Source organism: Brassica napus, unplaced genomic scaffold (genome assembly GCF_020379485.1).
Source record: "Brassica napus cultivar Da-Ae unplaced genomic scaffold, Da-Ae ScsIHWf_1695;HRSCAF=2321, whole genome shotgun sequence".
NCBI lineage: Eukaryota > Viridiplantae > Streptophyta > Magnoliopsida > Brassicales > Brassicaceae > Brassica > Brassica napus.
The window spans coordinates 3,604-66,595 of record NW_026015111.1 but is presented as its reverse complement, the minus strand read 5'-3'; the positions used below and the strand labels follow the sequence as shown (position 1 = coordinate 66,595).

At 32.3% G+C, this 62,992-nt stretch overlaps 5 protein-coding genes and 1 pseudogene across 7 annotated transcripts; 1 reads left to right on the top strand and 5 right to left on the bottom strand.

Moving 5' to 3' along the window:
* The first annotated feature begins 5,108 nt into the window (after positions 1-5,108).
* Positions 5,109-7,367, top strand: LOC125598306 (annotated as a pseudogene). Its single transcript, XR_007332347.1, has 2 exons — positions 5,109-6,094; positions 6,889-7,367. The product of XR_007332347.1 is annotated as a zinc transporter 6, chloroplastic-like (transcript).
* On the bottom strand, positions 7,282-10,984 carry LOC125598305 (potassium transporter 1-like). Its single transcript, XM_048772504.1, has 8 exons — positions 10,607-10,984; positions 9,509-10,001; positions 9,375-9,425; positions 9,038-9,298; positions 8,891-8,943; positions 8,701-8,815; positions 8,374-8,628; positions 7,282-8,290 (listed from the first exon to the last, which is right to left on the bottom strand). The coding sequence occupies exons 1-8, from the start codon at positions 10,853-10,855 to the stop codon at positions 7,419-7,421; spliced, it is 2,349 nt and encodes a 782-aa protein (XP_048628461.1). The 5' UTR covers positions 10,856-10,984; the 3' UTR covers positions 7,282-7,418.
* A 14,079-nt stretch (positions 10,985-25,063) lies between these two features.
* On the bottom strand, positions 25,064-31,199 carry LOC125598303 (mitogen-activated protein kinase kinase kinase 20-like). Its single transcript, XM_048772500.1, has 2 exons — positions 27,561-31,199; positions 25,064-25,614 (listed from the first exon to the last, which is right to left on the bottom strand). The coding sequence occupies exon 1, from the start codon at positions 31,092-31,094 to the stop codon at positions 29,598-29,600; it is 1,497 nt and encodes a 498-aa protein (XP_048628457.1). The 5' UTR covers positions 31,095-31,199; the 3' UTR covers positions 25,064-25,614; positions 27,561-29,597.
* On the bottom strand, positions 26,245-27,687 carry LOC125598304 (protein transport protein SEC13 homolog B-like). 2 transcript variants are annotated; one of them, XM_048772501.1, is made up of 2 exons: positions 27,561-27,687; positions 26,245-27,316 (listed from the first exon to the last, which is right to left on the bottom strand). In XM_048772501.1, exon 2 carries the CDS (start codon positions 27,292-27,294, stop codon positions 26,386-26,388), a length of 909 nt encoding a protein of 302 aa, XP_048628458.1. In that variant the 5' UTR covers positions 27,295-27,316; positions 27,561-27,687; the 3' UTR covers positions 26,245-26,385. The 2 variants fall into 2 exon arrangements, with proteins under 2 accessions (XP_048628458.1, XP_048628459.1); XM_048772502.1 differs by having other exon boundaries at positions 26,245-27,299; positions 27,561-27,664.
* A 9,215-nt stretch (positions 31,200-40,414) lies between the features above and the next one.
* On the bottom strand, positions 40,415-42,010 carry LOC125598307 (probable protein phosphatase 2C 25). Its single transcript, XM_048772505.1, has 2 exons — positions 40,992-42,010; positions 40,415-40,912 (listed from the first exon to the last, which is right to left on the bottom strand). Exons 1-2 carry the CDS (start codon positions 41,817-41,819, stop codon positions 40,571-40,573), a joined length of 1,170 nt encoding a protein of 389 aa, XP_048628462.1. The 5' UTR covers positions 41,820-42,010; the 3' UTR covers positions 40,415-40,570.
* Positions 42,011-48,764: 6,754 nt separating this feature from the next.
* LOC125598308 (protein trichome birefringence-like 45) lies at positions 48,765-53,159 on the bottom strand. Its single transcript, XM_048772506.1, has 5 exons — positions 52,704-53,159; positions 52,018-52,189; positions 50,303-50,484; positions 50,028-50,186; positions 48,765-49,232 (listed from the first exon to the last, which is right to left on the bottom strand). Exons 1-5 carry the CDS (start codon positions 53,042-53,044, stop codon positions 48,884-48,886), a joined length of 1,203 nt encoding a protein of 400 aa, XP_048628463.1. The 5' UTR covers positions 53,045-53,159; the 3' UTR covers positions 48,765-48,883.
* Positions 53,160-62,992: the final 9,833 nt, after the last annotated feature.

Genomic DNA, 62,992 nt, shown 5'->3' with positions numbered 1-62,992 from the left:
ATTAATACTAATTTAATCAAAAGTATATCAATAAAATTTATAAACCAAAATTCAAAAATTAAATCATTTAACTAGATGTAAAATATGAAAAAAAAATTTTAAAAAAATTATAAATATTAATAAGTTAAATGTTAACGTGGACAGATTTTTGTTCTTGTTTACAAAAAAGAATTGTCAATGATTCATTTGGTTATGTGGTAACCCACTAAACCATGATACACTATCTCAAATTTGTTGTAGCCCGATATTAAGATTGTTCCACATAAATTTTTCTAATTTATATGTAAATTTTTCATAGTTTATTTACTTTCTCATTATATCATTTATGACTTCACATAGTATAAATTCACTGATGATACGGTGGGTACTCAATAATTTATTATTTGGACTATGTGTTTAATTCATAGTATAGTATAATTACTCACTTCAATTTTCATTTTCTAGTGATCCAAATATATGCATGACGACAACGACAAATATAAGTAGTGCTACAAAAATATCAATATTTTATAATGAAATTATGAATTTATTGGGGCTAAAACAAAATAAAAGAGTAGTTGAAAACAGAATTTATTTCAATGAGATTGATATTGAATTACATGTCCTGATGTCCCTCAATTAAACGTCGATCTGATGGAAAAACTCAGTAGGTTTATTCTCTTTCGGAATTGCAGACTTGACAAAACGTGCAGGTGCTTTACCACTCGAGCTTAATACAGCTAGAAGGTCCTGTCAGTTCAAAGTTTTTTTTAACCTAAGCTACTGTGTTAAGACTTGAGAGTTGAGAGTCATGATCTGTTTTTAAAGCATTCAGATCATATCCAACTATACTTGTGGACGTAATTGAATAATTGGCTCTTCTAACCTAAATACATCAAACCAGTTCCTTTCTCCATAGGAGAAATCTCGATTTGTTTTTATGTTATAAATTAGTTCTAACTTTATAGTCCATTTTATTTAATCATGTACTTTACATGTTAGGAACGTGTCAATTTTATTACCTAGCCATCTGATACAATGTTTCGGTTTTGATAACATTAATATAAGGAGATTCCGATCAACCACTAGACATTAATCAATATTTATATGGCGAGGAAATATTAGTCACCTAATCACGCTCACTTTTGTGTGGTGTGGGAGGCTTCAAATCAATCGTCATAATCTGATTACCCTAGAAGGATAAAACAGACAGCAGTTAGGTGTTGATGTCATCTTGCCGAACAAGGAAGCTGAGTGTACTTTACATGCCCATTTTCTGCGCAAGCCGAACCAATTAATTGGGTCATAATTTATCAAATTATTTATCAAAACTGTTTTGGACTTGAACAAATAAAAGTGTAATCTTTACATTACTAAGTATATATGATGAAAACATAGGTATTACGAGAATGGACTGCGAAAGTACCAAATTCACATATGCTACACAATATTTGACATATTAGGTTGGGCACGTTTTTACAGTGTCAATCATGTATTAGAAGTCGCACAATCTTGTGTTTACATTGTAAGAACTTCATGGTCTATGATGATATATGTGAATATATCAATCACCAACGAGAACATGTAATGTCTAGTAAAATGGGTGGAGTACTGCCGTGTGGTTTTGACCATGCATCAACAAGTTTCACCATTTGCGAAAAACTGCTGTGGTCCCTTTTAACCATCGTACCATTTTACATCATATAGTAACATACCCAGCTTTAAACATACATCTGGATTTGCCAAAGCTTGGGTCCATAATCAACCTCGTATATCTTTAGGCTTTTGATCCTCCTATGTCATTTCTTCAGATTTTCAAGGGATTGAACCTTAGTGACTGCATCGGTCATGAGATCGCCTGAAAAAATACATGTATGAAACCTTAAGTTATCTTGATATGCTTGAATTTGGAAGTGATTTAAATTTCAGCTAACTAGTAAAAGGTCACATTCGTTGTATTGAACGAATCCCACCAATTGTGGTCATCGTGGTTAGAAAGAATAACCTTGTAATCAAGATCGACATGTAGGGATGCATGATATGTTTAGAGCATGTCCAACAGAGAGTTTTCTCTTTGGAGTTTTAAAAATACATATATGTAATGTACACACACATATCGGTTTTTAGAACTCTAAGGGGAGAGCTTCCCACTAGGGATGTCTTAAGATTTGAAAAGTGCATTAAGTAAATAAGGATGTTTTTAAGACAATAATATCCTTTTTCACAATAAGAACTAACTAGGATAAAATATGTGCCTTGCGCATGGCAAATTTATATGAAAACTATTTAAGAAATTTCGTATGAAAAAATTAAATTTATATTCTTGATCGAATAAATATTTTTGGCCCTTAAATAATTTTTTAAAAACTTTTTTTGTTAATTATATAATTTGTTTACTAATGAGCTCATCTCATTTTAAAAATATTTTAGGTCAAAAAATTATTTATCGCATAAGAACCTAACGTTTAGACTGAAGAATTTAAGGCCTACTATATGGTTACAATGAAACTATGAGAGCTCGGTTTTATATTATGATTTAGCCATTAAAAATTTAGTTATGGTTATGAAAAGTTTACGTTCACGTGTCAATCCTAATTATGCTTTTCATTTTTTTATCCATTTTTTCATTTTGGTTATTGCTCGATATAAATATTTATTTTGAGTTTATTCTCATTTTTTTATTTTGTTTTGTCCTGAGATTTAGAAAATTTTAAAATTATTAAAGAGATACATACTTAGGTTATGATCCGCGCTTGAGAAGAATATATATTTTATATTTATTACTTATTATGTATTTTTCTGTATATTACGAGATAATAAAATATTAATTATATATTAAATAACTAAGAAATCAGTTAATATTATTTATAAATTGGCGTGCGCATATAATTTAAAATACTGCTCTTGTTTATTCGCAATCATTTTAGGATAAATAAATCAAAACAATCTCTTATCTATCGTATATGATATATAATTAAATTAAATGATATTAACATAGATATATAGTATACTTTTAATATGGATATTATTAAATAAGGTTTCTACTCATATGATTTTATGATTATTTGCATATTTATTAACAAAATTTTACACCAACGATTTTTTTAATGTGGAATGTTTAGTGGCTTCAATAATTTATAATCATTAAAAAAACAATGAAAATTTAAAATTAAAATATCAACTTTTCAATATATGTTTAACGTAGATATCAAAATATAAGTATGTATTTTCATATGAGTATATATGTTTAATTTAAACGATATGAAATATATATATATATATATATATAATATATATATATTAACATAAGCACCTATTAAAATAAAATTATTTATTCATATGATTTTATAATCATTGTACCTTATTATAGAAAAAAATTTAAACCTTGATCACAAAAGTTTATGTGACACTTTTAACAGCTTTAGTAATTTATACTCGTTTTGAAAAATTCAAAATACAACATATACAAAAAAAATATAATATTTTATTATATGATTAATGTAATTGTGTAATTTATTATAATAATAAATAATTTAAAAAATGATAGAAAATATACATATTGTTAGCAAATCTTTATTATTAAAATCATTAATTGTCATATATATATTAATCAATTAGGTAATTCTGTAGATTTTATTTAAGGAAATATTCAATTTGATAAATGAATGGCCTATAATCCCTTATATATTAATGAAAACATTACAACATTGTTTTGTAGCCACATGTCACCATGAGAATGAAATTCAGAATTTTTAGAAAATAGATTGGTCCATCTTAACTTATATTATATTTTTTATTAAACGAACTATTAAATTTATAAATAGTATACAAAAGAATATTCTGCACATTCCTTAAATAAAAGGTACGGAATTTCTTAATATGATTAACGTATATATGACAATCAATGATTATGAATATAAATATTTGATAATAAGTTTTGTATCTTAGCTCTTTTGTTTAATTTTCTATTATTAAAAGATATTAAACAACCACATTAATCATATAATAATAATAATAAAAAATTTATATGTTATGTTTTGAATTTTTAAAATGACTATAAATTACTAAAAACGTTAAATGTCTCACACTAAAATTTTATGATCAATGGTTTTAAACTTTTTGGTAATAACAAGATACATATGATCATAAATCGTATGAATATAAAATCTCATTTACTAGACATTCATATTATATATTGATATATTTAAAATTAAACTATATAACATAGAAAAATACTTAAATATGATAATTTCTAAATTTGTATTGAGAAAGTATTAAACCTTAATATTTTAATTTAAAATTTGCATTCAAAAAATCACACATTAGATTTTTTTGTTTATCATATGAGTATGAATTCTCAATGATAAATATTTATATAAAATATACTATATTTCTATGTCCATGTCATTGAAATTTAGTTATATACGATATAAAATAAATAAAATGATTATTTTGATTTATATACCAAAAAGTATCGTAAGTAAACAAGATGCATTTTTTTATTTATGTATTTACTCTTATTTAATAATATAAATGTTACGTAAATGAATACAAATAAATAATAATAGATAAAAAATTAATTTTATATATAACATTCATCCCACACAATTGCGCGGATCTTAAGCTAGTAGACATACTATATAATATAACATTCTTTAGCAATTTAATTTTGGACTAACAAAATTCTCAATTGATTCTCAAGTCGCCACGTAAGCAAAATTAGCAATTACGTGACAACTCAGTATTAACACTTTTTTAATTAATACAAATTACGAGCTATAACAAAAAATTCTATTTATATATAGGGGGTATATAGTTTTTCACAGTTTAGTTTTTTACTTGCCTGCCAGTAATGGGCCAAAAGCGTTGACAAATAGGTTTTTTGGGCACACAACTTGATGATCCCCATTGGGCTTTAAGTTAAAACTAATTGATTGGGAAGATGAGACCCATAGGAGCTGGAAACGAAAAAGAACACGTCGTAATCAAACTTCCCAAAGCAGAAACGATAGGCTCAGGCGCAATGAGCTTTTAAAGGCCCATGACAAAACTAGAACTTAGTGCAGATTACAAGTAATCTCAAATGTCATCGTCATTTTCCTCTTCTTCTTTGTTTCCAAGTTCGTTTTCTTCTACCCAGAAAGCAAAAGAGAAAACACGATGGAAACAAAAGGCAATACAAAATTTACAATAAAAAAAACAAGAAAGAAAGAAAGAAAGATAATTTTATTTCCTTTTTAGTTTTTTCCAATTTGGAAAATGGAAGTCTTACACAACAACGCACCTTCTTTAATAGCAGTTTTGACGTGGTAAGTGGGTCCTACAAAAGACTTCTTACCATTACAATCGTGGTCCGAGCACTAGCCTCTTCTAACTTCCAACCCTTCTCTCTCCCGACCCTCGCCTTCGTCTTCTTCCGTAATCATGGCCTCTTGCGCTACCGGAACAGAGGCGGCGATCAGAGCAGCGGCATGTAGAGACGGAGACGCGGCGGCTCATCTAAAGCTGGTCTCCGTCCTCGTCATCTTCCTCACAAGCGTTCTCGGAATCTCCGGACCTGTTCTTCTCGCTCGTTACTTCCAAGGGAAGCCTCTCTACGACAAAGCCGTCCTCGTCATAAAATGTTTCGCCGCCGGCGTGATTCTCTCGACGTCGCTAGTCCACGTCTTGCCGGAGGCGTTCGAGTCTCTCGCCGATTGCCAGGTGTCGTCTCGACATCCGTGGAAAGATTTTCCGTTCGCCGGTCTGGTGACGTTGATCGGAGTGATCACGGCGTTGTTAGTTGATTTAACGGCGAGTGAACATATGGGACACGGTGGTGGTGGTGGAGGGATGGAGTACATACCAGTTGGTGGTGAGGCGGTTGGGGGTTTGGAAATGAAGGAAGGAAAGTTTGGGGCTGATTTGGAAATACAAGAAAGAAACGAGGAGGAAATTGTGAAGATGAAACAGAGATTAGTGTCACAAGTGCTTGAGATAGGGATTATATTTCATTCAGTGATAATTGGCGTGACCATGGGAATGTCACAGAATCAGTGCACCATTAGACCTTAATCGCTGCTCTTTCGTTTCATCAGATTTTCGAAGGTTGGGCCTTGGTGGTTGCATCGCTCAGGTCAGTTTCTTTCTTCATTTTGTTTTCTTTCTTAAACTAATTAATGCAAAATTCTAATACTACTGTATTAGAGTTGAAATTATTAGGAGAACATTTAATGATACAGAGAAGAACGGATGTGTGTGTTAGTGCTGAGTCTGCTGACTTCTAAAATATAAGTACTAAACTAATTAAAAATAAATAAAAAACCTTGAAGAAGTATATTTGTTAGATATATATATAGATGTTGACATTTTAGCATTTCATATGATGTCAACATTCTAAACTAGAGATATTGCATTTCATATAATGTCAACATTCTAAACTAGAGGTATTCATTCCCGTTTATTTAACGAATAAAATATGATGGGTTAGTAGTAGGCTTGTATATTCAAGAGAGCTTTGAATATGTGATCTCTAAATATATTTTAAAAGTTTATTTCTTCATAATCATGTACTATATGGCAATAGTGACAAATAATAAGGTGATTCTAAGAATATAAACATATACGATCATGCATAACAACTATATATGAACCCAAACAAACCTTTATAAAAACCAAACCGAATGAAATTCATGTGTCACTTTGGTTTCTGTATCGAACCGAAATTTTGGTGACCCTGCAATATCACAACATTCGTGTGTCTCATGTATCGTTCCCACTATAGTTGTTTTTTCATGACATCTTAGAATGAATAAAAAGAAGTTACATAGTCAGTGTATAGTTTACCACTGTAGTCTATAGTTATGGTTTTTTATGCCAAGAAAAAAAATGTTATGGTTGGTTTTGATTATTTTCTTTATTATTATTCAGGCCGGGTTTAAGGCAGGGACAGTGGTCTACATGTGCTTGATGTTCGCAGTAACAACTCCTCTCGGGATAGTACTTGGGATGATGATTTTCGCAGCGACCGGCTACGATGACCAGAACCCAAACGCATTGATAATGGAGGGTTTATTAGGATCACTATCCTCAGGGATTCTAATATACATGGCCTTAGTCGACCTAATTGCGTTAGACTTCTTCCATAACAAGATGTTGACTACGGCGGATGAATCAGGTTCCAAGCTGAAGAAGCTTTGTTTTGTGGCCTTGGTCTTGGGTTCTGCTTCTATGTCACTTCTTGCTCTCTGGGCTTAGAGGCAAAAACTAAACGTGTTATATATACCAAAAGTGACCATACCAAAATGTTATGACTCTATAAAATATGTTTAAAACTTTATAATATAATCTATTCCACATCTTTATGTATATTTACACATTTAAACTTCTATGTTAAACAAAGTTAGATCTTTCTACTATGCTACTTACTATGTACTGTACTGATCTTATTTTAACATCATTTAGACGTAATAAACCATTCCAACTTCGAGCAGAGAAGTATGAGGAACATTAAGCACAACATCCGTTCCTCTGCAGTTGGTGCTCATGAACGCAAACACAACATCCACCGCTAACTTCTTCAACACGGAAGAAGACTGCTTCGCCTTCGCGTAAGACTGTCCCAGTATATACGCTACTCCTGCCTCTTTCGCCTCCATTATCTCCAAAGTCTCTTCCTTCCTCATCCTCAAGCTATCACACCCTTCTTCTCCTTCGGTTCCCGGTTCGGTTTCAACAAACTCCACAATAGCAGAGACTAACCGGCTTTCGAAGTCATACATCTCCCTCGGAACATCTCTGTACCCATACCTAACCACGCTCCTAAACATCCCATACTCTTTAGGACCAACTCTGCTTATCACAAACCTCTCTTCTTCTCCAACGTATGGAACCTGAACTGACTTAACGCATACAAAGACAAGCACCCGGTGAAAGGCGGGCAAGTTGGTGACGAAATGTCCGAAGACAGCTGGGACTCCGGTCACTAAATTGGTGTAGACAAGTCCTATCCCGGGCACTCTCACCATCCCTATACTCGGTCCTAACGCGACGATCCGGTCTATTGACACCTTGTTCTCAACGTCGAACTCGTGTTTCTTTGTAGTTCCGTAGTTCCAGATGTACATGACGGACATGAATGTTAAGGAGAGGAGGATAGGGATCCAGCCGCCTTCGGGTATCTTGTAGACGCATGAGGAGAAGTAGAGAAGCTCTACGGAGCCGAAAGAGATCAAGAAAGCGAGAACTGTGATGGTTCTCTGCTTCCAGACGATAGTCATCACTAAGCTCATCAGACATGTGGTCACAAGCATCACAGACGTCACAGCAAGTCCTGCAGGGGAAAGCAAAAAGAGATTATTATAATCTAAAACGTTTATGTTTATGTTAATGATGATGATGATGGTTTTTATTTACCGTATGCGTGGCCGATCATGTTAGTGTCTCTTAACCCTACCGTGACAGCCAAGCAAAGACACATTAACATCCAGTTAACTTCAGGAATGTAGATCTGTCCGTGGATTTTGCTTGAAGTGTGAATGATCTTGACGCGAGGGAAGCAGTCAAGAGCACAGCATTGGCTTATGATTGAGAACGTTGCGGAGATGACAGCTTGGCTTCCAATCACAGCTGCAAATGTAGCTATGATGAACACTGGCCAGAACACTGGCTCTGCAAAACATAAACTTGTAGTTATGAATAAAAGATCCCACACTTGCTAAAACCGTTGAAGAAGTTGTGTACCTGGTATTGCCTTGTAGAAGCTTCTCTGAATGTCTTCATGGTGTTTAGATAGAAACGCAGCTTCACCCATGTATGCAAGAATCAAACAAGGGTATACAAAGAACGAGAAAGCCACCTGCTTTCAGTTTTACGCTCAGAAGAGGACTCTTTTCATTTGAAAGCCTATCTTATAGAGTTAAAATGCTTTTACCTTGATGGATAGGGAAGAGAAGTGGCCTAAGTCAGCAAACATAGTCTCAACACCTAAGGAGAATAAACACAGTAGAAGAATCAAGAACATAATCTTTGATGATGTTATTGATAATGATTAAATGATATTTGGTTTCAGTAACTTTACCAGTGATTGAGAGAACAACACCTCCAAGTGAAACCCACCCTTCTACACCGGTGTTTCTGAGGAACTTATACATGTAAACGGGTGAAAGCGCAGAGACTATATGAGGGTTCCATTTGATAGTGTTGTAAACACCAATGCTGCTGATTGAGAGAAGCCAAGCAGTGGATATTGGTGCGAATATGAAGGCCACTCTATGAGTACCAAAACGCTGGACTGAGAATATCGCCACCAAGATGATACAAGAGATGATCACAACATAATCTGCAATTAAAAGAAGACTTAAGCTTTTGATATATATATGTATGTAGTGAAAGTAAGCAAACAGATTCAGACATACTCTCGTGAAGTTGTGGAATCTTGAGCTTCACTCCAGAAACAGCTGAAAGAACTGCAACAAACAAACTGTGTTTAGAATTTGATAAACTGAATCTAAAGAAGAAGAATCTTGAGTTAAGGGTTAAATGAATGAACCTGAGATTGTTGGAGTGAGGACACTATCACCAATGGCCATACACGTCCCTAAAAGCACAAATATCAACAGACCCTTTTGAGACTTAGGGTGCTTCTCAAAGAATGACTTAACCGCTGCGCTCTGCCTTGTCTCTCCAGGGCTTCCCGTTGCATATGTTGACAGCTTCTCATCCATTTCTTGATGGTTTGGTAACACTCTTAGCTTCGCATACCTGCAGAGAAGCGAGTACAACGCAAATGTCCCACCTTCTCCATTGTCATCTGCTGATAGGACAATGAAAACGTATTTGAAAAGAGCAATGAGTGTGAAGGTCCAGAAGATGAAAGAGAACACTCCAAAGATCTCTTCATCGTCTTCATGGAGACTTAGTTTCCCGGAGAAAGTGGTTTTGTAGACATAGAGAGGCGATGTGCTTAGATCACCATAGATCACTCCAAGGCTTTGGTAAGCCAAAGTCAGAACATTGGCACATGAAACAGTCTTCTTCAAGTGCTGAAACATTTCAACAAACAAAGATTATGAATGTTTATCCACAAGGCTTATGTATATACAAAAAAAAACATTAAATTTCTCAGAAAGCAATAACCGATCAAGTATAATCTCTAATCTTTTTCCTTAAAAATACAGACTTTTTATTGCAAAACTAATGTCTCCTGCTTAATTACATCAACACTCACAATTAGAAGTTTCAAATTCACAACTTATCTAATTTCAACAAACATGAAAAAAGCGTCCACGTCTTAATTTATTTATTTAAATTTTGGGTAAATATCAAAGTCAATATGGTTAAGCAAGAGGACCTACCAGTCCTACTTGAGAAACAATCCAAAAAACTTATTGAAGAAGAAGAAGAAAGAACATTTAAAACCCTTTGCTTTCACTTGTTGTTCTTCTTCTTCTTCTTCTTCCAGATACGAAACCGAATCTCAACCACACAAGTTCTTTACTGAAACTCGCATTGTCTCCAAAATAGAAAACCCAGAAGAAAAGTTTGGATCTTTTTAAAAAAATACGAGAGACAGAAGTGATTGTCTTTAACTCTTAACTAATAGACAGTGAACATGAAAACAGAGCAAACTGAGAGAAACAAAACAGACCTGTCGAGAGATTCCCTGTTCGATTAGAGAGGGTGATTGGTTCATTGCCCCAAGCAAAGTGTTGTTTTCAGTTTGGAGAAAGATTTGGAGAAACAGAGAGAATATTATAATGTGAAGAGAGAGAGAGAGAGAGAGAGAGAGAGAGAAGTTGGGAAATGAATAAAGAGAAGTAAGCGAGTCTCTGAGGAAAGATAGGAAGAAGAGTGGTGTGTGATTTGGTGCAAAGAAGAAACTTTGCAGGTTTTTCATTTAATGCTTTTGCTCATTCTCCCTTTTTATATTTCCAAATAAAAAGCTTATAATTTTATTTATGATTTATTTTTCATTAAAAAAATTTATAAATTATTTTGTGTTGACAAGCTTTTTTGTTGTTTTGTCATTTCTCTCAATAATCATTCCTAGCATTGTCTTATAATAGTATATTTTATTAAATTTTTTATATATCATTTATTTTAAGATATATCATTATTTATGAATAATAGCTTCGGGTAAATATAATTACAGTACTACAGGCAAACAGCTAATTGGAACAGTAATTCTGTTCGATAGAATAACCTACATCACCTACCTCTGTAACAAGACAGCTAATGATGGGCTGTAATATTAATTACTATCTGCAATATTTAACCTTGATATTTATTTACAGATTAATGGCCTATTTATTGCAAAATTACGTATGATAGAGGCCTACTGTTATTTATTTACAAATTAATGGCCTAAATAGGGATCGCACAATAAAATATGGTAATGGTGAAAAAAGTGCAGAATATATTGATGAATAAAGTTTTGGAGTGAAATAAGTTTTTGAATGATGCATTCTTTTTCTTTTAGCAATTTAATAAGCAAACATATATTTTTAAATCACGATTCTATAAGAGTGAAGATTCCGGTAAGAAAAAAATGTCAGTACATACCTCTACAGATGATTCATTAGAGCATCTCCGAGGGCACTCTATTTTTTCCTCTATAATTTACACTAAAATAGAGTAACTCTATTATAGAGTTAAATTTGCTCCAATGGTTCACTCTATAATAGAATTACTCTATAATAGAGTGAAATATAGAGTAATCTTATTTTTTTACTCCAAATATAGAGTGAAAAAATAAGAATACTCTATATTTCACTCTATTATAAAGTAACTCTATTATAGAGTGAACCATTGGAGCAAATCCAACTCTATAATAGAGTTACTCTATTTTAGAGTGAAATATAGAGAAAATTATAGAGTACCATTGGAGATGGTCTTAGGGCATCTCCAACCCTACTCCATTTTTGTCTCCAAACTCAATTATGGAGTAAAATCTTCTCCAACCTCATTCCATATTCAACTCCAAATGGAGTAATAGCTAGGGTTACTCCATTTATGGAGTAATCTTACCCATTACTCCATTTTGGAGTTAAACTTTTTATATTTATGAAATAGTCTTTTTGATTTTTAATGTTTTTATTTCATACTTAAAATAACATAAAAAAATATAATATTCCACAAAAGATTACTAATTTATAGTTTACAGAAAATATGCATAAACGCATAAAAGTCAAAACTAAGAATAAAAAATATAAAATAAATATAATATAATGTAAATAAGTAATTTAATAATTAATTCGGTAAATTGTTTTCGAAACTACCAAAAGTGGTGAAGTATTATTCAAACGGAATAGATGAGTTTTTTAATTTTGTGGGTCAAAATTTTGATTGATAACATTTGTACTTGTTGAACTTGATATATGCACAAACAAACAATAGGACCCAATACATAATTCAAATTACAAAACAAAACTTTATTTTTTCTTTATGTTCTTTTAATGCATAAAAATATTTTTGAATTAGAAAAATTGCATATGATAAAATCTGCACGAATTGAAATTGGAAGATAATCTCTAGTTGTATTTTTAATGATAAATATTTAGTTTAAATAAAATATATTATTTTAGAAATTTTGTAAACATAAAATAGTTGGGTTAATTGTTAATTTTTATAAGTTGAAGGTACTAATAACAATTATTAACTAAATGAAAAAAAAATTCTTTTTGTTTGGAGTAAAAAATGGAGTAATTCATTGGAGTAAAATCGAACTCCATTTTGGAGTTACACCATTTTGGAGTAAAATTTGGAGTAATACATTGGAGATGCTCTTAGTACAATCAGTCAATCATAAGAAACTATAGTCTATATCTCATATGAAACACAGAGATTAGAGATAAGTTCCTTAAAAAATACGTACTTAACTTTATACGTTTTTAGATAGTCATTTGGGTCATATAATATTCATTTTCATACTTAACCAAATATTGTGAATTTTTAAATTTTGTGTACGCCGTCAATAAATACTGTTAAGCTTAATATTTTTATGCTTTACTGTTAATGTTTTAGGCATGATAATTTACAATTTGTTGTGACTGATTCGTTTTTTTTTTTAACATAAAAAATGTATATTGTTCAATTTTTACTATTAATGAGTTTTTGGTTAGATTGTACATCCTAATCATCATTTATTTAATTTTTTTTTGAACAACCATCATTTATTTAATATAAGGCCTTTCTTAGGCTTAACACAATAAAAGTATTGTGTTTCACACTAAATCTTACCTAAAATTAGCGAGAAAAGATGATTAATACTGAAAATTACAATTTTGTCTCAAGGAAACAAAAAAATATATAAAGACAGAGTCTTCTTAAATATCTAATAAATATGAACTCCGAAATATGTAATCACTATCAGATACTGGATCAATTTATCTGATAAGTACTATATACATTCTCAAATTAAAAACTCTGGATTACTTTGAATAGTTAACTGGTTAAGTAATAAAATTCCAAGATGGCCAACAAAATTGACTGAGTTTGAATAGTCAGTCAATTGAGTAACCAAATGCCTGAGAAGAAAGAAAACGATGGATTGGGATTCCGGTCCAACTCTTTTATGTTTTCAGAGATAACTTAGTTGTGTTACAAAAATAAAAGAGATAACTTAGCTATCCCTCCTCTGCCATTTTCTAACCAAACTAATAAATAATCATCAAAGATTCAAAGTGTTGATATTTGAATAACCATTATAATTAAATGCGAAAATTGTTTAACATTTGTTTTTGTTCACTTCTCAAATAACCTAAATACTTTTATTTTCTTAATGAATATAGCGAAGCCTTAATTGAAGATATGAAATACTCGATATCTAAGTTTTTAAACAGAATTTTTGGTATTGATGTTGCGCAGCACCGGGGTGAATCTTGATGTAAATTTGACTGGGTGCATAAAGTATGCAAATTAATACATTAATGGGTGCAATAATTATAATTTTCCATTTTATCTAATGGCAATTGAAATAATAGTAGTGGGTGCATGTGCACCCCTTCCTGTCTCTTTGGTTTCGCCCCTGGTTGTGCACCTTTATTAGCTACTACTTCACCTTTGCTTTTCTCGTAAGTGGCATCGATGCCTCCAGATACAGCCATCTGGTGCGCCAAATCTTGGGACCATAATGATAAGAACGAAAGAAGTTGAATACTACACCGAAGTTGTAATTACTTAAAGATATCTTCATCAATACTTTAATGGTAACGCCAATAATTCTCTTCTTTCGGGTTCTCAACCTCTCATCCAGCTGAGAGAAATGCTGATCAAAATACATGTATTTTTATTTAAATTCGTATAGACAAGTCAAGATATATATATTTTTTTTTGCAACTAAGTCAAGATATTATATTTGTCAAAAAAAAGTCAAGATATTATTAGCACAGTGCATTAACTATTTGCATACCACACGTCGCCACGAAAAATATTTCCAAATAAACATTTATATTAACTTAATGGGAAAATCGCATAAAAAACCTTGAAAGTGTCACTTAGTAGCACTTTAAACTTTGAAGTTTTTTCACTAACAATTTTAACCTTCAAAGTGACATTTTTATCATAAAAAACCTCCAAAGAAGAAAAATGACCGGCTGAACAGGTTAAAAACAGTTTTTTTTCAAAAAATAATTATTTAATTAATAAATAAACAAAAAATTAATAAAATCAAAAAATTTAACAAAAAAACTCATAAATTAAAAAAAAATATGAAAAATAAATAAAGATTTAGAAAATTAAATAAAAAATAACTAAAAATTCAAAAATACATAAGATCAAATTAAATTAGAGAAAAAATAATAATAAATTTCACAAAATTGAAAATTCAAAAAAGTTTTTTTTCCATTTTCAAATATAATGTCGGAAATTATCATTGGAGATATGCCAAAAACGTCATTGGAGATATGTCAGAAATAACGGTTTTTGGCATATCTCCAATGATACGGTTTTTGGCATATCTCCAATGATAATTTCTGACATTATATTTGAAAATGAATGTTGATAAAAATGATTTTTTTTTTAATTTTCATTTTTTTTTGAAATTTATGTTTTTTCTCCATTTTAAATTGATCCTATTTATTTTTGAATTTTTTTGTTATTTTTTATTTAATTTTTAAATCTTTATTTATTTTTTGAATTTTTTGAATTTATGATTTTTTTGTTTAATTTTTCGATTTTTATTAATTTTTTTGTTTATTTTATTAATTAAATAATTATTTTTGAAAAAAAATGTTTTTAACCTGTTCAGCCGGTCATTTTTCTTCTTTGGAGGTTTTTTATGATAAAAATGTCACTTTGAAGGTTAAAAGTGTTAGTGAAAAAACTTTAAGGTTTAAAGTGCTAGTAAGTGACACTTTCAAGGTTTTTTTATGTGATTTTCCTTAACTTAACTATTAGGATATTTGTTTATCAGAGGTAGGATGCTTAAATAGAATAACAATTATCCTTTTCTTCTACCGTTTTCTCACCAAAACTCAACATGCACGCATGACGTGTGTAAATTGTTTAGTCTAAATTTAAATCTCACTCGTAGTTCGTGTGATATCGGAAAGCAGACCTAACTCTGTGTTAATCATCGCAATTGCAGCTTGGTTTTTAAAGCTTGAAGCATTAAAAATGTGGTAAAACATGTATATTAACAGCCCTTTTGAGTGATGGACCTAATTAATCCACCTCAATTATAATTAGGCCACTATTGATTACAGAATTTTCGATTCATATGGTTCACTTACCTTTAGATTTTCCATGTTACACGATTCTTATTTTGTTGTTGATACGAGAAACCGAGATATCATATTGTTAGACCATTTCTAATGTATTTTGCTATTTTCACCTTTAAAATAGAAGTAAAGTATGCTCAAATGTATTCTTCTAAAATAACTCTCTAAATATAGAGTAAAAAAATAAAGAAATGCTATTTCTTCCTATATAAATAGAGAAAAATAAAGATATTTATTATAGAAAAAAAAATAGAAGTGGTTTGAAGCAATTTCACTTCTAAATGTTATTATAAAGATAGAAATAGCAATGCTGGAGATGCTCTTACTGGAAGAACTAAAAAAACAAGTCTGATTTACTATCAAGCAAAGAATAGTACAAGTCTGAGCTTTGAATTATAATTAACATGTCTCATATCATTTGATGTATATTTTATACTTTATACTCGGGCTCGGTCATATTATGTATGCTTTGGAAACAAGAATTTTCGTGGACAATTATTTTTAAATGTGACGTAAAATGACTAACTACTAAACTAGTAGAAAACTCTTACGATGTTTTACGTTCCTTAAAAGATGTTTCCTTTGTTGGAGCATGGATATTCATACGAATCCTCTTGTTGACAAAAAAAATTACATGTAAAATATGCAAGTTATCTATCATATGATCTCGTTGTTACATAACGAAACGCGCATAAAAAAGGAAATGTTCCCCAATATGTTGTCACGCTGCCTGCATGAACATAAAATTGTTGAAAACATTTTATATTAAAGGTGTTATAAGCCTATAAGGTGTTATAACTTCCAAGTAGCGAAACAAACAGTACTGATGGATGGTTGACTTGGTCTAAAATTCTAAATTATAGACTTAAAACACTTTTTATAAACTAGGAGCGCACCAATAAAACTAAGGGTGGACACAAGCCGGGTACTTTGTATTTTTGATATAGTTGGTACTCAGCTTGGTTTATACGAGTAGTAAAAAAAATTACGTGTATTTGGTTTGCTAAAAACGAATATTTACAATTTCAAGTACTTGCTAAAATTGACGGACTTGCAAGTTATTTGATTTGTTTTATTACTAGTTATTTGTAAATAATTTGCAAGTTTTTAATAACTATTTTTTTTTGCTTATTTGTCGAAATTCAAAACTAAGTAAATATATTATGCATACAGAATATTTCATTGTTTTTCTATATTTTAGTCAATTCGAAAATATAATATTTAAGAAAGAAAAAACGTCATGATATATCACATATGTTTGATTAACTTATGGAAATAGAAATATAAACAAGTTATTTTACTATGATTTAAAAATGTAAATTTGTTCATCAATAAAAACGAGTAACAAGCCAAACAACGTCAAGTAGTTAGTTTGATTTGAATACTTGATACTTGTCTTGTACTTGTGAGTAATTTAAATAGATTACTTGATACTCGACTTGGTCAAACCGAGTACTTGACTTTACGAGTCAAGTAGCGAGTACAAACTAAGTTACGAGTAACTGGGCCCATTCCTAAATAAAAGGCACTACTAAAATGATAAATAAAGAACAAAAGATGAAAGAGATACCAATAAACAATATATGTTTTTCAAATCATGATTTAATATTTATACTATGATGGGACAGGTAACTGTGACGGAATGCAGGCAAAAATATAATGTATGCAAAACGTTTTAAGAAGTCATCAAAGGCAACAAAATTTTGTCGGAAAATTGGTGTTAAGATGGTTGAATAAAAGAAAATAAGACATTTACATATCGCAAAACGTCACAATTTCAATCGTCGACCAGTTATCTGCTATAGATGAACTAGTCGCCATTTTAATCCGGAAAACATAATTAACTTTTAATATGTGTAAGAAAAACTAAGATATTTGAGAGTGAAATGTAAGAAGATGAATAAGGAAACAGCGGAATAACTTGATTCATAATCAGACTTCTCTACCCGCAGAGGCAGTCTTCAGAAGTATTGATAAGGAATTGAGAAATGTGATCTCTTCGAGGAGGGAGAACAAGAAATTCAGAGATCTTATGGCTATGTGGATTAGATGAGTCCCTAGTCTCTAGTTAGTTTGTTGAACCAGCTTGTTTTTTCTTTCTTTTTGCCAAGTTGGTTCAGACCAAAGATGATACTTTTGTAAAATCTTTTCTTCATTTATGATATTTACAGTTTAGCAAAAAAAAAAAAAAAGAAGATGAATAAGCCAAAGAGTGAGAGGTCCTTATGGCCTTATGGAGGATCCACCAACTTGTCGACCAGTTTTGGGAGGGTTCTCTTCCGGTTTAATTGAATTTACTGTTTTTCTCACTTTTCAATTACCATCATTTTCCTTCATTTCTATTGTTATTTATAATACGTCTATTTCAAATGTCTTATTAGTTATCAGTCACTTATCACTCGGTAGCCTATATTAGATGGCTGGTCCATCTCTGACTCTGAAAGGTACTGGATTTGATACCGAGATGTCGATGTTTTAGAATAATTGTAACAGGATTATTAATCTGATTTTCAAATAATGAATACGAATTCATTCTATTTTTTTTTTACTTTGAGGATAGCCAAAAGATCTCCGATCAAACAATATTAATGACTAATCCAGTTCTGGATTTTTGAATAAGATTTAAAACAAGGCTCATCTTAATCTTGCTAAACAGTAAAACTTAGTTCATAATTTTTTGTATTTAGAACCGATAGATTTACACGTTAGGCTAACTAATTACACATATCATTGGCAGTGCCCGATATAGGCATAGTACCATGATTAACCTCAGTTTCTTAACTGGAGTTCTTAGCTTCGGTTAAGAGACACGGTTTTTAGTTTTTTTTAGATTTGAACTAAAGGGGGTGATTGGTAGTTGCTGTAGGTGCTGTCCACAGCCCTATTTATTTCCACAGCACCAAATTCAGAGCAATCAAGCTTTAATTTTTTTTTTGAAACCACAGCTCTTAAAATATCCTACAGCTGTACAAGTGCTCTGCAGAGCCAAATATCCAAAGCAATTTTTTAGTGCTTCAATAAAATTCTACAGCTATAAAATCTAAAGCCACAGCAAAAAGTCTACAGATTTTTTTCTACAGCAAAATATTTAAAGCTACAGCCATTACCAATCGGACCCAAAAAAAGTTAAGAACTGTCTCTTAAATAAGAGATATAAGAGCTGTCTCTTAACCAAAAAATATTAAAAAAAAAAAGTCAAATCATGAGTTAAGAACCCCGACTAAGAGACCGGAGTTAATCATGCTCTAAGCTAATGAAACATTAGCATTGATCCCCAAAAGTTATAGAGATTATATATATAGAGAAATAAACTTCCAAATTATGCAAAAAAAAAATTATTAGAATTTTTATTAAATGTCTATAGTCTCTAAAATTTTAGACTCGTCCCCAATCATTAGACTCACTGTTTGGTTGATTCATGTTATTTCAAGTGTTAAGTCCCGGTTCCGCTGTTCTTCCATACAGCTTTTTTTGTTCTGCTGTTCCGATGTTCTTCCATACAGCTAGTCAAGACTAATCATAGTGACTTTCGCTATAAGAATTTCACTGCATATCTACAAGATCATTAAACAATATGAACCTCACAGGTCAAGCCTGAAACGATCAACTTTTATGACATACATAATATAATATAACAGAAGACTATGCTTCTGGAGAGAGTGAGTAGTAATCGATCTAGTTGGTAAATATTTGTGATTGATTTCCCTATCGAGTTTACACTTAGATACTGTCGTATTCACATCCTATTATTGTATAGAAGGTAACTGAATAGTACTCCGATCAGGTTGGTAAAAGTTTGTGATTGATTCAACGTTGATTGTACATTTTGCCTCGGTAGTATTCAGAAAGCAAGTCGATAGTAATCACATGGTTCTTATAACGTTGGTAAAATTTTGAGATTGATTCGTGTTGAGTGAACATTTTACTTATGTCTTATTCGTATCGTTGCTACAAACTTCAATAATGTAGATTTCACATCAAAGAGGCGTAAGGAAATATGCATGCACACGGTTGGGACGAATTTAAGAAATGTTTTCGAGTATTATAATATCAGACGCTCGTCTTTCTTAACAAACAAATCTCTTAAGTGTCTTGTCATTTTGTGGGGTCCATCCGTACCATCCTTTAAAGTATAAATCTCAAAGTACATGCATGTAAAGTGGATCGGAATAATTACACCCTCAAAAATAAACAAAGGCTAAATAAAAGAAGAGAACGAAAAAGTAAGGCTGTGAATGAGAAGTGCGGGAGAAGAGTAACGCATGGCGGGTGAAGCAGAGTGTCACCATTCACATGATTTTATTGCTAGTGCTTTTATAAATAAAATATTATAAATTAAAAAAAAAAAAACTGTAACGGGACAACTTTTGGTCTGAACCGCAGTTAAGCTTGAAAAGAAAGAGATGAGGTGTGGTTTAGGTACTGTTTCAACCAGAATTATTTAAAATAAATGTTTGTTATCAAAAATACATTAAACCCATATATAATCACTAATATTTTGTCCATATAATATACATAAATTGAGATGTAAATGATCTAATTAACAAAATTAAGTAGCATAAATTTAAATGATAATTAGTAATAATAAATATAACACTAATAATATAGCATAATTGAATATGATTTTGTAAAGTTTTTCAGATAATTAAAATATTTTTATAAATTAAATAAGAAAATTCAGATTCTTAATTTAATATTATTGATATCTTAAAGCTGGGTTTGCAGGGTCTTCATGAATCTATTAATGTTGATGACAAGAAGAAAAAATTCAAATATCTTAATTTAATTTTGTCTAAAGAAAACTAGCGCAATTATTATATTTTAAAATAAAATAATAGGCTATAAATTTTAGTAATAGTATATAAACTTTCACATTTGAGATATATATAATTTTTAAAAATTATATTAGTATCACTGATTTTTTAGTTTGTAAAATATAAAAAAATTATTGTTTTAACATATATTAAAAGCACATTAAATCACTATCATAAATACATTATTTCTACAATTTTTAATTTTCAAGATAATTAGTGAGTAATAAAATATCAAATTTCACATATATAATATTTTTAAACTAATATATATGTATATATATAATAAATAATAATAGTTTTAATGATTTTTTAGTCTATAAAAAATAAATATTTTATGTATCCCGCAGTTACACTATTCATTGCACATGTCACTATTCACATTTTGTTTTAAACCGCTTTTTTTAGATGAACCGCACTTGTCCTGCAATATGCGTTTTTCTAACACAAACCACACTTAAACCGCATTGCACTAACCAATTTGTTTGTCCCGCCCCGCTGAATCCGCTGTTACCATTCGGAGCCTAAGATTGCGTGAGTAAAAAGGAATAAATTTTTTTAAAATTAAAAGTAAAGTAGAAATAAAGAAAGGAAAGAAGAAAAAGTGCAATCGCATCCCTTTGATTGATGTTATTTTGTTGAAAGTTATTTTTTTGTGTGTGTTGAAAGTTGTGCATGATGTTTCTGCGAAGCTTCTAGTTTGGATACCTTAATCAGTACACTCGGATCCTATAAACCTCATAGAACGTTCTCTGAATACTTTAACAACTACAGAATTCGTACTCTATACAATATATTTTCTAGTCATTGGTATAGATCGATTAAGGTGGCTTCATACCATACTCGTAAGTAATCATCTTCCTGATTACGATCTATAGATTATACTAAGCATCCTAGCTTTTGTTATAACTGCCGCACATGGGTAGTTCAAACTTTGTAAATTGCAAACAACATGAAAGTTTGAAACTAACTTTTGTTAATTTTTGGTAGGTTTGATATGAATATAGATTATACTTATACAAGTTTTTGTGTGATTATACTAGATATACTGGAAGACTTAGTAATAACGTATAATTTGGGTCCAGGTTCCACACACGCAAAATGTTTTTATTTTACAACTTGTAGATAATAATACTATTATTTTCTTAGAATTATTACATTTAACCTCTAAAAATTTAGCTGTCAAAATTTAGCTTTAAATTGATTTTAGCTATAAAGTTGTTAATATATACTTTCTTGTAGAAACTTTTGATGTAGTAAAATTTGTTGTAATTATAAGTTACATGCTGTAGATATTTTAAAATCAAATATGTGAAAGATGTGATGTATATATAAAATAATTATTTTTATCAATTAAAATAATGTATACTAATATTTTTTTTATAAATTATCATTGTTTAATGTTATTCTAAATGTGATATGTAAATACTATCTATGTTATTTAAAATACTTCAATAATTTTAATAATACCCAAAATTAAATTAAAATATTTATAGATGTTTTTATTATGATTATCAACTTTTTTACAGATTCTACAGCCTAAAAAGATGTATATTGTTTTCCTAAACTACATAAGAAAAAGTTTGCTTTATTTTTTTTGGTTTTACTTTAAAAATAAAAGCTAAAGTATGAATGGTAAAAATTAATAGAAATTTGATATAGGCTTTAAATTTTTAAAATAAAACTACATCCAGTAAAGGTTAGTGATTTAAAAAAAAAAAAAAAAGGATAAATTCCAAGCGATCACCCTCAAATATTATTATTAGATTACTAAAAATCTCTTATATATTAAAGGAGAAACATTATTAAAAAGTAACTTTGGTTTTATAAGTTATTTACACTATTGCCATTTTGCTATCGTGACGGTTCCACATGCTCTCTCAGCCCTTATTTAAAAATTCATTACTAGAAATATAACATATATTGCCATTGATATCATTTAATCATTAAAATAGTTTTATACTAAGCTTAAATTGGAATGCTTAATATATCATTTGGAGTATTGTAAAATAAAAGAAACAACTCATATAACGGACACATCACAGCAAATATCATGGTCCACAATCAATTTGACAAATTTGGAAATAAACACTCAGTTCATTACAGTTTCCATATGTAATAGAATTGTTGACCAAACTGATTTCGTGATTTACGATGCATATATCATATGCTATAATCGTGCACTTCAATACTTTAAAAAGAGAAAATAGTTTTGATTTTACTGGGTTCATACTAACTTTCTCAAAGTGATGAATATATATATTAAAATTTAGATTTTTTATATATGTTATATTTTGAATTTAAAAACGATTATAAATTACTAAAGTTGTTAAAATTCTTATGTTAAATTTTTTATGATCAATGATTTAACATTTTTATTATAACAACTTAACAAGATACACATGATTTTAAAACCATATGAATAAAAATCTCATTTAATATATATATATATATAACTATATACCATATAAGAATACATAAAATATTTTAATTTCAAAATTTTTAATGAATTTTCAAGCATATTTATAAATTATAAACTTATTATAAGTCCCACATTGAAAATTTTGTTTTCAATGATTTAAAAAATTTGTTATAAAAAATACAAATGATCATAAAACCGTATGATTATGAAGTCTCATTTAATAGATAGCCATATTAAAATATACTATATATATTAGTATCATTTAAAATTAATTATATACGAAATGGATAAATGTGATTATTTAGATTTACTTACCATAAAATGATAGTAAATAAATAAGAGTGGTTTGTCTGATTTATGTGTTTTCACCAATTTAATTATATACTTAATAATTAATGTTTCTCAATTAATCAATATATTTTTATTATTTGTTATTACATAACGTAAAATAAAATAAAATAAGTAATAGTATATAAAATTATTTGTATATACAATGTGCATCCCGCACAAGATGCCGATACATGATTATTATCCGGTATGTATATATTTGTTAACTATTATTAAAATAAAAAATGTATAGTAAAGTTTATAATCACCGAATATAATTGTTTTTATAAATTCATCCCGCACATGATGCGACTTATCACCTAATACATATCTAAGAAGATATCACTTTAAAAAAGATTTCGCGTACCTGATATTTTTCTCAAAGCATCCTACCAAAATTCCTAGATATTTTGTTGTATTTGAAAATTTGAAATGGAGTGATAATTTTAAGAGTATCTCCAATCCACGACAGAAATTAACACAAACACAATGAACAGAACATTGAGATGTATGTATGTGCGTACGAAAAGGAGAGAGAGATAAGTCCATGTGGCTTAAAAGGTCTACATGCTGACGAATGAGCATCATGCATTAATGGGGTTCCTAATTTATAGATTCAAGCCCGATTAAAGCCAGTGCCACAATCTTCCAGGAATACCATTATGTAGGTCCGGTCAACTACTGTGACACTTGACCGAACCTGAATTGTAATTTGTCCCATTGTAATACAAATAACAATTTTACAATTTAGAGGGCTGTGCAAAGAGTCTTATCCAAATCTATAAGCCGGCCTTGTCGCTACCTACCAGTATTACCGTTTTACTAACAAGTAACTTGGAAATACACTAGGGGTCTATCGGGCCCGTTTTATCTCGCCATTATTTAATCAGATTATACCGTTTTGAAGAACCTCCTGAGAACATCTCCAATCCATAACACTATTTTAGTATCAAAACTACACTATTTTAGTATAATTTCAACACTAAAAAAAAATTCTTCTCCAACCATAACACTAAACTTCACACTAAAAATTATTCTATAATATTATATATATTTATGTTTTTATTTATCATTTATTTAATTATCTATTTTATTAATAAAATAAGTGAATAGTATTTTAATGTAGTGAATAGTATCACACCAAATTTGGTGTGAAATTATAGTGTTGCACTAAAATGGTGTGATTTTTAGTGTTGGGTTGAAGAAGATTTTTGTGTCAAAATCACACTAAAATAGTGTTTTGGAGTTAGGTTGAAGATGGCCTTAGAGCATCTCCAATGGGATACTAAAATTTACTATATATTTCACTCTAAAATAGAGTAACTCTATTATAGAGTTGAATTTGCTCCAATGGTTCACTTTATAATAGAGTGAAATATAGAGTAATCTTGTTTTTTTACTCCAAATATAGAGTGAAAAAATAAGATTACTCTATATTTCACTCTATTATAGAGTAACTCTATTATAAAGTGAATCATTGGAGCAAATTCAACTCTATAATAGAGTTACTCTATTTTAGAGTGAAATATAGAGTAAATTTTAGTTTACCATTTTACTCTATTTTTTACTCTAAAATAGAATAACTCTATAATAGAGTTATTTTAGAGTATAAAATAGAATGATGAACAAAAAAAAAATTACTTTTGGAGTAAACCTATTTTTCACTCTATTATAGAGTGAGAAATAGTGTACCATTAGAGTATTTTTCACTCTAAACTCTATTTTAAAGTAAAAAATAGAGTAGGGTTGGAGATACTTACAGTGAACTATATTTATCGAAATGCAAGGCTCTAATGTGATGTAACACGACTTGTAGTTTAATAAAAAAAAGCGCAATCCAATGCATATATTTTGTAGAATAAAAATGGAGCATGTTCTGACTGCACACTGTTTCCAGAAAAAAAACGAAGGGATATATACTTTTAGATGACGAATCCCAAAACAACCCCGAAAATCTCCTCTCATATGCGAATGTCACATGTGATAGATACTCTTGTTACGCTAACATATGGACTCAACACGGCTCAGCAAGTAAATATGATGACACTGATAAAACAAGAATCAACTTTTTTAAAGAAAGGCAAGTCATGGATGGATTTTAAACACACCAGGCTGTATAGTACCTGGCGTTGTCTTGTGTATTTCTAACATTCTATGCATATGTATCTTAAGCTGAGGGCACAGACTCCTTAGTTTTCTTTTCTTCAACAGCTTTCTCTGCCTCTGCTGATGCTACCTTCTCCACTGGTTTCTCCTCCTTCTCTTCCACTGTTAACTTCTCAAGCAGACCAGCGGCCTGAGAGGCGTCTTTGCTCTCTTCTTTCGCTTCTTCAAATTTGGCAACTTCTTTGAACTTTTTCCATAGATGCTTTGCAGTCTGATGATGTAAATAAACACTTGATTATTTAAGCAGCTCTAAAATGACTTTATCAGGGGATCAAACAGCGGGGAAAAGGTTTCACAAACACAAACAATAAAACAAGATTCAGAGAAACAAGATTCCAACACTACACAGCTCAATACAAGTCTACATTGAGATACTAGTTATTATACTAGAGCACTGAACGAACTGCTTCTGTCTTTGCAGATGAAGCTATATAGGTAACTTTTTGAATCTTTTTGAATGCCGCCACTAAGGTAAATATCAAGCAACAACCATAATACTACTACAAAGGTTTCTGATTCACGTGATAAATTTTGTTAGAGCATTTCCAAATATATTATTCTCCCAAAGTGGAGTTGAGTTTCACTCCAAGCTTACTCCATTTTTGAGTGAGATAGAATAATAAGTTAAAAATAAATTCATTACTCCAAAGTCTTGAAATAATCTCGTTTGTTATACTAACTCGTAACATTTTCTTATTCTATAATCTAGAAATAGCCTTTAACATCATATTTTTTACGTATTACAACTTGTAACATTTTGTATTATGATATTACCTAATACAATCAATAAACTGTTTAACCAGGAAAAAAAAAGAATTTATTTCTTGAAAATCGCCAAGGAAAAGATTAAAAAATGACCAAATGTCTCGACCAAAATTAAGTAAAACCACATCCACATTCCCTCGTAAAGGCTCAGGATAGAAAGAGTCTTTTATTCCGTTCCTTTGTAAGAAATAGCGAATCATATTAAAAAGGAAAAAAACTACGGCTCCAGGGCGGTGACTTGTTGCCACTCTCCATCAACCGCCTCTTTCCACACCGTCACATTATTGTTCCCATCAGACACAGCCAACAAGTTACCCGTCAAGGACCAGGAGACCCGCCACACCGGAGCCTTAAAGTCATTCAGAACCTTACCTTCCCACTGCTCACCTTCTTTCCCCACCGTCCATATAACCACTTTCCCGTCTTGCGAGCCACTAGCTATGGTGGACTTAGGGAGACCCAAGTTGGGCGCCCAAGCCACATCACGCACCCAGTCACTGTGCTTCTGAAGAGCCGGGAAGCAATCCATCTTCCACGACCCGTTAGAGAGCTTCCACACTTTCACCGTATTATCACACCCACCCGAAGCCAGCTTGTAAACCGGATCAAGCAACCCGGAGCTGACAAGAGCCCCAGGCGCAGTGGACGGGGCCCACGAGACCGACGTGACGCCAACCGGATGCGCTTGGTCAATCTTCGTCGTGTCCCAGCCGCCGTCACCACGCCCCGTGAACACCGAGATGTTCCCGTCAGACGAACCGCAGGCCAAGGATAGTCCGAGCTCGTAAGGAGCCCAGGCGATGGAGCTGACCGAAGTTTTGTGGTCGGTGAAGACGTGGGCCTGAGTCCACTGGTTTTGGCTGCCTTCTTTCCAGAGAATGACTTGGCCATCGTAGGAGCATGAGGCTAGCATTGACCCGAACTTCGGGTGGGCCCAAGCGACCTCCCAGACGGGACCACGGTGGCCGGTTAGTGTAGCTAGGTGCTGGGATGCGCCGTTGTTGCTGACGCCGGTGATCTTGATGGTGCAGTCAGAGGAGGCGGTGGCTACTCGCTTCCCGTAGTAATCCATTTGCACGTCGTGGACGGTGTCCTCGTGACCTGTTTCAATCTTATGCCCCGCCATGGCTTCTTCTTAAAATCAAACACTGTTTGTTATATAAAGAACACTCTTAGATCGAAACTCGACCCGCCGATCATGAAGGCATTATTTTTTTTGCTAACACACAAATCGAATGCAAAGCAGAAGACGATTGCGTTGAAAATTTTCAAATTAGACGTAGCACGAGGTCAGAGTCATGATATCAAATTAAAATCGATCACGGTGGGAAAGATCAATCACAATATCGACCGAGAGAGAGTCAGAGAGAACACAGGGAAGAGAGATCGTACCTGAACGCACTGTTGATCGACGGAGAAAAAAAATGCTTGTGTGGAGAGCAATCTGGATTTTTTTTTTCTTTCTAAAGTTTTTATAAGCTGATTAAAAAAATAGATCTGGCGAAAAAAATAAGCTGAACTGCTAAACGTAATCCAGACTTAAACCAAGTGGGTCAAATATTAAACCGGATGGTTCGTTCGATAAGCCTGCTTCGAATAGAAAACCGGATGCTCGTTTGATTCAAGCCTCTTGCTAATGAAACTCGAGAATAAGTGCTTGATCAAAAGAAAAGACAATATCATACTTCTCTGTTTGGCTTCAGAATCTTTGATACTTGATTCAGACTGATCTTGAACTTGTATGAGTAGACCTTTTCATCATCGGGTTTTCATTAGTAACACTGGATAGATAGAATACACGATCAAAATATCAAAGGACCGTGAAATACATAGAATCTCTAGAAACCAAACCCACAGACCACCAAGTCATTGCTTCGACGTTGCTGAGATAAAGACAAACTAAGACAAACTCTAAAATCAACAAGCAAATAACAAAAAAGGAAAAACAGAACAAATGAAACACAAATGCCAAAGCAAACAAACAAAACTATACAAGATCAAATACCAAACAGAAGTTGTCACGTCGACAAAAGCTAAATCCACAAATCTGAGAATAAATCATAGCAAAAGTTTCAAATATGCTAAGAGATAGAGAAAAGATGTAGAAGTAAGAAAAAAAATTACAAGTACAAAAGTGAAAGAATTGGCTCTGGTGTTGTTCAAGCCAACAAAGTTGATCGGCAACTAATCATAAATCTAGTTTTTTAAAGAATTTTTTTGAGAGGTATAGAAACACAATCTATTAATCTAGTAAAACTTATATACACATTTTATCTATTTTCAAAGTGAAGTTTTGTTCTTCAAAAACTTTTATTTCTTTTAGCGTTCGCTTCAAAAATATCTTTCACTTAAAAGAACTATCAAACTTTTTTTATTAGGTCTTACTGTCTTAGACCATGATTATCGCGGTAGTTAATGGGGTTTCTTAAAACAAATTAGTGCATAGACCCCATCAAAAATTTTGAAACCGGTGACAGAAACAACAAAATAAGGATCGATTGTGGAGGGTTTTTTACACTGTTCGCGGACCCTACCGATATGTGGTGGCCGCGGTTGGTTCGCTTTTAAACTTATTTTTATTCTTTTAGACAAAAAAAAAATTGCCTAAGAAACTGTGAACGGTTTTAGGATTAATTATGCTCTTACACTCTTACTATTATGTTTTCTCTTAAATCTCTTATTGGATTTTACTATTATTTGCCTTGTCTTTTGTTCACACATCTTTTAGAATTTTATAGGATTTCAAGAATGTCTAGTGTAGAGTTTTTCAGCAAAAAGTATCTGATCTGGGTTATACATCTGTTATTGGTCATATTGCTGAAACTTGACTACAGTAGCCACCTTATTGGCTAAGTTGGCTATGTATAAAGTATAATATTTAATTAATCTAAAACTATTGAACATTGAGTCAGGTCCGGTCCGGTCCATGGCCATGGCGTAAACCACACAAATGATTGCTATACAATCGTCATAAATTAAAATATCTAGTATTCGTGCGGGATAGCCAACTATCTTAATTAGTACGATTATCCAATAAAATCGTAGCAATAAGAAGAAAAAAAAGGAAATGTTTTGAGTATAGATAAGCTCTGAAGAGAATGGAATATTCTTTAACATTTAGCGTATAGTTTATGTTGATACCTTTCTCATTATTGAAAACTTGTGGAGTTGTGGTAAGCCAGCATTGCCCACCACTTCATCATAGTCATCTTCCATTCTCTCGTTATCTCCTTGTTTATTGCCTGTTTTATTTTTATTTTTTCTAAACTGATCAAAGTTTATAGCTCACATCGACTATTTGACCTAACAACTTTATTTATACCAACAACAACATTAACGTTATGCTGACAAATTTCATGGTAACCCCTCATAACAATTAGGCCTAATTAATCATTACTAATTTCGTGGTCTTAGTTCATCTCTTGTGACCTATAAAAAATATTTGGTCAAGAAGCTACCAAACCAAGATTGAGTTGTGCAAGTGAGAGTTATCAACAAAAGGAAGTAACAGTTGAGAGTTAGGACACTCATCGCACCACGTAAAAGAGTTTTTATGAGATAGATAGACCGATCCGAATCACATGCAATACCGAACAAAAAGTTAAGGCTGAGAACGAACGATAGATTTTTGCGCAACTTCGTCTTATTATTATTTTGATGATGATAACAACTATACAGAGTACGAATAAAAACATCGGTGTAAAACGTGGCATATATCTGAATATTCTCTACCACCAATAACACCATCAACAACAATATTTCACACGTTATCACCGACGTCAACTCCGAGTCTTCATTCACCGTCCGTGTACCCGACTCGGTAGACTCCGGTGACATATTTAATTCCGATTCTACCCTTAATGAACTCAAATATTCCCATTGTGCCCCTGACTCTTCGGAAGCATTGCCTCTAACCTCAGTCCAACCATTAGATTCCCAAATTGCCTCTCCTCCGATCGTCGCTAGTTTACTTATCCTTGCCATCGCTGAGACCATAGATTCAACTCTCAACTCATCGATCTCTTCCTCCTCCTCGAACTCCGAGTTGACCCAGTCCAATACGCAACGCGGAGACGACTCGGTAGTGAACAAGGAGTGATGATGGTCTTGACATAGAAACGGATGCTCGAGAAGCTGATCGCAACTCCATCTCTGACTCCTGTCTCGCCTCAAGCATTTGTCCAAGAAGTCGCGACAGAGCTCCGAAACACCCGCCGGAATAAACGGCAACTCGTTTGAAAACCCGATTCGACTCAGCGAGTCGAAACCGTGATCTTCCCACGCTGGCTTTCCGGTGAGCATCTCGATGACCGTACAGCCAAGAGACCAAACGTCACTCTCCGGTCCTTGATACTCTCTGCTCACCACCTCCGGAGCCATCCAGAGCGGACTTCCACGCGGCGCAATCTTCTCCGCCGTCGGTTTCTCCAACTCCATCGCCGAGCCGAAGTCCGCCAGCTTAACGGAGCTTCCGCCGTTAGCGACGAGAACGTTCTTCGACTTCACGTCGCAGTGAACGATTCCGTTAGCGTGAATGTGACCGAGAGCAGAGACGAGACACCAAACGTAACGCCCGACTGTTTCCTCGTTAACGATTTTACCACCGTTAGCCACGTCACCTTCGGGTAAATACTCCAAGTGGAGATTCCTAAACGACGTCGTTCCTTCGTTAGACACGTCATCGCCGAGGAACCTCACGATATGCGGGTGAGTCTTGAGAGAGCCGAGGATCGCGATTTCGTTCTCCAGCGACTCGGATTGAGAAGGGAGACACGTGGCGAGATCTACTGACTTCACGGCGAAAACTCCACCGTCGATTTTGCTCACGGCTTTGCTTACGGTTCCAAAACATCCTCTTCCAATACAAGAACCTCGAATCCAAGAAGAAGATGATGATGATGAAGAAGAAGTGCTCTGTTTCTCCATATCTGCTTTGAACTAACTTTCGTGTGTAAATTCTCAATGACACACGACGCTATATTTATAGGTGTGTCGAATTGCTAAATGTGAACGAGAAATAAAGTTGGAATTATATTAGTTTCCGACGTGGACGTTTCTTTTCTACTTGTCTTTCTGAATTTTGAAATCGTGAAGCCATTTAAAAAAGTTTCCCACTTGGGAAATATAAGTTTAAATGTATTTTTAGTTAGACAAATGGATAATTAGAAGAAACAGTTTGATGACGTCAGTACGACACTTGGAGAAGTTCTCGGGATGTTTTGTAAGAAACCGAGTACTTTCCATGTTATCCCTTAAGGAACAAGTTGCGGTCTGATCAGGTCCGTTGATTCGTTACCCGAAAAGGATAAAACTTGATAAGTCAATGGCTCATGTTTTTAAGCAATGTCAGTTATTTTTGTCAATTTTTTTCTTTGAATTTCAACAAAATAAACGGTTGTTTTACTTTACTGTTTTGAAGTCATTAGTGTGATGTGTGATGAGATCTCTCCGACGAATCGTGGGAACGGCAAACTAACTAAACGTGTCGATTGATTTTCGGACGTTTGTTCTGTTGACTTTTGTTGTTGGTTGTGTGTGCGTTATAGTTCTATGTTTGTTGACTGGAGTTGATTACACGATCAGACATGGAATATTCGGTGATAATCTTCCAATCATGTACTATTCTTGCAATCGTGATACTTTAACCAAACTCGTAGCAAGCCAATCATATTCGTCGAACTTTTTCTTTGTTTATCAACTTACAGATACATATGTACTCTATGTCCGATTTGAATTCAGATAATGAAACAATGGTAGCATAATAAACAATGTTGATGGTTGTAAACTTATGGTATATTGTATAACGAGTATATTCTGGATAATTCGCCGAAAAGTGAGTTTGATGGCAAAGTAGTTTGTACGATTAACTACTTCGAATTCTTGATCTTTTATTTGAAAATACCAATGTTCAAAAAACCGTTAGATGATAGTTATGCAATTTGTGATAGATACTAATAATAGACAGAACAATAACAATACCAAAAAAAGCAACTTGTATATTAAGAATCACTCAAACAATCTGCCTAGATCTCTTTAATCCGATTTACTCAACGTCACTAGAAATAGATCGATTATTGATCTAACCAAAGCACAGTAGTCGAGATGTCTTCACCACTTGCTCTCAATTGATCGCAGTTCAGAACACACTCTAGAATTTGATATCTAAACCCAAAATCCGTGGATTAGTTGAAATACTTGATCTTCTATATATACTACAACTAACTAGTATATATCGTGAAAGACATAAATTTTCCCAAATTTTTTTGTTTGCCACCTGGCTAAACCTTATAAAATTTTGAATCATTATTTTCGACTAACAACTTTCACTTGCTTTATCCATAACTAGTATAACCACCCCTGTGCTACGCACAGGTAGCTTTTGATATAATAAAAGTGAAACAAAAATAATAGAAAGAAAGCATTGAACTGTACTGAGAATATTTATACATACCTTTGATATCCAAACCCAGTAGAAAGATGAATGCTCAATTAAAAAAAACACATTTTAGATTATTTTTTTGAATTTGCATTTTTAGATTCTTCTCTATCACCTTCATTTTTCTCTGCATCCAAAACTAACCTAGAGCTTAAACGATAAGAAAAAATAGTTGAATATGTTGTTATAAGAAAACATATTTGTGCAATAGTCAAACCGTAACAAACAGATTTGTTACTGCTCAGTTTATACATAGTAGATTCAGATATACTTACAGTTTTCTAAGTTGCTGACAAAGCATGGGTTTATTTCTTCTTAAGAATGAAGTTTTGAAACATGAATATTCTTAAATACCACTTTCATCCTGAATCATGCACAAAAATTTAAAAAATCAGAGTGTTAAACTGTAAAGTAGAGAATGATGAATGTGAATAAAAGTGACACATAAACTTGTGTAGATTTCTTTGCTACATTCAAAAGTTAAAACACAAAGATAAAGATGAAGAAGAAACGATGGAGAAAAAAAGAGATGGAGATTAAAAGTAGTTGCTTAAAAGTTATATAAGAGTTGAAACTGAAAACATAGTATGAGAAAATTTAGGAATCAGAACGTATTGAACTTTAGGGATAATTATTTATTTTATTTGAATCGAACGTGCTGGTGATCTGAGAAATTCTAGGAATTTAGTTTTTACATGTTTAGAAATAATGGGAGTCGAAACATGTTCTTTTTATTGGCACAATTTTTTTTTTACAAAAGTTTGCCACATATCAATTTTTGATTTGCGAAGCGACTTGCGTTTTAGTATATAAGGGATACAGGCCACAGCCTATGTAATTCAAACATCGTTCACATCTTGAGCTTACATAGTGTTGTTTAGGTCTTCTAAACCCATTTTTACAAAATTGTTTTAGAAAATTCGTTTTATTTATGACTGCTCTGTCATTATTTTTAGAACACTGAAAATATCAATATACATCTCATTTTTAGAACTTTAAGTTAACACATAATATACTATATATAAAATCAGAGTACTTGAATAAGATGGAATTATGCAGGCTTCTGTTTTTATATCCATTATAGTAAAAATAAATATTTTTATAAGTATCATTCAAATAACATGTAAAATATATTCTAAAAAATTCGTTTTAATATATCATTCAAAGAACATGTAACATTGTATTCTTACAAATGTGAAATCAGATGGGATATAACGATACGTACTAATAAAAACCACTAAGCTGCATGCATGTCTCCGTGTCGTTCAAAATTGTATATCTATTATTAATAAGCCCATAACCATTTTAAATCTTTTTTTTATCGTCCAACTAATAATTAGCGCTTAAACATTTTCAATCATCAATGTCGACGAGGGTCCATCGGCAGTACAGTGTGTGTACTGTGTACGCAAACCATGGATTCTAAAATTAGCGAACCGAATAAATGAAAATTGGAAGCGAGTTAGTAGCGCGTAGCGACAGAGTTTGTTGTCCAAAGAAGTTGATATGAGACATGAGATTGAAAGAGAGGTTCATCACTACTATTCACTTATCACTTGCGCATCTAAACTTGAAGAACTAAATCTTTGGTGGGGCTAACTTGTGAACCTTACGTGTCGCGAAATTGTTGGTCCACGATCTCCAACAGAGAACCAAAGACTCCAGTTGTCCGGACTCACTTATGTTTTTTTTGCTAGAAGATTGCACTATTGACGTGCCTTCACCACCTCCACCACCTCCACCACCACCTCTACTATAAATATAACTTTTTGTTCTTTTGTTAGGTAATAAAACAGATTATTTACTCAACGTGATCCTTGAGGGAATGAAGAATAAAAAATAAAAAATGTTATTTTAGGTTGAACGGCTATTCACGAATAATGTTGACCAAGAAAAAAAATGTTCATCAGCGGTATTTTTATTAGATTTAATAGTTTCTAATTCATGAGTTGACAAAAAAAAGTTACGAATTGTTTAATTAATTAATTTTTGTCAACTATTTAATTGATTAATTAGGTTTTCAAATACTTTTGCTGCTTCTATTCACTTGCCATCCACCTATGACCTATGGTATTTACTTATTAAGAAAACGTCACTTTTGGGGGGAAAATCCGCCGCAACTATCATATATAAAGGTATATGTATGTTGTCAAAATAAAATAAAATTTTATTTGTTTGCTTCCTGGAGATCTCTGACCTTCCGTGAACGTGAAGTATTAAACTAACGGTGCACCACTTGTTGTATATCCTTTCAAATACAGTCCAAAAAATAAGATATTATCTTGAGATTTAATGGACCCATACCATATTAACAAGTTACAGATCGAGCAATCCACTTGGAAAACATATTAGACAATGCAAGTGCAACATGTCATTCGTTGCTACTAAACTTTTATGTAATTTTCTAATCGAAATCTACACAATACATGTATGGTTTATGATTAAAGTAATAAGGTCATGCATTTACTCTGAAAAGGAGAAAATTATTAAAAGAAAAAGCTAAGATAGTAAGAGATAGTAAGATAGAGACAATATATTATTTATGTTGATTTGCTTTAATAGTTGCCTTAAATAAATAAATAGTATTCTGGGTACTAAAATGCATGTCAAGGAGGAAAACACAATGGAGACATAAGTTGCTGTTTATGCTGATAAGTGTTGTGGGAGGAGAAGACAAAGACGAAGCAGAAAGAACTCGAAATCAAGGTGGCCGACAAATATAGCATGCTTATGTTATTGCAACTCCGAAGAAACCTCTGACAACATCATCTTCAACTTTTTTATATAGGATTAATTCAAGATCATGCACGCTGATCTTCGTATCACAAAGATAACGCGATCCGAACGGTAGTAAACGTTGCAGGCTTGCAGCAGTACAAAACTGAAGAATGTAGACGGTGCAAAGCATTATAAGCGTGGTTGAGGCGGTATGGACTATCACAAAGTTGAATGCAAAATTACCTGTACAGCTGTACTATAATTGATAAAATATTGTTATCCATGATTTTAAACCAGAATGTAAACAAAACTGTAGTATTTTGATAGAATTTTCCAAATGTAAAATAGATGAAGCAAACAATCAATCTATTTAGTGATCAGTAGAGACGACATGTTACTTCAGATCGTCGAAGCATCCGAGTAAGCCTACAGGTAAATGAATATTTCCATAAAAAGTTTTAGACATGCATTTTTCGATTAAAACATTAAACCAATGCTGAGAATCAGATAATTCGAATTGTTTGCACCTATAACGTATCTACGATTCCCTCCAATTCATTAATTAATTCCTGAGTTACAAAGAAGTTACTATAGAAGTAAATGATTTGATTCCTATAGTTTATATTCAATTTAACAAAACGAGGGACCACACGCAAAGACACAACTTCTAACGTCTAAAGAATAGTAAATGATTTGGTTCACTACAGTTTATATCCAATTTAACAAAATGATGGACCACACACGAAGACACAACTTCTAACGTCTAAAGAATAGTAAATGCCAACCAATGGCCAGTTGTAGGCGACGAACTATGTCTTCGATATCGTGCATATTTAATTGCATGCGATATGCGAGTGCTTGTTTTTTTTTAATAATGGGTTTGTTGAGAAGTCTAACTCAACAACTTTTTCTTTCCAAGCGTCATTCTTTTTTTTTTGGCTCAACAACAACTTTTCATTAACCAATAGTGAATATAAGATTACAACCTCAAGAGATTTAAACCCAAAATACAACCGACGAGATTTAGTATCGCCTAGGAACACGGAGTCGAAACTGGAATGGATCCTAGACTACCCAATCTAATTCATCGGTGTATTTTTCACCACAGTGAAACAAATTTCTCCCACGATCCGAGAGAAACCGTCTCTTGACCCCTACTTAGACCAAACGAGACGATAATTCTAAAACCTCGACATTGACAAAGCTAAAACCGGATTACAGATCAGCCTATGACATTGGACTCCAAAATATTAGAGTGATATGCACGGCCCAACATCTCATCACCTTGCCGGCGCAAATTCAGAAAAAAACCCATCGCCGTCAAGTTCAGAATCCGCTCCTTAGCCATGAACCCGGATAGAACCCGTACTGAAAGTCGGGCTTGGCGAACATGCATTGAATGGACCAGTAAAAAAAGAACAATGGTCATGAAGTTTCACCGCCGAACGAGACACCGGACGAGCCCAGAGACGTCGCCGTCGGTGCTGGGATGTGAAGCTCCACCGCGTACCCACTGCAGAGTTCGTCCTCCGGTAGACTCCTCCGTTGAAACAAAACCCTGCGACGCGTCTTCCCCGAGAACCGAGGACCAGAACCATCTTCACCAACTGTTGCATCACACCTCTGTTTGGCACACCGTCACACCAGACTGTAGATCCATGGTGGAGGAGGTCTCCCACTGAGCCACGTGCTGTCACCGTGAGAGGAGCGTCGGAGATCTAAAACGGAAAATCGACTCGTTAACTCCTCTCAACCCTAAAAGCCGACCTCTCCCACTTCCGCCTTCCTGCGACTCACTGCTCCTCCAAGAACGCCGTGAAATTTTTCCTTGACCACACAAGTCTCCGGAATCACTCCGATAACCCAGAACAACACGTATCTCGTCTTAGGTTAAGGTCGGAGAGAAAGAGGCAAAGAGAAAAGAAGATAGAAGGAAGGAGGGGACCCTCCGGCACCGGCCATACGCCGGACCGGAGGTAGATCTGAGAAACTTTTTTTTTTGGCGGCTAAGAGAAGGAGTCGAGAGAGACTAGGGTTTTTTTTACGTAGAATGCTTGTTTTGTTGTTTTGATTTTCCAAGCGTCATTCTTGTAAACGAGATGAGCAAAGAAAATAAACAGACATTGACTTGTAATGGGATGATATAGGTGTGAAAATCATGAATTTTTCTAAATACACGAAGAAAATTACAAGTAAAGTTAGGTTTGATTGGGTATCCGGGTTGGTTAAGATGTACATATGTGATTGTACCAATGATCTAAGTTCTCTTAGTTAGAGCATCTCCAAAAGAAACTCTATAACTTCAAATATAGAGTTTTTTGTTCTCCAAAAAAGAAGCTTCACTACTCAAAACTTCAAATTTGAAGTTTCATCTTTTTATTGTATTTTGGTCCTTATAATTAATTACACATCACATTTATGATTCTTAAGTAGTTTCTCATTTATCGTTTAATCTTTTAAATTTTTGTATATCATAAATAATTCAATTTTTTTTAATAAATTCAAATTTTACACATAAAATTAAATAAAATTTTTAAAAGAGATTTATACTATTGTAAAACTAGAATTGGACAACAAGAATATTACAAAAGAAACTAATAAAAAAAAGTTTTTTTGAAAAGATACATGAAGACATAATTATTGCACAAAATTGAATAGAACAACAACACTAATAGTCTAGTAAATTTTCTTTGGAACCTCTAAAATATTGTTCAAACAAATTTTGCTTAATCGAAAGTAGATCATTACGGAAATAATTTTATGGAATAATGTGATATTTTGCTTGTACTTTAATAACTAATTATGTATTACTATTTATAATTTTATATTTTAGTGTAAGATTTTATTAATTAATATTACTGTAATATTTTTTATATATGTACTAGTGATTTATAAAAGTTTTATGGATTTATATTAATTATGATAGATTTAAGGACTTTAGTGTAAATTACAAATAATTTTGAAGTTAAATTTGAAGTTTTGCTTTTGGAGAAGAACACCTTGAAACTTTAAATATAAAATTTTGTAAACTCTAAAATAGAGTCTTTTTGGAGATGCTCTTAGATTGTTGCATATCCTTATATAATCACTTTCTTAATTAAGAAGATATTTTCATTTCACGTCAACAGGTTTAAGTCAATCAACTCAAATGTCGATCTTGTAGGTCATAGTGTTGCTTGTTAGGCTTTCATCTTCATATATTTGTTTTTGACAATAAGGGGAACAGTGAAATAAATTCGACAGATAGAAGCTAAAGTAAGTGAACAAACATTAGTTTAGTTACATTGAATTAAATTGGTGGGAAGACACATGATGTGTGTGGGACTAAACTGAATCAGAAAAAACAAACAACGAACAGAAAGGCTTAACAACGTGACGGTTTGGGGTCCATTGAGAGAACAAAAATAGCAACGTGTTCTCCGCCTACAACACATAAACATGTGTTTATCTTTCACGTGTTGTTTTTCCGTTCTTACTTTGACCATTGTCTTCTTGCTCTTTCACAAACACAATCCTGTTTTTCTTATATGTTCATCTTATCCTTTATCGACCTTCTCCATGTCGGTATTAATTATCACCGCACAAAAAATATTGTTTTGATATGTTAGAAAATAGTGTGATAAATATTTATGACAAGTTTATTTTATTGTTTCAAAGTAACAGAAGTGACTTAAAGGTGATTGCCTTTGTGGTATAAACATACCACCTATTGATCTGGTATTCTGGCTCGAACTCTTATGTGGAGACGGAAAATGTGGTCAATATACTAGACTTAGATGACCAAGTGTTCTGGGTTTAAGGGTTTTAACTTTAACCAGTGTACTAATTGGTTGAAAGAATTAACCAAGCAAGTAAATGAGCCTTTCCTTCTTCCGTAGTCCAGTGGCCATGTGTGACCCAGCTCACCTCGGCAGCATGTGGAGAATTTTTTTATTTTTCTTTTGCTTCCAGCTTTCAACTTCTCAAGCCGACTCTAGATCTTTCGTAAAAGCCACTAAGCTCTTCTTCGCATAATTTCAGCTTGCAATTCGTGTGGAATTCGTCTCATAATCTCTTGCAAATTAGGCGCTTCAATACAAGACACAATTTGTAAACTATTTCACTCTTGTTAATATAAAATGCATCGAAAGTAAGGGGGTTTAATCCATGACAACATTGTTATGATATGTGTGTTATATAAATAAGATTTCTTAGGTAATTTGTTGTAGCTTCAATGTGTATCAAGACTAAATGTAGAAAGCACCAATCAATGAATAGGTTGAAATAGAAATACAGTTGATAAGAAATGAAAGTTTGGGTTATTTGATAAGAAATGATAAGAAATACAGTTAAATGTGACAAAAGAAAAAATTATTTCGGGTTATTTGGTTTTGAGTTTGGCCCAGCATTGATAAATTTACTTGGCGAATAGCCTCTTGTCCCTCTTCACTCTTTTTGATAGATCATAATTTCTCAATAATGTTCTCTTGAACCTTGTTGGTTACTTGGTTCTAAATGATATTGGTAGAATGACTCTTTGACCAGCGTCACATGTCATGTCGATTTCACGTTGCATCTCAAATACGATTCATCATTCATGTTGGATTTATGGATTCAAGCTAACAAAAAAAGCTTTATAGTTAGATGAATATATAAGTTTATTTTGTTCTGATTCAAGCTTCGATTCTCTTTGAATTAGCGTGCATCTTTTTTAATTCTAAGGTAACTAAAACTCAAAGTGAGCTTAAAGACATCTTAAAAACGAATTTCTAGACCACAAATCATGCTTAAATTTTTGGATACGATGAATAACAAACTCAGCCACAAACCAGAACTCACACATACACACTACTAACATCTTTCGAAAAAATTTACTACTAATCTTCTACTGAGAACTCACTCTTCTCCAACTTTACGATCACATCAAGTTTTAAACACCACGATCACATCAAGTTTTAAACACCTGAACTAACGAAAGAAAAGGTACACAACCTGTAAACTACTTTCAGGTGCAATTCTACTTCACATAAAATGCAGTTTTGTGATCAGGGTGTTTAATTCTTTTATGTATAGGAACAAACTCTCACTTGTGTTGGAAGTATATAAATAATAATAATAACGAACTGATAATTAGATTAAATCCGATCAATGCTCGATTCATACAAGTACATCGGCCACATTGAGATCATAACTACGTTAGAAAGAATAAATAAATGAATTATTGTTCTAAATAAAGCTAAACCAAAGTAAACCGTCTCTCCCTCTTTTTCTAGATAAACTGACGCAAAGGGATCAACATCACACTAATATCATCCGATGAGCCTCGTGAAGCCGATAGTTCGACCAGCTTCTTACATGCTAACAACAACGGCTTCATCTCGGTTCCTACACAGAAGGGACGAGCAATGTCTACTGCTTCTTGGTTACTCACTTTGTCCCATAGACCGTCCGATGCCAAGATCAAGAACTCGTGGTCCTGATCAATTCTCAACATCTTAGTCTCTGGTTCGGCTATAACCCATCTCTTGAGATGAGCATCGCCGATCCCTCTTGATACAGCTAAAGAACCTTGAATCCTCCAAACACCGTTAAACGTATCCACATATCCACCCTGCAAAAATAATTAATCTATTATTAGAAACTTTCCATATTCACAAATTAAATATCAATAAGCGTGAGACTATTCTCACCGTGGTTTCAATTCTTTCCCGTTCATCGTCTCTAGACGGCCTGTGGTCGGAAGAGAGAGCCTCCGCGACGCCACCTACGCTCATGACGGCGCGGCAATCACCGGCGTTGGACACAACGAGGTTCCTGTCTCTGACCAAAGCCGTGACGCAGCAGGAACCGCCTCTAACGTCTTTCTCTTCAAGAAACGCAGCGTCTGTGGTTAAATAACCGCGTTTCACCGCGTCTGCTATCTCAGACTCGTCGCACTTACCACTCACCTCTTCCAAAACGTTCTTATCTAAGTTCTTGGCCGCAAACTCAGCCGCCTTCACTCCTCCGTGACCATCGTAAACTCCGAACATCGCCTGCTTGCGATCTCCTCGAAGATTGGTTAACGCGGAGAAGCGATCCTCCATAGCTTCTCTCCTTCCTCTTTTGCAGTAAACAGAGTAACCATCGCCTTCCCTCTCCACCTGTCTACTCTCCTCCGACGCCGGAGATGCGAAACCGGCGGTGCCAATCGGTATATCAAGCCTCGTCGGCCGTTTCCTCTTCAAGGCGGAAGGACCAGTGCAGGAGGCGGCGGAGATAGAGTCGGATCCTCCTAGCACTAACGGCGCAGGAGCGAATCCGGTCGGCGGTTTCTGGAAACGGAGACGGAACGGAGATTTAGGGGAAGCGGCGGCGGCGGCGGAAGGAGAGGAGGGAGAGGAAGCGGAGGGTTTGAGATGAGAGAGAGTGAGAGAGATGGTTTCTTGAGGCGAAGAGAGTATAGAAGCTTTGTTGCAGAAGAGAGAAGACGACGGGGAGAACACCGGAGAGCTGCAGACAGCGACGGAACAAGACATGGTTTAGTCTAACAGAAAATTCGAGTTCAAAGATTGATCTGTGTCTTGTTTTTCTTTCTCTCTATCTTTGTCGTTGAGAAATATAATGAGGATAGAGAGAGAGAAGAGGTTTAAATATAAAGAGTGAGAGAGAAGGTGATGAGTTAATATAATATTAATGGAGTCCGTGTTTATCGAGCCGCTTCTCTTTATTCAAACTTTAGTTTCTGTCATTGACTTTTGAAAAGACGTATGTGCCCTTTGCAATTCTTCTGGTCTCACCTTCTACAAAAGTTATTATTATTTTTAGGGTAACAAAAATAGAATTTTATTCAGTTGACCAGAAAAGAGAATTTTATTTTGCTTTTTACTGGGAGAAAGTAGAATAACATAATTGTTTTGTATCTTTATAGTAATTTTGTATATATTATACGAGTTAAGTGTATTTAATATTAATTTTTATTAAATAAGTAATGTGAGTAGTTGGATTAAGGGCATCTGCAATGGAGCCTCTTAGCTCCAAAACCTAGGTAAAAAATTATAAAAAATTTGATAGGTTCCACACAATATTAAGGATTAGCCTTTTCTTATCCTTATATAAGGATCAATCCTTGAAAAATATTGTCACTGTTTGCGGGTCCCGCTGTTTAATGGCGACTTACCATTGGCTATTTTTTTTTCTTTATTGAAAAATAAATAATAAAAAAAATAAAAAAATGAATTTTTAAGGATTCTTTACCGAATCCACGGTTGCAGATGGTCTAATATTAGATGATAAGTGTCTTATTATTTGTTTTGTTGGAAAGTGAGTTGGTCTTTTACTCAAAAGTATCCACCAAGGAGAACTTCCCCTCTCACAATGCATAAAATGTGCAAAAGATCTTAATTGTACATGACATGAGTTACATATTGAGACACTTTTTCTCTCTTTTTAACACATTCAGACACAACACGCTGGAGGGACACTTTATCATGTTTCTGAGCTGATTTGAGACCAATATGCCCCTCACTTCCTTAACCGAGACCAGGGTTGAGTTAGTGATAATATTTTTTATATTGTCAAGTTGTCAACAACTACCGTTCAGCTTTGCGTTTTGTGTTTACTCGGAGAAGTTGTCGTTTGGTTCCTGGAGAGCAGTGACAAACAACAGCTGTCGGATGAAAGCCAATCCAAAGGTGAAGACCAATTTTGGTTGAGAAAGTAGATTTGATAATAAAATATTCCTTCTTCTCCACATATATATATATTTGTCTTTTTTCAAAATTTTAAGATCTATAAAGAAATTATAATTGTTACAATAAATTATAATTTCTTTTTCTTTATATTTTAAGATACACTTGTATATATATATTATATATATTTTAAAAATTATATAAAAATACATGGACATAGAAAATATGGATGGAAAAAGTGTAGATATGGAAAAAAAATACATAAACAAAAAATGTGGACATGGACATCAAAGTTGGACACTAACACTAAAACATTGAATCCATACTTACACCAAGTTAGTTCTATATTAGTTACTTGTTATTCTTGTTTATTTCACCCTTTAATGTGTTTTGCCTATATTTTCTTTTCAAAATATTTAAATCAAATAAATTTATGACTATAAATTATGATTTTTAATTCTCTACATTTAGACATCCGTTTTGGTATATATATATATATATATATATATATATTTTAACATTTATACAAAAGGTTATTTGAACATAAAAAGTTTGGATAATAATTTTTTTTTATTTGAGAAATGTGGACAGCAAAATTGTGGATATAGTAAATTTTGTTTATTTTTCATATTCAAAAAACCTGGACATGATTTTATGGACAAAGTTTTGTGAACAAAATTTTGTAGAATCAATTTTGTGTCCAAGGTTCATTTCCAGACATTTCTTCGTAAATTTGTGGACATGATTTTGTATAGGATTTACAGATTTTCCAAGTCATATATTTTTTAGTTTGTTTCTGAATTATACAAGATGCCATAGATGAAAGTTCGTCGGAAGAGTTCTCAATCATATAAAATTTTGTAAATACTGTTTTGTAGATATATATATATATATATATATATATATATATATATATATATTTTATATATTATATAGGATTCTAAGGACATAGAGTTTGTGGACACAGTTTATGTGGACATACATATTTCATTCAAACATCTGGACGGAAGAGCATCTCAATGGAAGAACACTAAACCTTTAAATTAAATCTCACGGAAGGAGCCATTTTTAAGGCTCCACTGAAATAGTCATGTGCTTTACACCATTTTTTTTTCACAAATCTGAAGCAAGTCTAAATCCAGTGTTTTCCATATATTACTTCATCATAAAGAAATCTTGATATGTAAATAAATCAAAGCTTCACTGAGCTTAAATTCATGGAGTTTTCAGTTTGGAAAAATATTAATAGCTAGTCTAATTAGGTTAAAAACAAAGGAACGGCAGAGAAGACTTGGACTTCTTCTCCGTCGGCGGAGGAACGACGGAGAATCAAAAAAGAAACCTTTTGCAGACTGATTCCTAAGATGCATTGGAATTTTTCTTGGCCTTCGCCGGAGAAGACTTGGACTTCTTCTTCGCCATTGTTGTTCGTCAAACTGCAGATCCAATTCAGTAAGCTTTTGAGTTCACTTAATCTACGTTCCAGTTGTTAGAAAGAGAGATGAAGAAATTAGAATTTTCTTGGTCTGGAGAAAGTGAAAGTAGATATGTGTTTTGAATTCTCCTTAAATGAAAACGTGGTTGGATATTTCCAAAATATAAAAATCGTATTAAAAATGATGGAACCATGGTTACTTATGTTTGGTTAGGTGAAGCTTGGTCTGGTCTGAAATGAGGGTAAGAAAGTCTTTTGATAAGCATATTGTGTTGGACAAGTGAGAAGTGTCTAAGAAAGTAATTCAAAAGATAGAAAGTGTCTTACAGTGTCAAAATTATGCCTAGTGGAGTAGATCTATTCGAGACCATTTCAAATAATAAGAAAAGCTCGTCAGTGATTAAAATTCAAGAGCTACCTTCGGGTTTGTTTTATTCCACTTAGTTATGTTGTTTAGTTTTATTTTTTCGCATTCTAGTACTTGTTAACTGTGTAACTTCTGTTACAAATTCGAAAATTGATATAATAATTTAACATTTTACTTAAAAGAAAAAAATTCAAAAAAACACAGCAAAACACCAAAGGAGAATTTTAGAAGGCCAAATTGTAATTCACCGCCTCCAAACCAGAACAACGATTGAAGTAAGCATTTTAGTTTGGTCTACTTTGTGAGGGTAAAACTGACAGTTCAGTATAAGTCAAGAACACGTCTACTTGGGCATGTGGCGTTACTACTAGTTAACGTATATGTGTTAAAGAAGTGTTGATTGATTTTATTTTTTTTTTGTCAACGAAGTGTTGATTGATAACTTTTCACTTTAAAATTTATTTATTCTTCTTAAATAATGAATGGAAACAGATTATAAGACCGTTGTGGGTCCCTTTAGAGCTTACGTGCTGTAATTTGATTTGGTATATAATTTTCGCTGGTCGCAGTCGCAGCTTCTTAGCAAGTGACCGTTGGAGACTGAGAGGAGCCTTCTTTGTTTGTTTGTTTTTTTTCTCCGGTGTCCACTGGCGACCGTTGTGAAATCAAAACCTTTAATTATCTCAATTCACACGAGGTCTTCTAATAAAAATAGGTATAATACAAGTCTCCTTAAGAGTGTGTGTACAATTTTATGAGTTGTGACATTGTAACGGATAGTTCTTTTCTTACTTAAAAACGGTATTCGTTGGAAAAAGAATATTATCGATTTATGTGCTAGAAAGATCAAACTTTGGTATCCATGAACAAATTATCTAACTGTCTCTACTTATATCCGATACTACTAATTATCATTATATTAGTATTCTTAGAGATCATACGTTTAGGAAAGTAGATCATTTTTTTCTTCCTGTATTAAGAAGTTTGAACAGTCCATTGAATCAATACAGAAAAAATCCAGAGCATGTTTCTTGTTAAAGTTAGATTAGGGCTTCACAATTGGCTGATGGAGAAGAACTAACAACAAAGATGATTTTTTTTTGATCAAACAACAACAAAGATGAATAAAAGTAGAAGGAAGAACCGAACTCGTTCTGTTCAAAAAAAAAAAAAAAAGAAGAACCGAACTCGTATTTTCTAGAATCGCAGATCAAAATTATTGAGATATTAAAATAAGTGAATTAGATTATACGTAATAAAACTTTTATTAAACCATTATTACCAAGTTTATACATTAAAATGCATATAAATCACGGAAACTCAATGTTTCTGCAGAATATATTAAATTTATAAAAAGATGATCTTCCAATCCATACAATATGTTAATTATATTCCAATCCATACAATATGTTAATTATATTCCAATCCATAAAATATGATCTTCCAATCCATACAATATGTTATTTATAAACTATATTCCCCCCCCCTCTCTAACCTATGTTAATTATAGGAGTACAAATTAAAATTACATACATATATATGGTGCAAAGTAGCAAATTTCATACAGAACAAAATGCATATATATATATATATGGGATTTTAAAAAATATATAGGGTTTAATTGCAACAGAGATATGACCTTGCATTTCACTAAAAAAATAATTATGAGAGAAAATAAATAGAAAATCAGTATGTGCTAATATCATAAGACCAAACCTTATTATACCATTACCAATGCTTTTGTTTATAAATATACTGTATTAAACTTTACTAGTACTAATTTAGTTTTGTTACAGGTAGGACGAGTGTTACGTCAGGAGGAGAGAGGTTGTAAAGAAAGAGCATGCAAACATTCACATAGACTACAAACATTCTCACGTGTCATGAATAAAACAATGCGCTAGCAAGTAAAAGTCTTATTCTTCTTGAGTACCAATTCATAATTTGTATGTGGTCTTTTTTTCCAACACATAAGTTACTCCATTACTTGGTCTGTATTCTGTCTAATACATGATTTCAGTTACCAGAAAGTAAACAATTTTATATTTCTATGCACATACTTGTTTAGATATTTTCTCGGTCGCTCACGGCGACTATAGTCTTTTGATGGCAACTCTCAGATATATATAACATCATTAGTTTGAATCATTACAGTAATTGGTAATTGTATGATTGTCTATTGTGTTCAAATACTGTTTTCAGCTGAAGAATGAGTCAGCTATAAGACCTCTACTTTTACGATTGGACTTGGTCATCAAGATGAGTATATATTCGTTGACCATATAGAATGATTAATCAAGCAAAGAAGGTTCCCACTCCATAATTGTAGTTGTTGCACTTGTACGGTCCGCCGTTGAATCGCATTGAAATTTTCTTCAAATGTTTTTAGCAAATATTTATGCATTAAACTTCAATGTGGCAAGCGAGCCCACTGCTTTGAGGAGATTCACAAAAGAACCTAGTTGAACCAACCATGCATTTCAAAAGGAAATAAGGTCATTTTGATTGAGCCCATTCTCATTGAATTCGAAGAGAAAGTATGTAGCATTCACCCCGATTATCACTCTTGCCCATAATGCACATATATTGGGCCCATTCCAACAAAATACACAAGTTGGCAGAAACTTGAGATATAAGTAACTAGACTTATAACTTCTAGAGTTTTATCGCTTTCTCTTCATCTTGTTGTGGCATATAGAGTTTCTTCTTGTTGCTTATCTTTTCTAGAGAGATAGAGAGAATGCATGTGTAACAGAAAGTAGAAAACAGATCCATTAGTGCTTTTGATCTTCTTTGATTCTAGTGAAATTTATGGGCAACAAATCCTATACAATATGTACTTGTGAGAGGCCAGAAACTTGTTATTTGTTTTTGTCTTAGACTAATTAAATGTATCTATCTCTAACCGTCAACTAAAATTCATTCCCAGTTTATAGTCATTAGCTACATCTAAAATGAGTGAAATAAAATAGGGCAATTGTCAATAATAGCATCTTTTGAGTTTTTGTATCAAAAATAGCACTAGAAGGCGAAAGTCACAAAAATGATATTTATTAAAGGGTAAAATATTCATAATACCATTGGTTTAAAATTAAATAAACAAACAAAAATAAATAAAAACAAATAAAAAAAAATGAAAAAAGAAACGTTTTATAGTTTCAGATTATATGTTTTCAGATTCAAAATTTTTTATAATTTCTTTTTTGAAACTTTTTTTCGAATTTTTTTTTATTTTTTTTTCAAATTTTCTTTTTATAATTCAAAAATACTTTTTGAAACTGTTTTTTTTAATTTTTATTTTTAATTTTTAGTATTTATTTTATAAAATTTTAAACTCTAATTTCAAAACCTCACCCCTTAACTCTAAACACTAAGATTTGGATTAATTAGCCCAATGGATATAAATGTATATTTACCTCTTTAATGAAACATATTTTTGTGACTTTGAGGTTTGAGTGCTAGTTTAGGAACAAAAACTTGGTTTTGTGCTATTCTAATCTTTTTTTTCAATAAAATACTTCAACCGAATACCTTTTTGAAAACGAACGTAAACTTATATTCAATTATAACATTTGTGTACATCAAGTGCACCCTAGTTAAATCCTAACTTTTGCCTAGGCTACTATGGTTAATAATCAAAGGCGAGTAGCAAACCAAAAGATGAGAATGCCTTCATATCTTTTGCATCCCGATCTACTTAACAAGCTTAAACAATTTCTGACAACGGAATATCTTCAATCCGTCGAATAAGATTTTCTAATGGCCGAAACTACAACGACGAACATAATTTAGGTATACTGCACCAAAAATATGTGAGTCACAATTATCTTGCAACTGGGGTGTGTTTTTAATTCATACGCTCAAACCAATTAAAATAAAATTGGGATCTTAGGCCTAATGAATGGTCCTTTAATCTTTTCCTATTGATCCACCTAAAAATGTTCTTTCAGTCGATTAAAATACCATTTCTTAACAACAATCATTGAAGAAGTGTCGCAGAAAAAGATTCCCGTGGATTACAATTATGCGTCTAGTGAATCATAACAACTTACAATAAAAACATACTATACTGCAATAGATACATTTGGATGATATTTGATTAGTCAGATCTTAAAACATCAAAGCAGCATAGAACAGTTGGTTCCAAGTATCGGGGAGACCAGGAAGACACCAATGGCTACAATCCGATGAACGGTCAGGAAATCTCTTTAGAGAAGGATTGAGATCGCCACTGTAGATTGAAGGATGACCGTCTATTCGAAGAGCAGAGAGCATAGTTATATCCATCAATGAGACATGGGAATCCATCTCTTTCACCACTTCATCAATTACTTTCTTCTGGTTCACATATGAACTTGTTGGGTACGTTGTTCCACTATACGGTGTCGTTTGGCCGTAGCAGCTTTTTCCTCCTTGAGCTATCGTTGAAGCTTTTGCCCTTGAAGTCCACTCATTTGGACTGCATCACATTTTCACATCAAGTAATCAAGTTTGTAATCAATATTTTACTTATTATTCCCTAGATTTTAAGTAAAGCTGCAATTGCGGAATCCAATAAGTTAATAGAGTAACAATTTGATTACATGTTAAGAAAAACAAAACCTAAATCTTTTATAAAATTATCGCAAGTGAACTTTATTATAAATGTATGTAGGAATGGTAGGATACAACATTAAATGTTATGTTTGGTGGTACATTATATATCCTTTTGCTTTACAACTTGCAAATGAGAAACTTTCTCATTGGCGAAACTAAATCAATTGGACTATTATTTGGGCCCTTAAATGAACACACACACAGCTCATATGTGGACCTTTATCAGCAGACTAGTCTCATCGTTATCCATTTTAGTAATTTCTAATGAAATAATTGTTCATAAACACGTATTTTATCCACGTATAGACTTTTAGGCTAGCTAGCGAATTTGAGGCCACAATGGTTAGTACTACTATAGATAGTAGTTTGGTAGCAACTAGAACGCCAACTAGATAGTATATACTATATTTAATATGGTTTGGCTACATCTGGAAACTCTCAAAATCAATATGTGTTTCATTATATTTCTTGTTATCAAAAATTACTTTGCCGTTGAAAGCACGGTGATTTACTTATTAGCAACACTATATGTGCTTATATACGAGGCAACCTCATCAAAGAACCCACCATGTCATATGACACGAGTTACTAACTTGTACATAAAAATTGATAAAACAAAGTAAGCTTAGAAAAAGAAAAAGAAAAAGAGAGTACATACTTGTAGTGTGTGGGTGAGACGGAGAGGAAGAAAACTCTAGTGAGAGGGGAGTTGATATAACGAAGGACCCAATTAGACCATGTTCTTAGTCCTTTTCTTAGTGCCACCAACCTATCCATGTCGCCGTAATATCTCCCTCCTGTCTCCATCTGCTCCCACCTGTTTCACTCCCCTCAAACTTTCACTTTTCACTCAAATTTTGTTAGCCCAAAAGATCTTTTCACCACCACCCTAGGCCCTAGCTATGTGAAAATAGAGGTAACAATTTAGCTTACCCTCGTAGAGACCCTGTGTGGCTCCACCAATGACCAGTGTTGAACAGCAGAACGTCGGCTGTTCTCCAAGCGTCCGATGCATCGACAGAGATTTCGTCAAGTTTAAGAGTTGTCTTTCCGTGAATTTTGTCTATGTCTACAAGATAAGGAGCTCTATAGAATGACACTTTAACGTTGTAATCCTGCCATGTATTAGCAAAACTCTAAATTAGTAGTTTGAGATAAAGAGGTTGGATATAAAAACTAAAATGAATTCTTGTGCTTAACGTCACTTTTCAATTATTTTTAAGAAAAATACCTGATGTTGTTTTCAGCACACTAAACTTGTTTTCATTATGATTGGATTATACATCAGTGAGACCCAAAGTTGTATAATCTTATATCACCAATTAAAACTTTAGTATCGTAAACGTACTACGTACATAAAATATAGTTTAATGCGAAAACTGATTTCCACTAAATCCTGAAACAAATATTAATTAAGAGAACATGTTTTGTTATGTATTAGCTAGCAGTTATTGTTCTAATTCGTAGATCTTCGATTTAAGTAACTGAAAATATAAAATATTTAATATGCATGCACAGAACTGCAGAAATGTAAGCGAATACGATAATTTAACGATTTAAGTGTATAAAAGTATAGTAACTGATGTTTGTTTTCGAGGGTATTAGTTTTTTTCTTTTGTCCTTTTACTGGACCAAGAAAGTTCCACCGACGACGTCAAGTTGATCAGCTAATACCATTTGACAATGACGTTTTGTAAATACTCAATCATTTTTCGTACATTTTAATAAAATACATTAAATTTGCATAACATTTTGTGATTATATTATTTCAATAATTTTAAGTTAATAAAAATTTAATAAATGTAATTAAAGTTTTCTAAAGTTTGCAATTACTTAATAAAACATATATTGAAAATGTAAAAAATAGATCTTTTGAAACAAAATTTTTTTATAAAAAATATAATTTTATACAACGGAGGGAGTATACAACTTCTAACTCAATTTTCACGAATTTATTCTATCCAATTCGACCTACTTAAAGAAAAAAAAGAGAGAGAGTATACAACTCTGGCTCAATTTTCACGAGTTTATTCTATCCAATTCGACCTACTTAGACCATCTCCAATGTATTTTGCTATTTTCACCTCTAAAATAGGGGAACTCTATAATAGAGGTGAGATATACTCCAATATATTCCTCTAAAATAGCAATTTTTAAAATATATAGTAAAAAATAGAGGAATGCTATTTCTTCCTCTATAAATAGAGGAAAAAATAGAGATCTCTATTATAGAGGAAGAAATAGAGGTGGGTTAGAGCAATTTCACCTCTAAATGCTACTCCCTCTGTTTTTTAAAGATGGATGTTCTAGGAAAATATTTTGTTTCTAAAAGATGTATTTTCATATTTTCAAAGCATATTTTGTCAATTAATAATGAAAAATTGTGTGTTTCAAAAATATTAATTACATTTCTTTTAATCCTATTGGTTTAAAAATATAGGAAATATAAAGTTACAAAAAACTATGCATTAATAACTAAGTTTTAATATGGTTTCTTAATAAGTGTGAAAATCCTAGAACATTCATCTTTAAAAAACAGAGGGAGTATTATAGAAGTGAAAATAGCAATGGGTTGGAGATGCTCTTACAGAAAAAAAAAAAAAAAAAAGTTCATTAAACCGACAGTAGAAAGTAGTGTTGGAACTTACAAGGATCTTGAAGGTAGAGAGAGGATCTTCATGAATAAGATTTGTACTAATGAACGGTGCTGATGAAGATATCATACACATCAACGACTCCCATTGGTTTCTACCCAACGAATCACCAACAAACATCACTGTTTTGTTTCTCATCTTCTGTAGAAACTTCACCCCATTGAACCTGCTTTCCAAACATTAAAAGTAATTATATAAATTATTGCGTCGACCGTACAACTAATAAGAACTAATCATCTTAATCGCACCAAACTTCCCCAACAACAGCAAATCAATTCCGTTTTGTTAATAAAAACGAATCTACTGAACTTGTACTTATTACTCAACTCATAAAGGCGAAACTTCCATAAGATTTTTAAGTAACACCTGGACTATATGTTTAAATATAAAAGTGTCCAATAACCATATAACAAATCGTATGTGGTTATTGTACATATATAATAATTTCTGGACCACTGATATATATGATCCAAATATTATTTATGTTGTAAAGCTTAAGCGTAAATTAATTTGTCTCTAAACATAAGCTTGGATGTGTTTAAATATTCGAGGAGAAATTATAAACTCGATAACAATGTCCCTCAAAAGCAAGATAAATAAACAACATTAGCTTAAATCAATGTATTAGTCTAATGAAATAGCCTGCTACTGCTAGTGACTAGTGAGTGAGTTTTGTTAACCTTGGGACGTCGCAATTGAAAGGTTTCCACCGGAACTTAAGATAGTCGGAGTCAGGTCTGCCGTAAGTCTGACAATCAAATCCCGGATCTATCATTCCTCTGCCGCATTCCTCCACCCGGTAAAGTGGGTATGTCGCGTCCCGCACCCACTCGCCAGCGAAGAGGTCGCAGCTACTCCGGTTCACCGGAAAAACCACTCTACGTCGTGGATGCTTAGCGAAGTTGCTGTGAGTGCTGTTGTTGTGAACCGGTCTCCGGCGGAGAGGGAGGGGTGAAGCTGACGTGGCGTTTTGGAGTAAAAGAAACAAGAAGAGGAAAGTGAGACACTGAAGATGCGACATTAAAGAAGCTTGGAGAGAAGAAAGAAAAGAGAGAGAGAGAGAGAAAGGAAAAGTGAAGTGTTGTTATTATATGTTGTCCTTTTGCATGGAACTTGCTACCATATCGTATGTTTTAAGCCTTCAACGAGCTACATCTTTAAAGAGGACGAAAATTTTGGGGTCGGGTTTAATTTTTTTAATGTAATAAACTAATAATTACGTTTTTTTATTTACCCATAAATAACAACATTTATGAGTTTTAGCCCTAGTGTCTGATACGATATATGTCAATATATTACTTTTTTTTTAAATTAGCTAGTTAAGTGTTAGATATGATATCATATATGGTTCTTAAAATTCTGGATTATTTTTACCGTCGATTCTTTTCGATATCCTAAATAATGTGTTCTAAGTGTTTTTTTTCTTCTGGAAACACATAAATATGAAAACCTTATCCCAAGGTAATATTTTGTGTTTGGTTAAAGCATGTTAAAATATATATATGCTTTGCGTTACTTGGCGTTCATGTATAGAATATACTAATGATCATCTCTTTTATCTGAAATGGCCACGTCCCGTATTTGGTCCCAAGCGATAAAGCTACGCTAGGCTGGTCAAAGCCAGTCAAAGCTCGCGGCACGGGGAGGGAAATAAAATTCGATTGATTTAATGTTTAAACCAATCTGGAATTGAGAGCGACACTGGGCAACTTGGTCTGAACCATAAATAAAACTGCAAATTGCAATTTGACTTGGTCTCAATAGGGTTATTGGGTCTGTTGTTTGCGCTTTGGTGTAGATTGTCTGGAGGTTTTGTTTGGTACCCAATTGTATACAGCCCAAGATAATTGGACCGAACTAACTTATCTGGACGCTTGGTCATTGATTTAAAACCCGATCTCGTTCTACTCATCCTCCTGCTTCATTCACCTTCGTTCGTTGATCTTAGCAACATTGTTCTTGATTGGCTCAAGTTTGAACTCCCTTAACTTGTAAGTTCTATCCCAATCCAGGGTTCCAATTCTATGTTTTAATTGTAAGATCGCATGGTATATGATAGGCTCATGTGTGCTAAAGATTAAATGTGAAGGAAATGGTCATTTTGGTGAACAAAGTAAAGACTAGTGTGATAAAATGTTTATATAAGGATACATTAGTTAATTTCTAATTTGATGAAGGCCGGGTAAGAAATTAATACTCTATAGATATGTATCAAATTCTCAGATGACCCTAGAGTGTTACAAAAATTTGAAAATGGATTCTTCTAATTTTATTTATGTTAATTATTTTCTTTTTAAATAGAAAAATTGCACATAGATATATATTTAGATAGATCACATGAGAGATAAGTATAACACAAGATATGAACATATCTAAATATATTCTCTTAAAGATCATTTCAATATGTATCAATAATACCCTACCAGATGTAAATGCAAATATATTCTTCCTCTTTTTCTGCTATACCAAACATATACACACGAATTCGACCAGGTTTGAATATGGATGATAACATAATGATGAAATTGTATAGTACTAATACAAACTATTAAATTACATTTCCCGGTCAAATGTAATCATGTTAAAAGAAATAACACAATAAAAAATTATTTACATAAATTATTGTTTGGGAATGGTTATAAATAAATCAAAGGGGGATAATATAAATATATAATGTAAGAAAGTCTTTAAAACCAAAAGGCCGGTGTGAGACATTTTTTTCTGGCGTCTATACATATAGAAGGGAGGAGAGAGAAGGATATATGTAGAGAGAGGAAGTATGGCTTGTTCATCATCTTCATCAACAGTGTTATGTTTGTTCCTGATCATCTCCACATGTGCTCTCGTCTCTTCTGCTCGCCTCAGTCTTTCATTCCAGGTCATTTTCTTCCTCTCCAAGTGTGTATATTTCTGTAAAAGATTATGTGTTTTGTTATCTAGTACTCTTCAAAAATATCTACTACTAATTCACAATCGTATGTATATGTGGTAAACATTTCATAATAATTTCTCTTTTTTGAACTGAAATTTCATAATAATTTATTCATTACATATGACCTTTAACCTACTATTCTTTAGGTTATTGGATGGGAGATCTCAGAATCAAATGTTTTCCAACCAAAATTATTCCCTGATGATGAGGGGTATTGACATGATGCATATCTAAAACTGTGTATAAAAAAAACTGTGTATATCAGAAAAAAGAACTGTGTATCATAAACTATGTATATTAAAAAAAAACTGTGTATATCTTAAAAGATTGTTCAAGAATATCATCAAAAAGAACAACAATACCTCAATTATATATATTTTTATAGAGAAAAGAAGAAAACTTAATTAGATAAATAAAAGAGAAAATGTTATATTTATCGTTTGTATTTACATAAAACATAATATAAATGATCCCTTGATGCATACACAGGTTCACAAAAGAATAACACATGAGTCTGTATTATTATTTATTTTGGCTAGATCAAGTCTGTGTTTAGCTTTTTATTTCTTTTATCCGTTACTTGTTCGCTTTGTTCTTCTGTCAAAAATCAGAAAATTGGTAATAATATCTTTACATTTTTATCAAAAAAAAAATAACACATGAGCCCGTGAAATAACTAATATGTGATATTTCGTGTTTGCTCCACATGCATACATTGTTTAAAAAGAAGAAAAAAAAATACATTTCAATTTTTCCTTCTTAAATGTTAACTATCGTTTTGATGTTGTTTTTCTCGCGATTTCAATATATATACGGTAATATTTTTGTTTTTCATAGCACAAATTTTATTTGGCCCACTATCCCTTTCTTATTAAAGGAGGAACATTCATAGAAATAAACCTTGACCTCATGTGTTTATTACATGAGTGTCATTTCCTATGTGTCATCACCTAATGCACTCTCACTAGCTTTTTAAAATAACCCTTTGTGACCTAGAATAATTACAACCAAATGCCATTGGACATATACATTATACAATATGATTTATTTAGATCTCGATCGGATTTGTGACATATGCATTACAATCTGAATTGCCGAGAACAACGGGAATTTATGACACAGGTCTATCAGTGGTAACATACAGAAGGTAAAAAAGGAAGGTGCGACTCAATAATGCAGATGTGGAGTGAAAAATGCAACAAAAAATATTTGTATGTTAAGGAAATATAAAAAGGCAACTAATTTTGAATTTAATTTAGTTGACTAGAATCTCAGTTCGTTTCCTATACTATTCCAATAAATCCGCACAGCAACAATCAAAGTAAATTTTTGAAATTCAATATTTTGAATATAAAAGGGATGTAAATATTTTGCCTTGGACAACAATTTTAATTGATTTTACGGAAATTTTACGGAAATTTTACGGAAATAATTATGGCAAATAGCTATAATTTCTCTCTGTCCGCGTCTTGCATATATAAATATAAGCATGTATAGTTACATCTCCTCATCCGTAAAGTAGTCTCCTATATTATATTTTGTTTTTTTCATATTTTATTATTATATTGCTTATGTTTCGTTTTATTTTATATTTATAATTTAGTGTATGAAAACAATAATTTATTGCCTTTGTTTCGTTTTATCTTTACTTTATAATAGACATACATAATTCTTAGCATGAAGATAATTTATTTTATATAAGTTTTTTGTTTACTCTTAGGATTCATTTCCACAAAATATACTTCAATTAAACAAAACAAATACACAAGTTTTTTTTTTTAAATTCAAGCTTAATTTATAATAGAGATACACAATTTCGTTGAATCTCTTATTAGATAACATGTAATATTTCTTTCTAAAACTATTAACTTTCTAATACCTATTGATTCAAAGTGATAATTTCTTTAAATCTTTCACTCCGCACAGGGTGCGGGTTATCATCTAGTATGGTATTAATTTAAGAAAGAATATATGAAACAAATATGCAATTGCTGGAACTGAGAACCTTTGCACTTTAACTTTCCTATACGGTAATACTCCCCTTAAGTTAATTATATAAACATCACCAGTTTCTATCTGCATGCCAAGTATTTTCACAGCTAGTTTTAGGTCCATGCAAATAAAATTTCGAGATTTAACTTCAACTGGCAATAAACATCATAAATAAGAGGCGCAGTCTAATACTGAACATGCTAAATAAGAGTACTTGACATATATGTATTTTCACAAAACAAGTTGCATATATCTCTTTTTAGAATTGTATATATCTTAGTTTTATGTACTCTCTTTCCAATTTGTTTGCATCTTATAGTGATACAAAAAAAAAGTTTGCACGTTAATTTAATTTTCGCCGATGACTTGTTCACACAGCTAATTATATATATATATTACTTTGTAAAGAAAAACATCGATTGTGGTACCGACTATTCCAGTAAGAAAGTACGTCATATGAAACTAAAATTATAAACTTCAATATCCGATGATGAAAACAAGTATTATATGAGAGTTTTTTTCTTGTAATGTAAAACTATTCCCTATAATATAAGGCCTACTGTTCAATTTTATGTTCACATTTCAAAAGCGTTGACCTTAGAAAGAAAAGAACAAGGACAGATCAGACTAAAACTATTTTATCAAAGTCGACATCTTTTTTTATTGCAAGTTGAATGGATATGAGATCTAATTATATAGCAACTGAAAACAAGTTGTATTAGTCCATTATATCTCAACGAAAAGAAGCTGACTTTTGGAAACTATATATTTTACATGTTATTAATGATTTGAGTATAGATATTAAACATTCTGAAAATATAGATTATGACTAACTTGTGTAAAACGCAAGAAGTCAATAAAAATGCTACCAATAGATAAACTTGAAGGAGAGAATACAGATTATGAGTAAATGTCTATAAATAGTTTAAAGTTTAAACATACTGAAAACGAGGGTATTGTTCTTTATCTAGATACTCTATATGTTACTAAGACGTTCTTATGTACAAAACTTGTTATCAATTTGTCATCAATCTTTTCTAATTAACTCGTAATGTATATAGGAAATGAACTGACGGTGGTGAGAGAACGGTCATTGATGGTGAGCACCAACGACTACGGAGAGCCTTCAGCTAACAGTAGACACGATCCACCGGGTGGAGGTCGACGCCGCAGACGTTGAGATGATATATAACAATCTATCTTTCTTCTTCATTTCCATGTTTTACTTGCAAGCTTTCAAATAATATGTATACTGCGAGAGAAGTAAAACACTTTTTAAGAAGTTATGTAACCTCACATAAAGAACAAATTGTTTGCATTTGTGTTATTTGATATCGATTTCAACTTATTATTTTAATAGATTTCATTTTTGTTTTGTATAGTTCATTTTGAGTGCGTGTGTGTGTTGTTATTGCCGTTTAATTTGATTTCATATCAATCTAATAATATACGTCACGACTTTTGGAATTGTTGTGACAAACAAAATTTCAAGTTTGTAAACATCTTTTCTTATACAGTCACCACTTTCCTAAGAGAAAGGATTCTTCTTGACTAATATTTTTCTTCAATTTCTATCTAGCATGAGCCAAGCTTCTTGGTTTTTCACTTTTTCTTATTAATGTAAGTTTATGATCTTCTCTCTCTTCTCAGACTCCAATTTTTAAGGGAGAGAAGGTGATTTCTGGTAAACCGGAACTTCTTCTCCGATCTCACCCAGGGGCGGATCCAGTGATGTGGCATGTGCCCCACCCTATTTTTTTCATTAGTTATTAGTGTAAATTTGGTTAAAATACATATATGCTAAGCTTTTAGTTATAAAAAAATGGCTACGTGCCCCATACCAAAAGCCATCTTAGATCCGTCCCTGATTTCACCGGCTTTACACATGTGGTGAGAATGCTTTTGCACTAAATCCTTTACCTTTCAGTAATTTTCATTAAAGAACTAAGGTCCTATTTCATCAAAACATACAGATCTAGGGTACTAATTTTGGATTTATAAAAACATACAGATTTGAGTTTTTCTTTTAAAAACTTTTTTTTCTCAAAATTGATCTTGTGTTGTTTTTTGTTTTTGTTTTTAAATACAAGATCAATTTTGAAAAAAAAGAAGTTTTGAGCACAAGGCCTATTAACTTAATAAGCAGGCCCTGGTGGGCCAACCAAGATAGAGTTCAGCAGTGAACTATATACGTCGCTGATATGTTCATATTGAATGACTGACATTCATGTTACTTTGATAGAAGTTTGTCTAAGAAGATGATTCGTCCAATTCCTGTTTTTGTCTGATTATGTATATGACAATGATATACTTTTATCGTTCAATCTCAGACGTTATGCTATCAAGCAGTTGAATAAGGTGAGCATTTAGATTATGTGAAAAGTTTTTTGTTCTTATTTCCATGGAATGTTGCTTCCTCTAAATTCTATTCGGGTTTTAATTTAATTAGTCTGGAGTGCGGTTTGTTTGTTGTATTGTGTGAAATATGTGAAACCTCAAAAGCTAACCTCGACGATGGCACATAAATTCCTTACGGACTCTTAGGTGATGATTGTTTTCCTAGTTTTTAGATTTTAGTTTTTGGTTTCTGGATTTTAGTTTTCATTCGGTTTTTAGATTTTAGTTTTTGGTTTTTGGATTTTGATTTTGCAGTAGGTTTTGGATTTTTGAAAAGCATGAATGGTGTATGTAGATTTTTGTTTTTAGTTTTTGGTTTTTGCTTTTAAAGCTAATAGAATGAAAATATTATTCAAAGTAAAATATTTAATCTGCAAAATAATAAAATATAAAATACTGTTATCAAAACACATATAAATTTATTTAATAAAATTATTTTAAACAAAACTGTAGATACAAAATAAAACTGTGGTTAAATGCAAAAATAATATATATATATATATATATATATATATATATATATATATATATATATATATCTATGGTTTGTTATTTTCTGTAAATTTTTAGTTTTTCTAAAACAAATGATATAAAAATGAATAAAGATTTATTTTAAATTTTGGTTTTTTATTTTAGTGTAGTTTTAGTCTAAATATATTTTATAACTTTGGTAAAAATGTATAATTTTTTGTAATTTAAATATTATATAATAAAATTAAAAGCTGATTTAAAAAAAAATTCCAGTGTAATAAATGTATAATACTTATAACTAAAGAAATTATTTAACTTTTCTTTAAGATTTATGGTATACATATTGACTAAAAATTATAAATTAACTTACATAAAAATTAAAATTACTTAATTCATAGAGAAGATTATTATTTGTAAGTTTTTTGTTTGTTTTCTAGAAGGGCAGATATAATTATATATATGAAAAATTAATTTCTTGAAAGAAAATGAAGTCAGTCGTTTGGAAACCACAAAAGCACATAAAAAGTGGATTTTGGTTTCTATGTATAAAATAGTGTAGGAGTTGAAAAACTGGGTTCCCAAAAATACAGGGAATCTGTTTTAGTTAAATCTTGATTGGGTAAAAAGTAGCTTTTAGTGTCTCCGCTGGTATCGGTCTTTCTCGTTTTTGGGTGTAAAATGTTAAGAAAAATGTTTGGAAAAACTGCGGTGAGCGTGTCATTCTCATTTTGTTATAGAACAAAACTTAGGTTCACTCTCTAGACTGGATTTTTAAATTCACCACATCTCCTATCACTAATCAAATTGTTACCTAGATAAATAATAAAAATATTATTTTTAAAAGAACAAATCTAAAATAATAGAAAAATAATAATGACGTCAATTTTAATGACGTTAACGCCGTTATCTAAACCCTAAACCCTAAATCTTAAACTTCAAACCTTAAATTTAAATCTTAAAATGTAAATCTAAACCCTAAACCTTAAACTCTAAAACCAAACCCTATACCCTAAACCTTGGATCCTAAACTCAAATCGTAAATCCTAAACCTAAACCCTATACCATAAAGGTTTGAGTTAATGTTGATGTTTTTCTTTTAGGGTTTAAGGTTTGGGTTTAAGGCCTAGGATTTGGGTTTATGGTCTAGGATTTAAGTTTAGAGTTTACGATTTGGATTTAGGGTCTAGGATTTAGGTTAGGGTATATGATTTGGGTTTCAAGTCTAGAGTTTGGGTTTAGAATTTAGGTTGAGGGTATATGATTTCGGTTTCAAGTCTAGAGTTTGGGTTTAGAATTTAGGGTATAGAATTTGGGTTTAGGGGTTAGGATTTAGATTTAAGGTTTAGAATTTAGGGTTTAAATTTAGGATGAGTTTTGTTAGTGGTGTTAACGTTATTAAAATTGGCAATCATTATTTTTATTATTATTTTAATTTTTATAAAAAAATATTAATAATATTTTTATTAATTTAGGTGGTACTTTGATTAGTGATAAGAGTTGTGGTGAATTAGGATGAACCAAAATTTTGTTCTTTGTTATATACTAGTGGCAAACCCCCGCGGAGCTTTGATTTAAGTTGTTCTATTTATCCTGAAGTGTATAATAGTATGACAAATGTGTATCGTATTCATGGTAGCATATGCCACTCTCGAGCTCTGAATGAGAATGAAAATTTTCTCGAAAACATTGATGAATTGATATATGTGAGAGCTTGTTAGCTTGACAATTTAGCAATATAAGAATGTTATTATCAGCCTTCATTTCATTTTTATAGTGAAAGAAAGAATATATATGAACGGTAATTAGCAATAAAGAACGGTTGCGTAGTTTCCAAATAAGTTTTTTTTTGTGATTCTTGAAAAATACAGCGAAACATATCTACAATGCTAGATTAACTTTAGCTCATGGTTCAATTTTCTGGCAACAGTTACAGCACGAGCAGAAATCCTTAACAAACAAAAATAAGCAAAACCGCCACCACCGGTTCTAACCACTAAAATGAGTATCTCATTTTTTAAATTAGACCGTTTGATAGAATTGCATAACTGTCTAACTAAGCATTTGAAACCACATGGGTGTTCTCGGTTTCTTGATCTCTTTCTGAGCATTTTGAAATTCAATCTTAAAACATTGTGACTGAGAGATATTACTTGGACAGGAGCAAAAGGGATATTTCCAGAGCTGGTTCATATGGAAATTGGCGTATCTTACTCGAGCCCAGGGGCGGATCTACTAAGGGAGTAGTGGGATCTGACCCCATTAAAATGAACAAATAGTTTGTTTTGTATAAGAAATACTAAAGAATCTTCAGCTCAATTGTTGTTAGTTCTAGTTCTGACCTCTATAAATTAGGGTTCAGTTCCCTAATTGACACTTTTTCAGTATATTTTTGCAGATTTCTTTTCTTATTTAGTGACATCTACAGTCCACGTAACATATTATTAAGAAGAATCAAAGCCCATGTAACATTTTTAAAGCTTATTACATTTTATATAGTGAAAACACTACTATTCTTTAAAAATACGGCCACTTAATACACTATAACCCCGGTAAAAACATTTCTAGATCCGCCACTCCTCGAGCCAGGGGCGAATGTAGAGATATTTTTTTGTGGGTGCATAACTAATAGAAATTAAAATAAGAGACATACTTTGATCGAATCCGTGCTATTAATGGGTGCACAAGATCATTAAAGTCATCTATCCTAGCTGATTTATTGTATTTTGCATACTAAAATATTAAATCTTGCAAATGTTGTGGGTGCACGTGCCCCCTTAATCACTGCCCTGGCTTCGCCACTCTCGAGCCATTAGCTAGACAAACGAGTTATATGTCGCTATCAACTGGTTTACTACTTTCGTCTTTGGCCGTGACATTTTCCGTATCTGATTGTGTTTGATTCCAAGTGTTTTCTTCTTAGTTTACTTTACACGGCGTGGTTTATACAGAAGCACAATAACATAACTCCTGAGGGTATTTAAAGTTTCTATTTTTATTGAATTATAAAATATTAGGGGTGTGTGAGGTGGTGTATTTGTTGTATTTTATGTATTTTATGTTTGTTATTATTTTTTGTTATGAAAATGTTTGAAAGTACAGTTTTATATATTTTTTGCTATAGTTAATTGATGTTATAGGATGATATTATCTTATACCAATATTTTGAATCCCGGTCCG

Bases quoted from the DNA above. Each gene is read 5' to 3' on its own strand.
- LOC125598305 (XM_048772504.1), bottom strand. From the start codon at position 10,855: ATGAAAAACCTGCAAAGTTTCTTCTTTGCACCAAATCACACACCACTC. The intron at 9,299-9,374 runs GTATGTCTGAAT...TTTTAATTGCAG, and splicing joins GATTCCACAACTTCACGAGA to ATTATGTTGTGATCATCTCT. The intron at 8,629-8,700 runs GTACACAACTTC...TATGTTTTGCAG, and splicing joins CTTCTACAAGGCAATACCAG to AGCCAGTGTTCTGGCCAGTG.
- LOC125598304 (XM_048772501.1), bottom strand. From the start codon at position 27,294: ATGGCGGGGCATAAGATTGAAACAGGTCACGAGGACACCGTCCACGAC.
- LOC125598303 (XM_048772500.1), bottom strand. From the start codon at position 31,094: ATGGAGAAACAGAGCACTTCTTCTTCATCATCATCATCTTCTTCTTGG.
- LOC125598307 (XM_048772505.1), bottom strand. From the start codon at position 41,819: ATGTCTTGTTCCGTCGCTGTCTGCAGCTCTCCGGTGTTCTCCCCGTCG. The intron at 40,913-40,991 runs GTGAGAATAGTC...TTATTTTTGCAG, and splicing joins GGGAAAGAATTGAAACCACG to GGTGGATATGTGGATACGTT.
- LOC125598308 (XM_048772506.1), bottom strand. From the start codon at position 53,044: ATGTCGCATCTTCAGTGTCTCACTTTCCTCTTCTTGTTTCTTTTACTC. The intron at 50,485-52,017 runs GTAAGTTCCAAC...AATACATGGCAG, and splicing joins TCTCTACCTTCAAGATCCTT to GATTACAACGTTAAAGTGTC. The intron at 50,187-50,302 runs GTAAGCTAAATT...GGAGTGAAACAG, and splicing joins CACACAGGGTCTCTACGAGG to GTGGGAGCAGATGGAGACAG.